Source organism: Centruroides vittatus, unplaced genomic scaffold (assembly GCF_030686945.1).
Source record: "Centruroides vittatus isolate TY-2023 unplaced genomic scaffold, ASM3068694v2 contig_934, whole genome shotgun sequence".
Classification (NCBI taxonomy): Eukaryota; Metazoa; Arthropoda; class Arachnida; order Scorpiones; family Buthidae; genus Centruroides; species Centruroides vittatus.
In genome coordinates this window covers 1-54,292 of record NW_027122619.1, presented here as the reverse complement: position 1 = coordinate 54,292, position 54,292 = coordinate 1, and the positions used below count along the sequence as shown (strand labels likewise).

General features: G+C 30.1%; 2 protein-coding genes across 2 annotated transcripts; both read right to left on the bottom strand.

The window, feature by feature from the left end:
• Positions 1 to 356: 356 nt before the first annotated feature.
• On the bottom strand, positions 357 to 35,361 carry TER94 (Transitional endoplasmic reticulum ATPase TER94). The gene is made up of 19 exons (XM_067282007.1): positions 35,226 to 35,361; positions 15,282 to 15,387; positions 12,399 to 12,571; positions 11,800 to 11,880; positions 11,537 to 11,729; positions 10,910 to 11,041; positions 10,633 to 10,735; positions 10,353 to 10,486; positions 8,495 to 8,630; positions 8,310 to 8,422; positions 7,992 to 8,156; positions 7,766 to 7,888; positions 7,483 to 7,695; positions 7,305 to 7,389; positions 5,017 to 5,110; positions 4,613 to 4,742; positions 1,001 to 1,162; positions 767 to 924; positions 357 to 693 (listed from the first exon to the last, which is right to left on the bottom strand). Exons 1-19 carry the CDS (start codon positions 35,243 to 35,245, stop codon positions 594 to 596), a joined length of 2,421 nt encoding a protein of 806 aa, XP_067138108.1. The 5' UTR covers positions 35,246 to 35,361; the 3' UTR covers positions 357 to 593.
• Positions 35,362 to 48,164: 12,803 nt separating this feature from the next.
• LOC136984870 (BRISC and BRCA1-A complex member 1-like) lies at positions 48,165 to 48,692 on the bottom strand (the record flags this gene model as incomplete). Its single annotated transcript, XM_067282008.1, has 3 exons — positions 48,165 to 48,335; positions 48,406 to 48,492; positions 48,569 to 48,692. Coding segments are annotated over 3 exons (382 nt in total), but the record flags the coding sequence as incomplete, so codon positions are not given.
• Positions 48,693 to 54,292: the final 5,600 nt, after the last annotated feature.

Sequence of the window (54,292 nt, the reverse complement as noted above, 5' to 3'; positions counted from 1 at the left end):
CAGATCTTTCAGGAGTTACCACCTTTCCTCACTGTAACTTTGCAGCTTATTGTTTCAGTTATAAAAATAAAATGAATGAATGAAACTCAAGAAACAAAAACATCCTGTATTTTGCACGTAGTTTCAAACTTTTCTTAAAAACCAACAAAGAACATTATATATATATATTATGCATGAACAGTAAGTTGTCGATAGAAGCCTTCTTGTTCCTTGTGAAGAAAATTAACATGAGAATAAACCACACTATCTATTACTATTTCCTTTGACAACAATTCCATCCTGAGTTTCCTTACATCACAGTAACATAATGCAATAAACGAATTTATATATATTTCTGCCCGAATCATGATAAACCATTTTATGAAAAATTGGAATTTTATTTTAAATCTGTGCCTGATGAAACAATTTGTTGTGTGAAAGGAAAATATGACCTCTCTCTTCTATCGTCGATAAACAGCTAATAAATCACAGTGCAACACTGTCAATATTAATGTTTCTGAAAAATTTTGTTACATTTTCGTTCCCAAACATTTGAAACTCCAGAAATTTGAACAGGCAAGTCAACAGTTCTTTTCTACACTAAATGCATTGTATTATTCGTATAAATCGTCGTCGGCATCTTGGAAATTACTTCCGTGGCTGGGCCCATTTCCGGAACTACCGCCACTTCCTGCAGGTTGACCACTTGGAAATCTACGTTAAGACAGTTTTCGGGTGAATCATTGATTACTTAATCTCTAACTGTAATCTTAATTACTATTCGTACCTGAAACTTGTACCAAACCCTCTGCTCTGCTGTAATGTCTGTGCAAACATTTCATACTTGCGAATATCGTTATCACTGACAGAACGACGTGCAAATTTCATGGCTTCTTCAAAATGATCTTTGCGAATCTCTGGAACTGGATCACTTTCTTCAACATCCTACATTAAATAATTCAAACATTTAATATTTTTTTATTGGCTTAAGATTTAAAAAATATTCTATACCAACAATCACCATTGCTAAACCATCTACTCTTTGGGCACGTTCCTTTTCCCTTCGAATTTCTGCTTCGATAGATTCTCTGATTGCTAATTTGCAAGCACGCTGACAGACTTCAGTTAAGTCAGCACCACTGAACCCTTGAGTTACCTTACTGATATATCCTAAGTCAACGGTCTGTAAGAAAAGAAATATTAATTATTCAAGTAACCAGCTCTTACTAAGAATACTTCAAACAGTAAATATATATGTTGCAGGGATATGATAAAAGTGGGATTTGGTCAAATCCCTAAGGGAAATGATCAATTCACTGAAGATGTTAAAATGACAATTCTATAGTCATATCCCTAAAAAAATAAGTGATTTGACCAAATCCCTGTACTATTTTAGTGAAAAGATAAAATAAACAAATCAGGACTTGCATAGCACTGCTTGCGCTAGTTACCCACCCCCTTGTCCCTTCAACAGGCTAGTTGCTAGCGACCTCTGGTACACGCAGTTGCACAAATCATTATGTCATGATAGTCGTGCGCATTTACATTTTATTTTCCTTGTAATTTGTACGATTATCAAAAGAATGGCTTTGAATACAGGACAAAGTCAGACTCAAATCAAATTTGTGTGTGAAGAACAGTTCAATGAAACTATCAGGACATGTTCGAGCGAGCGGTTTGATAAAGAAAAACCGTTGTAGACTTGCGAAAGAATAGAAGAAGCTATCACAGCCATTGAACAATTTAAATATAGGAATGGAAAAAAGAAAAATATTCCCAAGAATAAACACCTACTCAAAAACCTTTAAATAGTGCAGCCAAACGTTAACATTTCGAACATTTTCGGTCTTGTTCAAAGACCTTTCTCAAGAAAAGAACAATGTAAAATTAAAACGTAGTATGAATACAAACCAAACATGCTTTAGAACCCTATTGTATTCGTACTATGTTTTAATTTTACATTGTTCTTTTCTTGAGAAAGGTCTTTGAACAAGACTGAAAATGTTTGAAATGTTAAAGTTTGGCTGCACTATTTAAAGGTTTTTGAGTAGGTGTTTAGTTATATTATGCAGTCCGAGAAGAATTCCCACCCAAAAACCCTACAGTTGGCTCAATGGGTGAGGCAACAAGGCAACTGCCTAATGTGAAAGTGAGAAGGGTTAAAAAAATGTTCAAAAGAGAAATATAATATATATATATATACAAAAATAATAACCCAAATACCATAAATTTGCATTAAAATTGTTTATAAATATAATAAAACTTCTCTTAAGTCAAAGCTTCAAGGAAAGGAAATACTTAAGAGTTACAGGCAATTCAAGTTAGAGAATAATAGAGTAAAAAATGCTGATTCTGAACAGACAAGTCGAAAGGCCCGATGAGGGCATCAGGACATACTAAATTACAAATAAAAATAATAATAATAATAATGTATTATACTGTAAAAATATAAAGTAATTTATATTGTTATTTTAAATAATAACTAGGGGCACCCCTAGTGGCCGTTTTTGGCATACCATTACAGAAAGAGACTGCCCATTTTTTCAGCTTTATATAATAGATTTGTATTTTTTCCTTCTTGCATTATGTAAAGAATCTTTGATAGGTTTTATTTTTGTTTGTTTTAAACAGCTTGTGTAACATCTTTCAGCAAAATGTTCAATGTAACTAATGGAATCGAACAGTTTTGCAGGTAGAGTACATCTTGATGAGATAAATCAAGAGGTCCTCTTGCTTTGGACTGAAACATTGTCTTTAATTGGATGTCAGACAGTAGATACAATTAACTGTCTGAAAATTTCATAAAAATCCAATAATTAGGATCACTTTGAATAGAATAAATATTAAAATTCCAGTCAGGGAAGTTGAAAGTAACAAAGAGTCAGGGAATCATGAAAAACTTAAGGAAATTCAAGTTGGAGATGTTTGAGTAAGAGAAATTTTACTGTAGTTTATACAAAAGTGCCAGTTCTAAAAGTACTCTCAATTGGCAACCATTCTGAAAGTGGTTGCCAATTGGACAACGAAACTGTTTCATCTCAGGTGCAAGTTGCCATTGAACCAGCACTGATGATTAAAACTTTAGACAAAAAGTGATGAGTCATCCATATAACCATTTTATTAACTTTACACTGATGTATATATATTTTAGTTTATTTGCATTTTTTCTTGTGGCGTGATATATTTCAAGTGTGTGTGTGTGTGTGTTATTGAAAAGATTGGAAATTATCAAAAACTTTCTATAGAAAATTTTTTGATTTTTATAAAATAGGCAAAACTGAAATAACAATGTCTAAAGATCTCAATTTAGCAATTAGCAATTTTAAGTTTAAAAAAAAAAAAAAATTATATAACAATCTCATTTTTCTTGATTAATAAAATTTCCTTATTACTTCAAATAAATTAAAATTTTCAAGCAGTCATAAACCAATTTTATCATTTTTTGACAAAAATTTTTTTCTTGTATATAATTATTTTTATTTATCACTCACAAAAATAATCTCTTCAGCTCATCTGTGCTGCTAAAGAAATATACACAATATTTTTCCAGCATATGTTATTGCCAGAAATAAAACTTAGATTGTGTTAAATATTTTATCCTATCCTGTTAAAATTTCAGAGTTGATTTTTTTTGTTTTAATACAAAAAAGTTTCACAAAACAACCTTTCACTCTTTCTCTGGCAGTTTCTTAAGTCCATTAGATAGGACTTAAGAAACTGCTAGAGAAAGAGTAAAGGGTTTTTGTGAAACTTAATTAAAGAAGCTCTAGCTTCCTGTGCATGGATTTAACACAAAAAAGTTATTAAATTAAAACAGAAATTTATACTATAGCAAAATTAATTTTTAAGGAAAAAAAATATATATATATATAAATACAGAAAATTTTAATAAAGTATCAATTTAATTTGGTAAGGGGAATACAAAAACTACATTATTCTAAATCTTTTTATAAACAATTTTTTCTTGTAATGTATAAAAATTTAAAGTCACAAGTAATTATTCTTTTCAGAATTGCAATGGTACAAAATACCAACTCAAAAACCACTTAATGTAGTATATTTCTTTATTCTAATGTTTTCAATCATTTTCAATGACCATCTTCAGGAAAAAACATTCTAAAAAGAACAAACACCTAACAGTTTTTTAAAATGTATTTGAAAGCTCATATCATCAATAACTAAAAACAATTCAATAAATAAATAAATAAATAGACTAAATACACACTTAAATAAAAAAAACAGTTGAAAACATTAGAAAAAAGTTAAATGGTTTTTGAGTGGGTACAAGTATTTTAAGAAAATATTTATGAACAAAATCAGGAATTTAATTCATTAAAAATTCTGAATATTCAAATTGTGTCAACCTAAAACTACTGTAGACCAATTAATAGATAACTCATTACATACAATATATCATGAATGTAAATAATACTCCTATTCAATAAAACAAGAAATAAAAACTTAAACAATTTTAAAATTCATAAAACAGTAATACTGTACTTAAAAACCTAACATTTTGATGATGAGCTAGATTAATATTTAGTATTAGATTAATATTTAATATTAATAATTTAGTAATATGAATTTCAACAATTCATATTACTAAAAATTTACTTTAAAGCTAAGAACTCACTTTAGATACAGGTGATTTTCTGAGATTTGCTTTTAAGATGGACTGCCTTGACTTTTCATCTGGTAATGGTATGTATATTAACTGATCCAATCTGCCAGGTCTAAGAATAGCAGGATCAATAATATCTGGTCTGTAAAAATATTCACACTGTTAAATTCACCCAACAATAAAAAAAACATATATACCGTATTTTACGGACTATAAGACGCTACAGATTATAAGACGCACTTTAATTTTTAAGCATTTTTAAGCATTTTTTTTTTTTTTTTTTTTTTTTAAATACCTACAAGATGCTATGGACTATAAGACGCACCTGAATTTTGGAGGCAATTTTTCGAAGAAAAAAATGCGTCTTATAGTCCGTAAAATACGGTATATAAAATTCATAATGACTATAATAATACCTGTTAGTAGCTCCAATTATAAACACATTCTTTTTTGAACTCATACCATCCATCTCTGTTAGAATCTGATTGATAACTCTATCTGCAGCTCCACCTACACAAACAGATTCAATGGTGTGAATAGTTTAAAAAGATTTCTTTTAAAATATTGTTAAAATGGCAATCTATTAATAATAAATGACTATTTTAATTACAAGTAAATAATTCAAAGACTAGTATTAAATAATATGGTTAATATAAAAATGTTAATATTTAAATATTTTAAATAAGAAAATATCCAAATCATTTCATTAAAACAATACAAAGATCTAATTATATTATTTACTAAAGAAAAAAACATTAATTAAATCTTGAATCAGAAATTTAATTATGACTAAAACTTAGTTACAAGTATTTTTGCTAAAACTAATAACAAAAGAAAGAGAAATATCAAGTGCCAAAAGCACAGCTTAAACATTGATACTTGTGCTAAAATGAAGGTGCATCTTATATACCATAAAATATAGTAATTTTGTACTTTATTACAGATTAAATGCATTTTATCCAAGTCATAAGACGTTAAAGCTGACATTATCCAAAAATGGAAGAATGAAGTAAGAGCCAAACTTAAAATTGGAGCTTTATCTGGATAATGTGATGTATCTAATGTTGTCTGGATAATGCTGAATATGATGCTTTTTTATGAGCATGAGCATTGTTCTATGTTTATTATAAACTTCTTTTAAAAGATACTTGTAAACTTCAAGATTACATTACAACAGAGTGCAGTAGTGCTCTATAGTAAAGCTTTGCCAAGTGCTTAATGTTAAAGTGCCAACTTTGACCATTAATATATCCATGAATAATTTGGATGAAATTTAAGTGTCCATGATGAGTACTGTGAACATCTCAAATTTTGTATAAATTTGTTTAATCAGTTTGGACTTATTTTTATATATTGATCAATCAGCTATCACATGTCGTCAGATGAATATAAAATTATCACAAAAGCTATTCTATTATGAAATTATTGATGACTGCAAATACTTGAAATCACAAAAACCCGGTTCCATCAGGTTGAAAAAGCTCAGCAAAAACATTTAAATTAAGTACAGGTATTCCTCGCACAACATAACTTCTGGTTTCACTCTAATGCAGTTTTGGAGATCCTCTGTACAAAATTTCACAATTTTTAAGTGTAAACTTTGTTATTCAATATATATATATTTTTAAATTCAAGTAAAGCACCATTTCAGACTTGTCCATGAATTTTAGAATATTGAAATGTTCAAATTATTTTGTGCTTTTTTTCAGGTTTACTTTAATGAAAATTGATAGGACAAGGAAGGAAAACATTGCACTAACCTTCCTATAAACCAGGTGTCATTGTCATTGCTTTCAGACATTAGCCCTTAAGACTCACGGTTTTCTTTTTATAGATTAATCTTTGTATTTAGTAAAGTTCATTTAAACATTTTTAGGTAAGTATTATTAAAATTTTTTTAACTGTAGGTAAGCAATCATTCATAAAACGACAAACAAAATACAGCACTATCTCTGTTTTCTCACACACATTCTGAAATAAAGTCACTCAGTACTAGACTAAACAAACACGACCCTGTAGAACAAATTTTCAATTAATAACATTTTTATTTTGTCATTAATAAAAATTCATGATAAAAATAAAAGATAGAAAAATGTTGCTGATACTTCTGATCAAGATCAATGAAATAGCTAAGATGACAACAATACTTCGCAAAAAGAAAATGCCCTAGTTTAACTAAAATTAATGTTAGCATGTCATAAGTACTTTTAATTGCGATTATTAATTAATTATTGATTGGAAATAAATTACCAATTGCTTTAATAAACATATTTCTCTTAGTAACAAAAAAGCAATAGTATACTTTTGCATTTTTTTTTAATAGTTCTATATTTTATGAAGAGAAAATCATTTGTAATCAATGATTGTTACAACTAAAACTATTGAAATCAGATAAAGCTAGTATTAACTGACTAATGCTACTTTATCCAAGTTACAAGTGAATAATGATGATATCCAAAAATGGACAGATGAAGTAAGAACCATTAAGTTGGAAAATATGAATAAATGAAATAAGATTTAAATCTAGTTATATTGTACTTGAGTTTTGAAATATCTGAACTTTGTCAATAATTTTTTCACTGTATCAGTGATACTTCTAACAGCAGCTTTTAATTTTCAGCTGATGAATGACAATTTTTACTTTGAGTTAATTATCCAAAATTTGTTTTGTTAAAGTTCAATATAAATTTAAAAAGTATTGTACCTGCATCACCAACATTTCCACCTCTAGCTTTAGCAATAGAATCTAACTCATCAAAGAATAATACACAAGGAGCAGCAGCTCTTGCCTGAAAATTGAATATGCAACATATAATGGTTTACTTTTAAAAAATCATTAATGTAAAAATGTTTAAATATTTATGCAAATTCTATGTACATACCTTATCAAAAACATCCCTAACATTTGCTTCAGATTCACCAAACCACATAGTAAGTAACTCTGGTCCTTTAATAGAAATAAAATTTGCCTGACATTCATTAGCTATGGCTTTTGCCAGAAGTGTTTTACCACATCCTGGTGGACCATAAAACAATACTCCCCGAGAAGGTGTCATTCCAAATTTTAAGAATTTGTCAGGATATTCAACAGGATACTAAAATAAAATTTAAAATATATTTTAAAAACAATAACATTATATTATTATTTTTAATATATATTTTTACCTGTATCATTTCTTGTAATTCCTTCTTTACATTTTCCAATCCGCCAATATCATCCCATGTGACATTAGGCACTTCCACTACAGTTTCTCTTAAAGCACTTGGACTGCTCTTTCCAAGTGCCCACTAAAATAAATTGTGTTATTAATAAGCAATGGACAATCATTTTCATTCAATTTATAAATCAAATTAAAAGAAATCTGAAATCATTAAACTACTGAAAACTCACCCTGAAATTATCCATTGTTACAGCCAAAGAACTAAGAACTTCTGTTTCAATTTGATCATCTTCCAAATCAATCAAGTCCATTTTTTCTCTAATCTGCTGTAAAGCAGCTTCAGAACAAAGAGCAGCTAGATCAGAACCAACAAACCCATGTGTTTCAGCTGCAATCTGTAGAAATTTATATAAACCTCAATATAAAAATTAATTATAGATATGTTTAAATATTTAGATGTTTGTGAAGTTCTAATATTAGAAGTAAATACTTTAAATAATAAATTTATTATTCCTTTATGAAAAATACTAAAACTAAAAAATTTTTACTTTTTCGAGATCTACGTCAACAGCCAATTTCATATTTTTAGTGTGTATACGAAGAATTTCAAGTCTTCCTGTTACATCTGGAATACCTATGTCCACTTCACGATCAAATCTTCCTAAATATTTCATAAGATTATTTTTATTATTATAATTATATATAATTTAATCAAAGTTTAAAATTAACTAACCAAATCTTCGTAATGCTGGATCAATACTGTTTGGTCTGTTAGTTGCAGCCATTACAATGACATGGGATCTCTGCTTAAGTCCATCCATTAATGTTAATAACTGAGAAACAATACGTCGCTCAACTTCACCGTGTGTCTGCAATAATTAAAAAAGTTCACTTCTAGATATTTAACTGTACTTAATAATTAGCTGATTTAAAACAGCATTTTAATTCTAATTTTCTTTAAATAAAAACAAACAATTTTACTTAATTTTTATTCTAAAATTACTTAAATTTTTAATTATTTATAAAATGTTAAATTTTAATTATTTATAAAATGTTAAATTATAATTTCCGGTTATGTATTACGGCACCGGTTATGTACCTTTGGTATCTTTTTAATTAAATAACTGAACTGAAAATGTTAAATATACAGTAGAGAATCAATTATCCAAAACAATTCGGGACTGGAGTTGTTCGGATAACTGATTATGTACAAAAAAATATATTAACCTATCCCATGTTGAAATTCGTTCAAATCCTGGTGCATCCTGAAGTACCCTCTCATGGTCGCACCAGTGCTGCCAGCTAAACCACTCATGCCAACAAAAATAATATTGGAGTAGCCCAAGACACTAAATATTGCAGCACCACAGCACTAGTGGAAATTTAAATTTACTGACTGGAACGCTTTCGGTTAACCAATGTTTTGATAGACTGATATTCGGATAATCGATGCTCTACTGTAATACTATATATCAGAGGTGGGCAAGCAAGAGTTCAGTGGGAGCCGAAATGTAGGTTTCGCAAAATGCATAGGAGCCGCAGTTCTGTACTGTCATGGCAGATAGTATGGTAAGGCAGGGAAGGATAGGATGTCCCCCATCTGGGTTGCAAACTTGTTTTCAAAGAATAGATTTGAAATGTCGATTTAATTTATTGCATCAACTTGGAAATAAATTACTAAATATTACATATATATAATTACATATTTTCACAAAGTTGTGGAAATAAAATTGTAAAAGTAATAATAAAAAGCAGAAATTAACACTTTCAGCAAGAGCTGCATTTGCCCATGTCTGCTATATACAGTATAGAAAATATCATATCATTATATTCAAATACAAATGCATCAATAAATTTGATGTTTTTATTCATGTAAGGCAGGAATGGTATACCTTTTTTGAGTCATTATTTATTTTTAAAAATTGTGTAAGCCAAAAGCTCTACAGCTACTACTACTATTTTTAAACAAATGAAGTAAACCTACTTTAACTAAAATAAATTCAGACTAGCTGAATGAAAAAAGAAAAAAAAACCCAACCAAACTAAAAATAAAAAATGATGTTGAGATAAGTTAGTCATACAATTCAAAGCAAATCATATAATATGGGCCAGGTAAACTATCACTTTGAACATGCATGCTATAGATTTCTTATCCTTGACGTAGTGTGTAAAATATAAAAAGTCACTCTTTAGAATATCAATTCTATCTCAAAAAATAAATTTTCAATAATTTGATTGTTTACACCCAACATTTTATATAAAACTTTTATATTAAAAGTTAATAAAGTAAAATGTATTATGTTTTAAAATTAAACAAGCAATATTTTTGAAAACAGTAAAACATTTTCACACTAAATTTTATATATAAATTTGATTTTCAAAGCCTGGCAAAGTACTTTAAAAAATTGAAAATTACTTATTGCATTGTTAACATTATTTTCAAGTTAACTTGCAAAGAAACAAAATTGCATATAAATATTGTATAATATTTAACAGATATAGGATAACAAAGTTGCTGTAGACATTACATTCCTAAATCTTAGAAATCAGTATTATAAAATTTATCTACACTCTTTCATATGAATAAATACCTTTTCTCTTTTAGGGGCAATTGCATCTAATTCATCAATAAAAATTATTGAAGGTGAATTTTTTTCTGCTTCTTCAAAAGCTTTTCTTAAGTTACTTTCTGATTCTCCAGCCAATTTACTCATTATTTCAGGACCTATTAAGACAATAAATATGTACTATAAAAACAAAGTTATATAGTAGGAGTGACAATTATTCAATATGAAGCAAGGTTTTTCATAATAATTCCATAATTTATTGTAAGATTAACTTGTGATTAGGAAATTGATTAAAGAAATATACCATTTATTAAAAAGAAGAATGCTCCAGTTTCATTAGCAACAGCTCTAGCAATCAGCGTTTTTCCAGTTCCTGGAGGTCCATATAGTAATATACCACGAGGTGGCTATAAAATAATTATTTCTTAAATGTATTATAAAATATTTTCATAAATTTTTTAACAAAAAATTAAGATAAAGTAAATATATTTAGTATTATGTTAACATTATACTTATACTTAATTAAAAAAACCATGCTTTAAAAGCATATTACTTTTCTTCTCAAGATTGTATATTCTTACTTTTACTCCAATTGCTTTAAACAAACTTGGATGCCGTAAAGGAAGCTCAACCATTTCTTTTATTTGTGCTAATTGTTTCCGACAACCACCAATATCATCATAACCAACAGCATTTAATGATTCCTCTTCTTCCTACAAATGAAAATAGTTTTCATAAGTTTTAGAGAGAAAATTACAAATTTGAGAACTATTGACTTCAAATTACATTCAATTCAACATATTTATTCTTCTGTGTTAATGCTAAAAAATATGTAATGTTTCCTAAAACATATCTGAAGGATTTTGTATAACTGTAGAGAATTATTATAGGCAATACACAATTCCTTATATAAGAAATTTTCTTCTCAAATAATTCATATAAACAGTTTGAGGTGATACTAAATTGAATTAATAAGTATATTATATTAGGAATAAAAGATTTCTAAATTTTCCCAAACAGTTTTATTAGCTTTTTAAAACAAATTTTAGTTTCATTAACTTATTCATGAATGAAAGGATTTAAAAGTTTGTAAGTATATCATATTAATTCAAAGGTACTAACTAATCAGTTCGATAAAGTTTTTAGTACTATTACTAAAATTTTACAAAATTACTTAAAATAATAAGTATTTTAGTAATTTACTATACCTCTCGTTTGATAGGTTCCCCTTCACAATGAATAACAGTGTCAGGAGCAACAATGCAGTAAGGACTAGGATCTGTCTCCACAACTTTAAATTCAACTGCCCGCATTCCACCTCTAACCACAAATAAATCTCCTCTATGAATTGGACGGTAGGCTTCCAAAAAGTATGGTTTCAAAAACACATCAAATAAACTCCTAAAAAAAATATTAATATAAAATTACTGCTATTTTACTGTGGAAATTTGATAAAATTTTAAATACATACCCTGTTAAGCCTTCAACAGTATCATCTATAGGAAGCACATGAATTCTTTTTCCATATTTTACATCTGGACATGCATGAATACTAAAAGAAAAAAGAATCAATGAGCAAAAACCATAAAATTATAATTACAGTAGAGCGTCGATAAGTGGAACGTCAGTAAGTGGAACGATTTTCAGTCAGACTGTGTCGTGCTGAATCGAATGTTTTTGATACTAAATTTACTTCTAAAGTATAATTTTCATGTTTTTTATATTCTTTAATATATTTATTTTGTTTGTACAAAATGCAGAAATAATTTTTAACGATACAATAGCCTCGATGATTATTATAAAAATTTTCGTTAGGCTTAAAATCGACGAAAATACAACACGAAGCGACACGCAACGGAGAAAAATTCAACAGGAAGCGATACGCAACGGAGAAAAATTTGAATATCGGACAGGTTAATGTATTTTTTCGTACAAAGTCGGAAACTGGAACAAATCATTAACTGGAAGGACCCCAGTCCCCAATTGGTTCCACTTATCGACGCTCTACTGTAATCATAAATGAAAATTTACACATTTTAAAAATTAGTATTTTGAATAATTTTGTTTTACCTTACAATATCACCTAATCTAACCCTCAAGTTATTTCTTATACAACGATTCATGCGTATTTTTTCATTAGGGCATGTCTCATCAGACAACACAATGCAGACAGTTTCTCTTCTCTTTTTTCCTTTCAACATTACAGAGTCACCACGGAAAAGCTGAAGTTCATCCATCTTCATCTGAGTTATTAAAAATAAAATACAAAATTAAACATATAATAATAATAAAAGTTCAAACTTTAAATACACACTACACTTATAATTCAATCAGGTCTGAACTTATTTTTAAAAATTATCAAAGTTTTTTTTTAAAAAAAAATTCTGTAGAATGTGAAATATCTGATATGAAAAATTTATGAAAATATTTTTGAATTTTTGTATTGAGCTATTAGTTGCTGATTTTCTAAAACATGAAAAAAAAAAAAAAAACCACAAAACACCAATCCACAAGATCCATATTACATCAGGAGTTAAAAGGAAGTATCAATATCAATATTAAAAGTTCACTTTTGTTTTATAATTTTTAAAAATGACTATGTTGTTTAATATGTTTTAAAATAAACATGTTATTAATCAATTCATTTGTGATTTTGCATAACTAGGATAAAGGAATTGTACAAAACCAAAAATTATTTACTAGAGATAATGAAAGCTGCTCTTTTGACTGAAAACTATTCATTCAACAACTAGTATTCTAATCAGATTATTTTGAAGAATTCATTAAGTAAATTTTATATATATATATATGATTTGTACATAAATATTTTAATATTTTTATTCTATAGAAATGTCAATATATGCTAAATAATTGTAATATAAATATTAATGAAATAATAAATAAAATGATACATTATTATGAAAATATTTTTACTGTCTTCAAAATTTTGATAATTGACAAAAAGCTTCCCAAGTTTTTTTTTTTGTACAAAGCAGACTGAGTAAATATGGTTAGTAGTGCTGTTAAAGAAAAATAACAGCATACAAGGTTGAGACTAATAATATTGAAAGAGTATACAGTAATATAGCTCTGTACAGTACATCCTTGCGAGATGTCATTTGCATCCACAATGGAATTTACAAAATAATGTTGCTCATAGGTTCTGAGGCAGTTTGATAATGACAAGCTGCTTTTATTTGATTTTTGACACCTGAAGGAATTACACTTACAAGTTAGTGAGATCCATCACAATAAGAAGAATTGTACATGTTGCTACAAAAAGCTTGAGTTCAAAAGTCTACAGTTTGTGACTCATCATGTTTGCTGGCGTATTGTTCTCACCACCTCACATCATCATCACCTGAAAATATTAGAAGCAATGGAAATTTTTAGAGCGGAGTGCAAAGCCATGAGCATTAATTTTAAAGATGAAATGTCCCTATCTACAGCATAGCAATTCCTAATGGACGACATCGGTTAAATTATATTTATTTCTTGCGTTTCGAGCTTATGGTGGAATGGAGGATAACAGGTTCACAGTTAGAAGTTTTATTGAGCTTGGTGACGCATGCGCTGTGGAGTGTTACGTAATCGAACATTGTCAGATGGGGAAGTGTCAAGGTCAACAACTGATTCACTACAATGTTTATCGAATGTCCAAGGAAAAGCCCAGGAGGGGCATTGAAAGCGTTAGCAAATATCGAAAAGTATTACTCCGGTTAATAGGTTGGAGAAAATGTTGAGTACATCATCCCGGTGTATTAGAAGTGGAGAATAGTTAATGCATGACTCCATATTATGAATGCATCATGCAAGGATCTCACTAGATCTAATGGCTTTAGCTGCCAAAAATCAAAAAATTCACTGTTTAGTTTTGGTAAAGTTTGATATGGAAAATGTCATTTTATAAACCACACAGGGAATGCAAATGTCACCTGCTAGAGACAACTATTGATGTAGAGTATATTATAATATATTCTTTCAAAACTAGAAATTTCTCCGTCAAGCATAACTGAATACTTTTTATCAGAAAGTAGAAGATTAAAGAATTGAGAAGAGTGGAGATTTCAAGAAATTTAAAGAGAGTTGCTATTTCTACAAATTAAGTAGTTTATCCTCTAGCTTGACATTGTGATGCTGTTTCTGCAGCCCTTGAAAAAGCCATTCTTATTTGATGTTGCTCAAGTCAAACTTCACGGCCTTCAGGGGTCTCAGTTGTTCTTATTCATTTAGATCTAGAATTTACCAGACCAATTTTACTCATGCTTTGCCTGAGGCATTTTTTTTTTGATAAAATAGTGAGTCTTTTTAAATCCACATTGATAAAACAAAGATGAATTGTATATGTTAATTAGATGAGCAATAACACTTTCTAAATAATGGGCGTGTTAGATGAGTATTTCCAAATGAATAATAGAATGTCACATGAAAGATTTTTTTAAAAATTTGTTATAGAAGTGACACAATGCAGCTATTTTCTTTTAAAGTTTAAATTTATGAAGTAAGTTTAAAATATGCCATTTGCCAAAATATTTAAAAATGCAACTTAAGGGAAATTTTCTCATCAAGCATAAATGTCACGTGGTCACTGACATCACTGCAACATAAGTGTAATTACAAATACAGAATCTATAGAACATTTATTCTATAGCTAGTATTTCCATAAAATTAGTAGTCTATACCTTTTGTCAGAACATAAAATGAATATAACCAAAATTTCATCTGGATTGGACAAAAGTTGCAGGAGTTATAGAGAATTCATACACAGACATTGGCTTTCATATTAGTAATTATTAGCCTCAACCATGTATGCCACATGATTTTTCTTTAGTAGCACTACTAACCTTATTTATTGAATCTGCCTTGTATTTATCAAATTTTGAAAACACCAAAAGATTTGTATTTTAACCAAGACAGTATACTGTTATAACAAATTGTAACAATTCATCTTACCTGTGACAGAGCCACAACTGAATTGTCATCATTTAATGCTTCTTCTACTATTAAACGATTTGGTTTTTCTTTAGTTTTTAAGATTGCAGTAGCCAAATCTTCTGAACTGTAAAAAAAATTATGATTAAAAGATTTTAATATTAATAAATAGATAAATATGTAGTCACATAATTTAATCTAAGGAAAAGTCAACATAACATCTAATTTTATGCTAATTGAGAAAATATTAAGATTTTTACCATAAAGCAAAATTTGATATCAAAATAAAAAATTATGACTGGATGGATGTCTTATTTAGTTTACTATTTTGAACCTAGTTTCTAATTTGGATCCTCAAGAAGTTTTTCACAGATTCATCCGAACCTAACTCAGTACTATTGTTGCTATAGTCAAACTCAACCATTGAATAATCAATGAAAATTTTGTATTTCTGCCATAAAAATTATTAATAATCTGTATATTCTATATACCGTATATTTCTGCAGATAAGATAATAGTTGAATCATAAAAAAAGGCTCCCAAAATCTGGGGTCGTCTTATACGACAGATACAAAAAAAATTAGACTGAAATTTATATAAATTAAACTATTATATAAAAAAAAATGGACAAACTATAATTATTTACTAGTAGAGAGTAGGGTATGTGCACAAAATAGAATAGCCCATACTACGCTTTTGTGAATAGTCAAGGTCATTAACTGAATGCCGAATCAGTGCGAATGTTTGCAACAATCGCAAGGAAGTGCTGCCAGATGCAAGAAAATAAAATTTGTTCATTCAAAAAATTACGAATAGGACAATTCCATATATGCTATACAGTATTATTATCCAGATGATGATTGCTGATCTAAACTAAATTCATAGGCCATTGATAGTTTGGGGTTGTCTTATAGAACAGATATATGCTAAAACTATAAAACTTTGACAAAAATTTATACCATGTCTTATCTGCAGAAATATATTATTTATACTAAAAGCAAAATTTTCAGTCACCACCATATACAAATAACAAATTTAAAAACTGATTTACAATTGAAAATTTCAAAACAACTTTAAAACGGTTTTTAAAAATGTTTTCATTTTCCTTTGATTTTATTTTGGTTTTGATGTAAAGGCCTGAATTTTTATTATTATTTTTAGTTTTAATTTAGTTTTTATAATTATTTTAATAATTTTTATTTATTGACAAGACACAGTCTTGTCAATAAATAAAATCGCACTGCTGTCAACAGCTGGACACCTTAAAGCAGGGGTAACTATAACATTATTGGGGGTTGATGAAAAGACTAAAACTTACAAATTTTGAACCGAATATTGCTAATCTTGCTAAGGATCATCAAGCTTATCCGTCTCACAATCGTCAGTTACAAAAATTAACAACAACATATATACAATAAATGTAAAAAAATGTAAAATTAAAAGATATATATTAAAATAGCAAGAGCTTTTTTTCTTTGCTTGTAACACAAACTTTTTTGGTGGAGGTCAATGTGAGGTTTCGAAAGTTGTAGGGGGTCGATGATCAAAAAAGTTTGGCGATCCCTGCCTTAGAGGTATGAAGGAGTACATGTCAGGAGTTGCAATTTAGCACAGTATTTGGTGCCCAAATCATGCACATAAAAAAGAAAACAGATTTGTAGGTACTCAGTGGACCGAGAACAGAGTTAAAATAAAATACAAAATGGCAATACTCTTTCTACAAACAGGCACCAGTGCAAGATTTGCACATTTTTGAAATTAGATGGCACTAGTCATTATTTTATATTAAAACTAACTTCCCAAATATAATTTCGGACAATACAATAGCCACGATTATCTTTTTCAAAAATGGGAAATTTTTGTTAGGCATTGACAAAAATTCAACCCGGGGTGACGTGCAACGGAGAGAAATTTCGACACTGGATAGGTTAATTTCACCAAAAATGCATTGTGGACAACGCCGTGACCAAGGCCTGCAAAGTTTGAACAATCGCACTCAAAACCAGCGACATCAAAGAAGATTGGAAAAAGAACAAGACTTGCTGTGAACGTTGAAGTGATCCTGCTTAGTAGTGAGTTCCGAGACATAGTCTTGTCCCAAAAATGGCCTTGCTGTTTTACTTATTATTTAATTTTGCCTGCATTTTTGAACCCTTAATTGCAATTTTTTAAATTAACTACAACTCTCTTTTCTATTGCAACATGACTATAGAAATTGTTTTAGCACTGTTTTGCACAAAAAAAAAATTTATTTAAATTTTAAGTAAGTTAACATTAATTGAACTATTGTGCTACCTAGTTTTATCCTAAAATGTGATCCTCTATTATCAAATAGAACTAGAGATATTTAATGTGTTACTTTAAAAAAAAATCTAAAAAATTACATAAATTTGGAATTTCTGGTTACTTTAATTATATCATTAAATCATAACTCTCAATATATTAATAGTAGACTAAGAAAAAGGGAGAGAAAATGACTAATCTGAAAAGTTTATTATATTTTGAAGAAATAAATCTTAGCTCCTCCTCAGTAATAACAATTTAGCTTTACATTACTTTTCCATTTCTAATAGATTAACTATTTATATGATATATGACATTTTTAAATGTCAAATGCCAAAATTAAGAAATATCCCAAGTGACTGAAAAATACGTGAATTATCAATAATAAAAATAGATTTAAAAAGTATCCATTATATAAAATTTATAAATATGATGAAATGAGTCATTGAAATCAATATATTGTATTAATAGATTTAACTAATTATCCAAATCATTAATGAAAAAACCAATTGAATTTTTACATAGAACTCAAATATGAATTTAAACTGTTCGAATTCAGAGCAACATTCAGTCAACTTTAATTTCATTTTAGTAATGATTGCAAACTATTAAAATATAACAACTTATTAAATAAAGATAATTTCCAATAAATACACTTCAAGAACTTTAAATAAGAATAGTTTTCCCTTGAAAACTATAGACATGCATCCTAAAAATCTGCACAAGTGCATGAAACAGCATGCATTCTTTCTAGAATGTTCTTGATGCCATTTATTGAAAAAGTTAATGTAAATAATATTCCTTCTTAAAAATTGAAAGATTAAGTAAATTTAATCAAAGAAATGTAATTGGCAATTTCCTACTGAAATTGTAAAAGTGGGATATTTATACATTTAAACATTTCTCTGTAATGGGCATTCCACAACATATAGTGTATAACATCATTTCAAGAGTAGAGCAAGGAGAACCAACAGAAAGAAGAATTGAAAGTGGTTAGTAGAGGAAGAAAATGACTGAAAGGAAGAACCAATAAGAAAAAGAAGCCTTGGGAAAAGTTGGGTAAATGCTTAGAAAATTGGGTAGATTAAAATTTCACACAGACATGTTCACTGGATTTATCAAGGAACATCAAATGACTCAAGAAACAAAAGTCTGTTCTAAAATACCTGATGAAGCAACTTGTTACATGAGGGGTTTTGAAGCAGGGAAGAAACACCCCCTTCTGAGGAAGCTGTATAATAGAGTCTTGAAGATATCAACCTTGATATGGTTATGGATGACAAATCCTATTTCACTACAAGGAATAGATGCAGATCCTAAAGTCAAATTGAAATGACACTCCCAAGTTTTCACCAAAGCATCTGATTTGGCTGGCAATCGGTCTAAAGGGATGTTCACAGACTCACTGTCCCATTACAGCTCTCCATCAAAAAAGCTTATGGCAACAAATGCATTCACAGAATAGGCTAGTACTATTCATAAAGAAATACTACCCTGACCACTACCAATTATGCTCATGACATAGTTGCCAATGAAAGAAATACTTAATTTTTCATGCCAGATTCTTATTAGATAAAAGTTTAAGAGCACTGTCTATTGACATTAATGAGGTGTTAAGTAAAACACAAAATAAGTACAATATATTTCGTAAGCATGTACACAGCTTTCAACATGTATAGAATGTCTTCTTTGGGGAAATAAAAACAAATATTAGAATGTTGATATGAATTTTAACTTTAATGTTAATATGTTCTAATTAGAGTGCATGTGTTAAATTTAAATGGTGCACTATTGAACTTACACATTTAATTAACAGCAAACTATAATTGAAAATTATTGGCATCTGTGATTTAATTTTTTACATTATTAAATAGTGAAACCCATATTTTTTGGAGCTCTAGAGTGGATCTATTACATGGCTCTAATTTCTCAATTAATAAAGTTCCCCAGATAAATAAATAGTTGTTGTTCTCATATTGTATGAGGATGGAAAATTCATTTCACAGGGATGTAAAGTAATGATTGAGAACCCTCCTAAATAGTTCTGTAGATAGTTCTGTGTTCTTATTTTTACAGATGTCAACTCAATGTTCTAATATTTGTCTTTCAATTTTCTACTTGTGTCCCTGATATATATCTCTTTTTCAACATTGTTTTGGTGTTGTAAGGGAATTACATATACGCCTGATTTTTCTAATGTTAATTTGTCCCTGTCATTATATAGTTTTCTGTGTAAGGGTAGCTGTGGTTGTTTTATTGGAAGGTTAATTCCCAATTTTTGAAATCTTCTGGTAATGCGTAAGGACACAGACTCAACATACAGTATAGAAGGGCTTATATAAATACAATCCTTTTTTATTATTTCTGATTTTGATGGTGGGAAGAGGAATTTATGCACATGGATGTGAATGCACTTGAATTTAGCATAAATGTATCCTGCCCTACACATAGCCATATTAATAAATTATAACTCTTTTTGTACCAAATGCTGCAATGATAAGACTCTACAAATAAGTACAGCTATGGCATTATTTATGTAACCAGGCAGTTAGAATAAAGTGGCCAGTATAATGTGAGGACATAGATTAAACTTGTGATATACACCAAAACAAACTCCTTTGAGCATTTTTTGTATTAGGAGATCTAGGAAACTGATGCTGCTGTCTTTTTCTATAGTAAAATTGAAGTGTATATCTGGGATAATTGCAGTATAAACTGCAATAGTTTGAAACTGGTTCCATCCCATGCTAGTAATATATCATCTACATATCTACTATATAGTAGTGGATATTGGACTACTAAAGGCACAGAAAAAAAACTCTAAACTCAAGATTTTTCATGATTAATTCTGCAAGTATCACTAGTAGTGGAGAGTCCATTGCCACTTCCTGTTTTTGATGATAAATTTGGTTATTAAAACAAAAATAATTGTTTTCTGTTATTAGGAGTAGAGCCTCATGTATTTCTAAAACTTGCTGCCTAGATAAACTTTTGTTTAGTAGTAGCACATTTGCCAATATTATTGCTCAAAATATGGCACCAACAGATAAAGGGAAACACCAATCTTGAAAAAACAATATTAGTTGAAACCTCATTAATGTGGATAGACAGTGCTCTTAAACTTTTACCTCACAGTTGCCAAGTTGGACTATTACAAAATTTTATATATCACCTGTGAAACTAATCTTCCAAACATTCTGCAACTGAGACAGAAATTTTGGTACCAACTGAAGTAGAAAGTTTATGAAAATGGTTGGGAAGTTGAAAAACAGAATCAAGACCAAATTTTACCACTTCCATTAAGTTAATGAAATGGGTCAAGTCTACAGTTTGAATTTCGGCAGATCGTAATCCTGATCATCTCCTCTGAACATTAAACAACCTATCTGTACCCAAAATTCCTTATTTTAAAAATAATGAATTTTAAACAACTTTGAAATCTGTGCAATTTTTAGGATACATGCCCTTAGTTGTCTTTTACAGATTGATTATTTACAATTAACTATTATTAGTAATATTGTCTGTTGTAATTATTATTTTAAATAATTTATTTTGTGAGCAATGTTTTATCAAATCATTAGTGATTTGCTTTTTGTCTTTATATTACTATAGTTAAATCTGTATGATTTCTCTGTATGCATCAATTTTCCATATATTGAATAGAATACACTGGTACTTTCTAAGAGTCAAAAATACCTTTTACTATGATCACTTCCTCCAATGAAATCAAGATATAGTATATTTCCTGTAATAATTACCCACTGGGTAATTTCTTTTTTGGAGGGCAATTATGGAGTAAAAAAAATATTGACATTGTAAGAAAGGAAAAAGACAGAACTAATGTAAAACTAATTAAATCAAAATATTATGACATATATAGAAAACAATTTGAAAGAAGCATTTTAATTATTTTAATCAACTTCATAAATTTCAGTAATTTCTGATATCAGTAATATTGAACATCAATAACAATATTAGCCAATATCTATTTCATCAACTTTGATATTGGAAAATATATCAATAGTAAATTATTCAATAATATTGAACACCACTGGTATTTAGGTCAACCAATGCAGTTTACCATACAATATAAATTAGATAAATGATTATTACAAAAACTGAAAATGTAACTGAAAATTTATCCATTTAATACATGCCCCAACATTGATGTTTCCTCTAATAATTCTCTTTGATTCTGGAAAACATCTCTCCACATCACAATTTCCACAAGACATGGATAAACCTGGTGAAATTAGTTTATTTAACAAAATATTTCAGAAAACCCCAATCACTTTCTTCATGAAGAATGTGTCTCAAAAAAAAAAAAAAAAAAAAAAAAAAAAAAAAAAAAAAAAAAAAAAAAAAATCTGATCTGTTTTTCAGGGATAGCTTTTGTCTGTAAAAATTGCTATTCATTTCTAATATCTATATCTTTTATTCCCAAGAATAAAAATTTGCTTATTTCTACTACTGAATGTAAACTTCTGGCATGATGTATTTCTTTCATGTGTAAGCAATTTTTTGCATATTTTATTAAATGTGCAAAAAATTATACCGGAAGGAAATGTTATCCTGTCACAAGGTAATTATAAAATGCTACATAATGATTTTGAATTTTATATAAAATAGAGGTTTATCTTTTTCATTCAGTACTCTTCTCTATTTGGTTCAATACTCAGCTACATATTTGGTCATACCCCATTTCTAACAATTTTTGTTTCTGACCTTAAGTTGCTGCTTCATAAAAAGAAAAAAAAACCAATGCTTAGCAGCAGTACAGCAACCTATACCATCTGTAATTTACAGCACATTCAAACATTAACATTTTGTATAAATATATAAAGCAATAAGCATCAAAAAATAGCAAGTTCCAATTGGCTGTGTGTGACGTGTGATCTATATTCTGCAAATCACAAGCCTATTACCACTCTCAAGCAAATTAGTAATGCTCCATTACTTCTCTTGATTCAAAAATTTCAAATACTTACAGCACCTTTTGATTTAAAATACTGTTGTAATCTGCATAGAAAACTATTTAATAAATATGTAACTTTCATGTTTATAGTTATTTGAGTTAAAAACAAATTCCTATTCTGAATGATGATAATGGCATCACTTTTATAGTGCAGTTTTTTATTTTACTTTTTAAAATGAAATAATTTTTTAAATTAAAATGTTTTTACATTCTACAAATTTTTTATTCTATTTATCTATCTATCAACTAATGAGTGTGATTAATTTAAAATTCTTTGTTTTATTAATATAGGCACACACTGATTGCTAAATATCCTTACAAATATGTAACAGTAGTGAAAACAAATACAATCCATATTGTAGTGTAAAAGGATTTAATATAGACTATTATATAAATGTAGAAAATCTACTGGTGTTCTGATTAAGAACATCAAACTCAATTTTGTCTTATAACCAAATCTTTTTTAAAGAATATTAGGTGTAAAGTTAAAAATAATAGAAGAAACAAAAAACAATGTATAAAGTTTCCTTATAAAAAGCATACAGTATGACTCTACTTAATGCAGGGGATGTGTACCTAGATGACAGTGTGCTAAACAAAAGTGTTAAACAAGGTCATTTTAACAGAGTAAATAGGGATAGGGGGAACATGCAACTAAAAATAAACAAATTTTACTTTAATTTATTTTTATATTAATTTATATAATAATATATGTTAAATAACACACAAACATATGCACACAGATATAGCTCTGGTACTATTTCACTCAAAGAAACTCTTCTTCTATATTGCAGAAAATTAAATTGTAGCCTTGAATGAAAAATGCATTCAACAAGAAAGTTGAAGTCAGATGGACCTAGAGGCACAGTCTCTAACAATCAATTAAAAGCAGTCACCAATCATCATTCTGCCTCTTATTTTAATTTAGTATGATTTCATTTCATTCAGCTTAACATGATGATGTGTTTAGCAATATCCTTTTAATATTTCACTTATTGGCATACTTTTGAATGTGTCAAGTTTAGAATGTAACATGGGTAACTTTATTAATAGATTCTTTTTCCAAAGATTTTATTGAAATGAATCTGAAAATGAAATGTAAATACACTTTGAAAAAACATTTAATCACTTAATAAATTACTTCAAAATTGTTAGTATTAGTGTTTAATACATGTTGATTATCATCACATTGATATAACTGAACATGACTTAAAAACTGCAATGGAACAAGCATAATTTTATAGCCATGCTCAGGCATGTCCCAAATTAACTAAGCAATCGTTATAATACAGTTAACAATTAAAATGATTGTTAATCATCTCATGAAGTTTGAATCTGAATGAAGTTTAAAATGATTGTTAATCATCTCATCAGAGAATAAACTTGCTGTTTGAAAAATTTTTGATGTAACTGACATTAAAAAAACTATGTGCAGATTGGTGCACAAAGTATATATTGACTATACACACTCAGAACACCTTGTAAAATTGCAGCCGTATTTATTACTAGGTTCGAACGTTTTGGTCATATTTAATGACCTTTATCAAGAATAACTGAAAATCGAATTCGTAGAGAATTTGTATTAACGATGCATGCGTTTTGGAATGTTTTTTAAAAGACATTCTATGGAAGTTTTAGTGTGCCATCTCTACTAAGAGGCTATCATTATATAAACATAGAACGTTCGAAAAAATACTATAACGTTCAAGAAAGACAAAATATACAAGTAAAAAATAAAATACAAACAAAAATATAGTAACGTATAACTAAAGTGTTGAGGATATACATCAACACAAGGGTTATACCCCTAGTCCTTAGGTATACTGTCCCTTCACAGGTCTTGAAGCTTACATTACGCTTGATTGCCAAGCAGCAGATACTTTACTGGCTTCTCAAAAGTTGATTGCTTGCCCTTCTTGATTTGTTTTGCAAATGTGCCAGGCTTCTGCATACCTGAGGTGCTTTTTATCTCAAACTATTTGTATCAAGCTTGCCTTATCCCACTCAGCTTTAACCTCTTGAGGGTCTGCTAAGATGTATGTCGCAAGAGCCGTGCAAGGCTGTTCACTTCTTATGTCTCTCGTGTTCCAACAGCCTATATTCCAGTATATATTGACATTCTTCCCACTGAAAATGTAAATATTATAGTAAAGGCCTTCTTGAGTAGTTTACTTGTTCAAATTCAAGCTTAATACTTTTGAGCTCTGTCTTCATTTGTATTAAAAATAATTAACAGTTGAAATTTGCTTCCAGGAATTCCTTTTATTATCACATCAATGAAAAATTGCTATCATTCATATTTGTTCTGCACTTTTTTATATTATACATTTTGTCTTATGTTGTCTTTAAAATGTGTCAACAGATGGAAAAAGAAAAACAATCTTTCTGTTGTCTTAAAACTGAACTTACACCAGAAACATTTTTTGAAATTTCTGTGAAATCAACAGGAGAAGTCTCAAAATAATGTTCATTCTAGTCACAAGAATAAACCTCAATCCGAAAAATTGCAGATACTCTCCACTAACATGAAAGAACAAAAAGATGATTAAAGCTAAATTTGTTGTAAGATTTAATATATTGATATATACTCAAGATTATTCATTAAAGTTCACTAGTCTAACAAATTTCACTTTTTTTTTGAAATTGGATTTTTGTTGACTGTACTAAATTATATTGTATTGCTACCATTTGAAATGAGCACCTAAGTTAGCACAGATTAGTTGTGAATAATAGTGAACAAATGATGGGAACAGAGCCAGGGGATATGAATGACTTCACTTTGTTATTCACTTATGTCTTAAGTTTTACTTGTGCCAAATTTCACTTCAGAAGTTTATATAATATATAATTAAAAATTTGTTCAATTTTATTTTTAGTTATGCTTTTGCATAACAAAGCACAGATTTAAACAAAACAAATATCAAAGAAAATTTCTAAAATCATCAGAAACAACTATAGGATGCAAAGTTTCCAGTTTACATTGCAAAACTTTAATGCTATACAAATTTCTACTATTGCTGTCTTTAGCATAATTTATCTGTTTTATAATCAAGGATAAAATTTTCAGAATTTGAAACACTAATAGTGAATATTTGGAAAGTTGACAATTATTTTTATTTCCCAAAAAAATAAAATAATAAAAAATTGATAAATTACATTGTATTTTTAAAACTAAATGTTTTTCAGTTGTTTTATTAGATTGCCACAATGTTTTTTAATGATATTGTTAATCTGTTCATCTGTTATTGCTTTTGGAGCTATAGCCAATCACAGTTCAGAAAAACTTAGTAATGTAATATATTAAAACTAGCTGTTACCTGTGGCCTCACCCATGCAGATTTCACAATTTAATAGAAATAACCCTCCCAAAGTACTTCACTAAGATTCTCTCATTAGTTGTTACTAATTTGGTAAAATTACTGATTTTTGTTTCAAACTATGGACTGCTAATACACCTAAATTCAAGTTTCAAATATTATGGGATTCCAAGATACGATAAATCCGAGTTTAATTTTTTTTTCAAAACATAAATGACGTTATCTGAAAATTCCTAAAGTATAAATACTGTATTTATAGAAAAACAGAGTTTCAGTTACCCCAGTAGCTCTTTGTAAACCACGTTTGTGGTACTGCCTTTCAGGATCAAGACTTTTTAAGCCTTAATCCTCTCCTCTTCCTCTGTGGGGGAATTTCCAAAAATCCCTTCTTAGTGAGCATTCTCATTGCATACCTTAACTGTGTACCAAATTTCATCTCTCTAGGTTCAGTAGTTTGCTCTGGGCAATGATGAATCAATCAGTCAGTCAGGACATATAATTTTATATATATAGAAGATGAAACACAAATGTTTTAAATTTTTAAAAACTATTTGTTTTACACCTTTTTGTATATTTACCTAAATATTATGATTATGTATTATCATCAAATTATTTGTAATTGCATTTGTTTTTAAACCCATTATTGTCTTTATTTCATCTGTTTTAAGACTGAAAAGACTTTATTCCTATAAACTTAGTAATATAATGCAAAATATAACAATTTTGATTTATTGAGATGATATAGAATGTTTTTAATCTTAATATTGTTCATAAAAATCACAAAAGAAAGGCACTATTTTCATAAAAACAATAAAACATACCAATTTAAATACAGTAGAGCGTCAATAAGTGGAACGTTGGTAAGTGGAATGGCCGGAAAGTGGAACGATTTCAGTCGGACTGTGTCGTGCTGAATCGAATGTTTTTGATACTAAATTTACTTTTAAAGTATAATTTTCATGTTTTTTATATTCTTTAATATATTTATTTTGTTTGTACAAAATGAAGAAATAATTTTTAACAATATGATAGCCTCGATGATTATTATAAAAATTTTCGTTAGGCTTAAAACCGACGAAAATTCAACACAAAGCGACACGCAACGGAGAAAAATTCAACAGGAAGCGATACGCAACGAAGAAAAATTTGAACATCGGACAGGTTAATGTATTTTTTCGTACAAAGTCGGAAACTGGAACAAATCATTAACTGGAAGGACCCCAGTCCCTAATTGGTTCCACTTATCGACGCTCTACTGTATTAAAATTGAAAACTAAAACTACCATGAATTATGTTATGTTTAATAATTTCAGTTTCAGAATACATAATATTAAAGAGTAAAAGAAAAATTTCTTAGTGGAAAGAGGAGTTTCTGTCTTCAATGTAGAAATAATGTAGCAAGATATTGTTTTTCTACAATTCTAAAACTTTGAACAACAGTTTATATCATAGTTGGTGCCTTCCAAAAACCTTTAAGATATAACTTTAAAGTTACTTTAAATTGTCAGGCTCACATATTAAGATATGGAAGTCAAAAATATCCAGAAAATGTGCAGTTACAAAGATGAATGTAATATACTCATTTGGAAATGTGTTTTAATATAGTTTATTATATTGCCAAAAACAATAATCCTGTCACTGATGTAAAGTTTGTTTATTAAATATAAAACATTTTGTTGAATTAAAAGGTTAATATTAGTGTATTCATGTGCAATCAATGTAATTCATGTAAATACACAAGCAATCATCTAGCCCAGTTTATTATTCAACTAAATATCTAAATTAAGAGCCAAAATGTAGTCCAATAAATCTGTTAATTAGAAAATTGGTTAAATTCATATACAGGATGTCCACTTAAATATCTATCCAAGGACAAAAGAGATCATTCCAGCAATGTACAAGTTTATGCTTGTGATGCATGTTTGTTTGAACACTAAAATAACCAATATTTAAATAACTATCCAGAGGCAAAAGATTAATTCATTTAAAAAATGCCATGGAAAGTGTGCACTGTAAACAGATGACACACTGAATAGTGACCAATATCTGATTTCCTAAACTTGACAATAGATGTCTTGACAACTTGTCATTGCACAACTATTGCAGGTTTGGTATCAGCACCATGGTGTGCCAGCTTATTCCCAGATAAATGTACATCAGTGGCTTGCAGAGTGGTTTGGCAAGTACTGGACAGGACAATATGGACCTAATCCATGGCTAAACATTCCCCAGATTTGACCCCTCTGGATTTTTTTCTTGTGGGATCAAATTATTCCAAAGGAAAGTCACCAAATTTGTCATGTTAGCTCAGTCATAACTCTGTTGATTGTAACTACAAAGTTCACTATTTTACTGCAAGAAGTCTCCATCAGAAATGCAAAACATATAGGCAGAGAGCCTATGATACAGTTGCTTCAAAATTGACAATGAATCATTTGAAGATAACTTCCATAGTGGAAGGCCAGCCACATTATAAATGGTGGAACTGATGGATAACCATCCATCAGGTGTCAGATAAGCAAGCATTTCCTATAGATCTGCAGAAACCATTATCAGACATTTTGGGAATGAGACATGTCTATGTGAAGTCCATTCCATGATTGTTAATAGATGATCAAATGTCAGAATATAGGACATTCATCACTGGCAAACTGTTTCAAAGATCAATGACACAATTTCTTGAATAATGTTATTACAGGGGATGAAACTTATGTATTTACCTACAACGCTAAAACAAAATCAGTCATTGGAATGATCCACTCCAGTATCTCCAAGGTCAAAGTAATCAGCAGTCAGGAACTCAAAGCCAGTATATCTCCATGGTCATGCTCATTTCCCCAACAATTTAGCATTATCTGCCAGAAATTCATGAATGCAGTATTCTTTATTCAAATTCTCAGTGACAGTATCTGGAGAAATAGAGCAGAAAAGTGGCATAATGGATGGCTGTTCCACGACAATGCTCCAAGCCATACAGACATGACAGTAATAGTTTTTTTTTTTTTGGAAAAAGAAAAGCATTGCAGTTGTCCCTCAGCTGTCATATTTTCCAGTTGAAACCCATATTTCCCCTTATAACTTGACCGTTCCCTAAAATGAAATTGGAACTTTTAAGATCTTTGAAAAATTAAAAATTTAATGATAGGTCAATATATAACTCACTCTTGCAAGAATTTAAATCTGGAAAGGATATAGACAGGCAATACTTCAGTGCAAAAACAGTACTAAATTATAGACATATTTAAGACAAATTTCTTTTGAAATGATATCATATCTATGAAACAGAGAACATATTTAAGTATTCAGGAATTTGTTAAGTATTTTTTTATAAGGATATTGCTAAACAAACCATTATATTTTGTGTATTGCTAAATGAATTTGCTTAAATACAAATGTTAAATATTTATAGATGTATGTCATTGACAACAAGTCAGTACTTTTTAAAATCACAATGTCAAATCTCAAGCATTACAAGCATACTAATATATAAATTAGCATATTTGCTTCAGCATTGGTCACACTAGGAAAAATTAGACATTGAATTACGAAAATAAATTTATATTTACTTAAACAATGACTTGATATGATACTTTCACTAATATGCAATTAGTGAAATATCCAACATACAAATATAAATATAGGGTTTAAAAATTCTCTCTCTCAATTAATAATTATAATAAACTAAATATTCTGAAAAATAAGCTCAAAACAATATGCCAAACAAACTAATGAATTAATGGAAGGAAATCACCTACCTACAGCCAAATTGCTTCATTTCTAATCATTAAATTAGCCTGCTCAATCTAATAAATAATCTGGCAGTTCATTTTGCATTAGTAATTTAAATTGTGTTGAAATGTATTTTATATATCAAAACAATATTTCATCGAAAGAAACTGGAATGTAAAAAACTTGTTAAAACTAATATTTTTTATAAAAGTATGAAGCTCAAATTTATAGCTTAATGTTTCATGTCAACTAGAAATACGCATTGAATGATCTAAATCAAGAAAAATTTCATCAATAGGCTAATATACATCAAAATATAAAAATATGTGAAATATTAAATTCATTAACGTGTTATATTGGTATTAATGTCACAATGACAATTAGCCTATGAACTGATTGGTTGAAATGCCATCATAGTGTCTCATTTATATATTTCATCATGTACAGTCAAATACACTAAAAGAAAAAAAAATTTAATATAATTTTATTAAACAAAAGCAGCATTTTTTTAAAAATTCTTTTAATATTAAATTTACTTGATGTATACATTATATTTAAACAACATTATTTTTCATTATTTTTTTTAAATGATAGTTTCAGTTTTGTTGCAAAACTAAGTGATAAAATCATTGACTTAATTTTTGAAAAAGACTATAATAAAAGTTTCTATATCCTTCATATATTCAATTCATATATTGAATTCACTAATAGTTGCCTTCTTATATCTTACTTCAAAAAATAATAAAAATGTTAGAAACTGTAAGATTAAATAATACTGCAAAACTGGATGAGATTATATTAAAGCAGCAACTAATGCTTGTAATCCAGTTAAAATAAACTAAATTTATTATAAGAATGAACATTTTCAACTGCTTTTAACAGCCATCATCAGGTTATGGAATGTTAAATAGAATAAAATTGAAAAAACAAAATTTAAAAAGAACTCATTAAATACATGCTGGTGGTCACATGCATAAAAAAAAGTTGAATAGAAATAAAATATTTATAAAGTACATATAAAAATATAAATGTTCATAAATAGCCTTCCATGCATGCAATACTGTAGATGTCCTTAAAATTAACAGCAAAATGTAAATTTCAAGGTTTTTGAGATACTTAAGTTGTGCAGAAACAGATGTACATACTATGTAAGAGATGGTGCATTATTGAAGTCTACTCACATATTATCATAAGCAAGGGCTGCACAGGCTATTGTGCATAAACCACGAAATGATGTAGTATTCTTTTGCTGCTTTTACTGTGCAAAACTTTTAAATCTAAGTTCTTTTGTATTTTCCCCTGATAATTTCAATCACACACATCATAAACATGAAGATAATAAAACACAATATAGAGAAATGATGAGGAATAATTCTAATCATCATGAAAATCATGATCTGTACCAACTCAAAACATAAATAATTACTAGTTATCTAGTAATCTTCAGAATAAATTTTACTTTGTTATTAAATACACACAGGTTTCTACTGAAATTTTTGTTTTAAATTCCATGACTTTCCCTTACAGACACACTACAAATTCTCTGACCCTCACATCACTTACAGTATGGCACATTAACAAAATAAAACAGCATTTGACCCACTATGCACATACCTTATTGCTTCTCCAGTTTTTTAATTAGATATTTTTCCAAATTAATAATTATATATTTTTTATAATTGCCAAATTACTAAAATTAAAAATAAAATGTTTTATTAAATTAATCTAGTTTATTGTTAATAATCCATAACCATAAATCTAATGATTTTAAAAAAAGCCATTTATTTACTTAGTATTATTCAATAACAAATCCCGTATAATTAATATCCCTTTAATAAATCTCCCAAACTTTATAAAACATTAATAAACTGGAAAAAATCAGAAATTGTTTTGTTACGCAATCAAAATCATTAAAATGAAAAATGATAATTTTAATTTAAATGTTATTTATCATTTTTTTGTACTTTGTAAATTTTTGGGGAAATTGTGTGTATTCTTGAGATAAATTTTGGAACCTGAAAATATTCTGCACCCTTTTCATAACTTGTATTGCACCACATTACTTCTTACTACCTGCATACAACTATACTTAATCAAGTATATTGTCAGCAAAATCAACAAGGCAGCCCCTTGTTGATTTGTTGCATAAAGCAAATTCCGACTTTCCATTACTTTTTTCAAACACTAATGAAAAATCCCAGATTTTTCCTGACTTTCCAGGTACGTAGGAACTTCGCATACAGTGGTACCTTGTACTTTGAATGCTAAATTTGACAAAACTTCACTTTGGTGTTTGAACCATGTTTCAAGTTTGAACTGAGTACAGAATAAAAAATGCATTTGAAGCATAAATAAGCTTCTGAACAAAGAATATAATTTTAAGTTAGCAATAAAGTGTTAAAATTCACAACTTACAATTAAATCACACATCTATGTTAAGTAAGGACAACTATGCAAAAACTTTCCTTTCAACCTTATAACCTTTACCTATTAATCATGGCATCCGAGAATGTGTGAAAGCAATGAAGTGTAACTAGTATCTAGTATGAGGTAAACTTGAAAAGAACTAAGATGAAAAAAGAACTTACTGTGAAGCATGAAAGAAGCACATTTATGGAGGATCTGGTGGTCATGTTTAGGAACTGAAGTGGACAATTTGCAACCAGTAAATGCAATTTTCACATTGTTATATATTATTTACATATTTTATTTATTGTTTTAATGTGTTTTTGTGTTTTAATTTATTATTAGGCATTTAATTGTGTTATTTTTACCTTAAATTATGTATATTTGTCATTTTAAGTTCATCAAAATCGGTATTGTTTGGAGTCTGGAAATCAATTAATTTGCTTTCCATTATTTCTAATGGGGAAAAGTTCTTTGGATTTCAAATGATTCAGAGTTTAAACAGCCTCCCAGAATGAATTAAATTCAAAGTATAAGGCACTATTGTATTTCCAAACACATATGAGCATATTCTTAAGCTACATGTACAGCTTAGAAAAAATTATAGCTAGATTTCCTGTTCTCTAACAAGACTAGTCAATAACTACATGCACTGTACACTAAATTGGAATTTTCTCACTAGACTGGTGCTAGAGTAAACTATCGTTCACATGTGTGTGTGTGTGTGTGTGTGTGTATTTTTGTTCATGTATACCAGATGTAGAGAACTCTCAGTCTAAAGCAGTGATGGAAAACCCTTTTCCAAACATGGTCAAAATTGAATTTTAAATTTATCAATTCCAAAATCACAAGTCAAATATTTACTTTGAGCAATTAAAAATAAACAGTTAACATCTGATTATACAAGGTGCAGTGCCAAAATCTGGACAAAATTCAATTTCAAATTCCTGCTGTTCTATACAACCAGTAGATGTCATGTTTGGTGTTCAAATAGCTTGACCCATGTACTAAACCATTATAACCTTGAAACAGTTGCAATGTTGAAACCAGGTGTGGAGTATAACCAAAGAGCCGCGATTATCGAAAGTGTTCATGCTGGGTGCCTGGTGACAGAAATCATTCGGTTCTTTGGGTACCCGAGATCGACTGTGTATGAAGTTGTCGCAAAGTACAATGAGTTGGAGAAGTCCAACGAAGGTTTTACAACAACAGTGAGGAAAACTAACTCGAAAGAATGCATTGTCAGGATGCCTGAAATCATTCAACGGGCTCAGGAGCTGATTTTGAGGATCCAGGTCAGTCGATCACTATAGTCGACAAAGTGAGTTGAACACTATAACCTGCTTTTGTGTTCCTTAAGAAACAATGCTGCCAGACAACTCAGATTTTTTTCTGACGAGAAAATTTTTACCGTCTATGTGAAAATCAATCGAAGGAATGACTACTGGCTTGCCCACAACCCTGATGTCCCCATTATTGCAAGAACGAAATTTCCGGCAAATGTTCACGTGCTAGGTGTTGTGTCCAGTGAGGGTGATGTCATGTCATCATATTTCTTTAATAAAAGGGAAAATGTCACAAAAGAAGTTTATTTACATGTTCTGACAAATGTAGTGAAGCTGTGGATGGAAACAGTGTTGTCTGGAAAGCCACATGTTTTCTGGCAGGACGATGCACCCACCCACACAAGTCATTTGGTGCAAAACTGGTTGTCAGACAACATCAATATGTTTTGGTCGAAAGAGTTCTGGCCTCCCAACAGCCCAGATTTGAATCCTTTGAACTTCTATGTATGGAGCGTGGTTGAAAGGGTCAGGAACAAGTCCAGACATCCAAACATCGCATCATCGAGAGCCACTATTGAAGCGGCATTCGCCAATATGGACCATGACACTTTAAAGCACACCTGTGCATGCTTCAGACAAAGAATGGACGTGATCATTCAAGCAGGGGGATATATTGAGTAAATGTATTCTTTATGGCCTTACAAACAATGTGGTTAAAGAAAATTTGTAAACCTTTTCATTTTTGGAATAAAAAATATATTTGGAAAAAATGTGTAATTTGTCCGGATTTTGGCACTGCACCCTGTATTTACATTGACATAGTGTAGTGCCAGAACAAGGAACACGCTGGGTATTTATTAACCTTGCATATAAGAGCACCTGCTTATATTTGAGGTATACACTTATTCTAACATGACGACCAAAACGACCTAATGCCAAGCTCTAGTGCCAAATTGTTTTATTAATTATTTATTTATTATAGCCAACTCTAGCCCGATAATTCAGCTCTTGTGGATGTATACACTTATTCATCTGATCATAGCAGAATATGCATTTCAACTGCAAAAAACAAGCAATTTTCACATTAAGAGCATGTTCATATATGCAAGGAAATACAGTAAGCCATTTAAAAATAAGATAATGTAAATTTTGAAAATATTTATTTGCAGTTTTAAGTAAAATTTATAAAATTAATTCAACACAATTCAGCATTACCTATATTTTCACTGAAAATTTTCTTTACTAGGTCATGTTTTAATAACTAATAAAAATCTGATAATTTTCATTAACATTTCATATAATTACACAACAGTACTCAAATTTCACCAAATGAGAACAATGAAACAGACCATCGTACAGATTTTTAAAAAATATTTGGTAAAAGTTTACAGTGCATTTTTTCCTGAATACTGTCAATGTACCATAAATATTGTTAATAAGCCATTTATAATGAATCCAACAATTTTACCAGCATTTCTTTAATATAGATTTAGCATTGAAACAATAAACTTTTGGACAATTTTTTAAAATCATCCGACAAAGATCAAATAAATATGTAATATCGAATAAGAAACTCGAACTTTCCACAATAATTATTTAGTGTATTGTTTATAACTGATTCGAAATTAACATCAGTCAGAATCTCTTGCATATAGTACATTGATTTTATGACGATGTTTTGGTTGGAAAAGAATACAAACCAAAAAAAGTCGTTATAATCTAACGTTTAAAAGAATAAATACATGTGAACAAGTAAATATTAGACATTTGTAAACTTATTACATGATTTTATATCAACAAAACATTGAAAATCGATCAAAATTCATTATCGTGACTCAGGCGTTTTGATCGACTAAGCCTAAAGTTAGGCTTAATATGCCACGAATAAAAAAACAATATCAAGAATTGATTAAAAGATTAGCTTTTAATTCGTTAGTAATTGTAATTTAAGAAACAATTCTGAATATACCTTGGTTTATTTGAAGCCATTTTCGATTTATTGTCCTTTCTACGGGATCCAACCTAAACCTTCGTGAACCGTTCAGATATCGCTGAATAACTAGTTAAAGGGAACGCGAGTATGCTGTAACTGAAGATGTCGCTGCTGTCGAAATTAAATAAAACAGAAAGTAAATTAATAAATAACAATTTTAAAATATAATAATTATGAAAAATTGATTTTATTATTAAGGAAAAGTATTAAAATTTAAAAATAATACTTTCTTGATGTAATTAGTAAAATATCAATTTTTATACTTTATTGATTTTTAGAGATAATTGATCTATCATTCTCATTTCTTCCAATGATAATAGTTATGGAGCCTTTAAAGATATCTAAAAAAATATCTCTAAAGGCTCTATAGGTAAGTGAAATCCATAACTAAATATCAAAGTTAGAATTGTCATTGGTCGGTAAGATAGTTTTGACGCTCATTATTGCTGGAGTCCTGAGATATTCATGGTTCGGATTGAACTCGAACCTGGATCCAACCATTTAGCTCGCCTAATGTATTCGAAGCATAAGTTAGGAATTTGGTCTACTCGCATATTGATTAATTCATATTGATTTTCTTATCATGAAAGATGGAATAGAATATAAATGGTTCTGCATTGTGCATATTTCCTTATTTCACGGGAATTAATATATCTTGCAAGATATATTACTTATACCTAGAAAAAGTACTTTATTTTTCTTTCTCGAAAAGTTTAATTCTTTCATAAATTTTTGTATATTTGTTTCACGTACTTATTTTAAATTATGTAGATCATATATGATTGATATGCATTATATTGTACAATCAGTGTGACATAAAGTTTTGTGTATAGTAGAGCGTTGATTATTCGAAGTAATCGGAACGGACAATTTCAGATAACCAATCACACTTAAGAGTTAGTAGGAAAAGAATAAAAAAAAATAAATACCTTAAATAAAGTAAAAATATTAATTTTAATTATAATACAAAAGTTTAAAAAAAAAAGGTTAAGGAACAGGAATTTCATATGTACGAATTAATAATTGTGAGGTTGCCGAATTCGAGATTTCCAAATGTCAGGACTTATCGTATGTGGGGTGAAGAAAAGTGAGGCAAATAGCTGCAGTGACAAACAAACCCGTTTATTTACACTAAGTCTTACAATCTAGTGTGTCTTGCATGTCTTGTCTTCTGGTGGCTCTTGATGGTTCGGTTGTTGGCCCCGGGGCAGACAGTTGATGCTCGACCGTGGGAGGTTGTGACGAATGGTGAAAGCCCGAAGTTCAATCGGATGGTGTCCACTTGTAGAGGCAGGGAAAAGTCTGGACAGTTGATTATAGTTGTTAGCTGGGGAAAGTCTGAACAGTGGTTGACACGGACAGAAGCTGGGAGAAGTCTTCACAAGGGGAGGCAGAGAAAAGTCTTCACAAGGGGAGGCAGAGACAAGTCTTCACAAGGGGAGGCAGAGACAAGTCTGCTTTGCCCTTGAGATCCAGGTTTTTATAAGATCTTTCTCCCCTGGATCTCCAGCTCCTGATTGGTCGGTTTCCCGTCTCTAGGCAGACGACCGACCATTTCGAGCTATCAAAGGTTTAAATTCGACACTGTGTTTTATTCCGATCAAGGGAATTTAATCGCAACTTGAAACCTCTGCTCGTATTCAATTGTTTCGAATTCTTATAAGTCTGATACATAATATCAGCGCTGCATCTCCTTTTAAGGTTAAAAAAAGAACATTTTTCTCTCGATTAATAGCTTTAATATTTCCCGATTTAAAGTATCCTTCCAATTTCTACGAGCATCAGAATCAAAAGCTTGTTCCCCTGATTTGACATTTTTATGATATCAAAAACACATGAGCTCGAGTATCGCTCGGGCTTCACATAATAAGAAATAACGAAAAAGTTGTATAATTATTAAAAACATGCACTAAGCTTTCATTTCAATCTACAATGCACTGATGAAACAAAGTAAAAAGTATACAATATTGTAGTAAAATTAATAAAAATTATGTAGTTAAGCTATCAATTATTACTATTTGCCAATAAGCTTGTAAATTACATGACTTAATACAGTATTTTTTTCAGTGGGAATACACCGATACGGGTACCTTTAAATTTTCCATGAACAATGGAGAAAAAAAAATTTAGGACTGAAAGAAACATTGCAAAATAAATTTGTGCATTGTAGCATTGTTATGAGATCCGTTTTTTATCTTGTCTTGGAAATGCTAAGATTATTTGATGACGTCACTTCTCTCCATGTAAGACCACGTTATCAATAACAGTAAATATTAGAGTTGTAATAAAGTGAGCACTTATAAAGGCGACAACAAAAGTAAATTACTACCATTCTTCAATTTGCGTGGAAATGATATTACAGCACTATTCAGCTAGAATGAACAATGCAGACAATACTACTGTATCAGTCCTATACAGAAGTTAAAAATGTGCTTTAGAAGTAAAAATTAATATATTAATTTATCTTAAATAAATATCCTGAAATAAACTTAGTTTAATGACAGCAGATACAAATTAGATTTACTGCAATGTATGTATTTAACATAACTCACAAATGTTCAAATAAACTTTAAAATCCATAATTGGCATGGAAAAAGCCCTCTTAGAGCTTCCAGGCAAAAAGAATTTAAAAAAAAATGTCAATTATGCAATTCTCCCAATGATCCGTTTTATGATAACTATTTCTTTTTGTTTTTAGTGTTTATCAAGTAAACGGCCCTTTTCTGTAGCTATTTAGTCTACAGAACTCCTGGTTTCTGAAAAAATGATTTAAAAAATTTTATGTCAATACCACGATGCTGACTGGCATCAATGTTTTTTACATCTTTTCCTCCCTGTGGATACTACAAAGGCATTTTAAACATTTTAAATAAACTATTTAAAACGATGGAGTCAGATTAAATATCAATCTTACGTAATTGTATTGTAGACAAATACACGAAAATTCCAATTTCGTGTATTTGCCTACAAGATAATTACGTAAGATTGGCATTTTAAACATGTTTATCATGGATTCGGCCAGGACCACTATGGTGGCAGCCGAGTGGTGAGGGACCTATCTATAAAAAATTCAGGGTTTTTCGCTGCTTGGATTTGATCCTGGGTCCTCTAGAATGGTTGGTTACCGTTCCATCTGGCCTCCAAAAACATTACTGAAGGAATGGAAGATGGTAGTATAGTACTATATTGATGTATTTTGGATTCTGTTGTGAGTTATTATAATAAAGCTAATAAAGATTTTCTTTTTACTTATGTTAGTTCATAGTAGGCATATTTATGGAAAAACAGTAGCCTATATAACGATAAAATATATATTAGTATATAACCATAATAATAATGTTATATGTATAACGCTTATTTTAGTGTACTGTACTTTGTATATAAAAGATAAAATAGATTAATAATATAGATAATTTATAATTTTATTAATCAGAGAATTCAGAAAATTTATTCGAAATTTATTTATCTAAAATTCAATTTCTATTTTTAGTTATGCAACTTCCTAGATATTTATTTTATTGTACTTTATCTACAATAAAGTGCAATAACATTTTTTTATTTATACTTTATTCAAACAGCTTTTTGTCATATTCATTATGAATTCGGTCAAGTCTACAGTGGAGCAGTTAGATGGCCTAATAAGAAATGGATCGGACATATCCAAGCCAGACTACAAAATTCCCGAGATTCTGACAGTCCCAAATTCAAACCTGGGATTGTCAGAGCTTAGGAAAAATTTTTGCCAGAAGGCCTTAACCTTAACCATCGAAACAATCGCCAAATTATGGGTCTTAGAATGCATTCGAATCGATCCTCCCTGAGCCATTAACCCATCCCATTCTCAGTAATATACCAAGTTATGTTAATAACTTACGGCAGGCATATTATCTGGCTCAAATGGAAAATTATTTAACATCAAAATACAATATACTTTTATTACAGTTTTAAATTACATACTTACTGAAAATTTTATAATAAAGAAATTTGTTTTTCTACTAAAATTTTAATTATCGAATCAATTCTATTGACATTTTATAAAAAATAATAATTTTTAATTATGAATATTTTAAAACTCTTTTATTTTCTAAATTGAAATAAAAATTTGATAGGTTAAATAATGGAATGTTTCACTTTACAATAAATACTCGTATATTTAAAAATTTAAATACGAATACAGTATGTTCTATTGCTTTCATGTTAAGGAAATAAATTATAAATTTATTTCCTTAACATGAATTACATAATTATATTCCTTATAATTATATTTTTAATTTAATTAATTAATTTACATCATATATTAAAACCATGAATATTAAAACGGTTTAGAAATTTATAACTATATCACAAAACAATAATTTCATAACGGAAACCAGAGCCGAAACCATAACTGAAATTTGTTATCTAAGATATTTTTCTATTATTAAGAACTAAAGCAGTTATTTAATTTTTAAATGGGTTTGTTTTTTCGATACTTTCCAATTTCTAAATTTTTTTCTATGAAATTTGATACATCTATAGATTAAATTATACTTATTATGCCTTATTTAAAAGATTTTAAAAAATTGCATTTTGCTATATTTTATATTTCGATTTCATTAAGAGGAACTAAAGTGAAATATCTTCCTATACCTACAATGTTAAAAACTTTGTGACATAAGTTCTCGAAGCTAACATTATTTTGATAAAAAGCAGCAGATCAACAAAGTACAATTTAAACTTTTTATTCATCCCGCTCTGATAAATACAAACTGGTTCAGGTTTTTAAGTTCAATCTTTCTGTTTAGTAGTTGGTATTTATGTTCGACACTAGATCTTGATCATAAATTTTTTCAATATGTTTGCTTCTCGTCTATTTTAATAACTATAAATTTCCTAAAATATAGTGAAAATCAAGTTGGATGAGAAGTAGAGTTCTGCCAAATGAGCTAAGCTAAGGTGAGCAATAGTTAAGGATTTCGACGGTCATTTAAGCTCTCACCTGGAGTCTAGAATCGCAGCTCACAGATCACTTGTCAATGTCGATCCCATTCCAATTCCAATTATCAGAACTGTACTATACATTTAAAACACTACCCCTAAGTAATTCTCTTAATTTTAAAATTACTTAATAGTTTTTATTGAATGCTAATTGTAATAACAGATTAATGAAAACATATCCGATATATTGCAGATTCGCTATTATTACAAATACAATTTGATTTCAAAAATAGGCTTTGCTGGAACCCACTCCAGCTTCACTCTCAGTTCGGTCCAAATTCACAGTTGAGCTTACAGCTCATCTGTCAAGACTTCAGATCAGTTCGGTATCTCCAAATAGCTGAAATAAGCTGATCTTTGCCGAACTCTAATGAGAAGCAAGAATTATTATCCTCTCAGCCATTCCTCAATTCATAGAACCTGATGGATAGTATAGACTATATGACTGACGTCTTTAAAAATTCTTTCCGCCCTGTTGGCACTAAGAGGGCCTCTTTTAGCTAGCCAATTATGGGTTCACAGGTTTGGCCAAGCCCACAATGAGGTGGGCGGGTGTTGAAGGACCTGGCCCGACATATTCGGACGAACCACCAGCTGAAAAATTTCTGGGGTATTTTCGATCCCGGGTCCCCTAGAGCTGGTAGGCTGCCACCTTGATCGTTCGGCAATCCGGCCGTCTTGTGTGGTTGGCTGTGGAGAGGGTGGGAATCCTGAAATGCATCCCAACTCTATATTATACAATAAGATGTAATAAAGAGTCACGAAGTGTCTATACGTCTGGTATCTATCTAGAGGTAACCAAGTATATTTAAAATATAAAATTACAGACTGTGTTATATTTTAGTAATAATAATTGAAATTGGTTTGTTAAAGTATTAGAAGATACGATGAAAAAGTTAAGATTAAAAGAAAATTGAAAAGTTTTTATTGATTGAAAAGTTGAAACCAAATTGAAAATTGAAAAGAAAAAAAATGTCGGCTACATTTATCAATCTCTATTATCATCAATATATCGGTGATTATTTTATCTGACCACCTCAATTGATTCACTAAGTTTTGTGACGGTCGCCGAATTGGTGATATCCAAATGTCAGGACTTATCGTATGTGGGGTGAAGGAAAGTGAGGCAAATAGCTGCAGTAAAAAATAAACCCGTTTATTATACTAAATCTTACAATCTAGTGTGTCTTGTTTTCTGGAGGCGCTGGACCGTTGAGTCGTTGGCCCCGGGGCAGTAAGTCGATGCTTCGATGGTGTGGGAGGGTGGGAGGACCAGTGACGAAGGGTGATAGCCCGAAGTTCAAACAGGATGGTGTCCACACGTGGAAGCAGGGAAAAGTCTGGACAGTTGACTACAGTTGGAAGCTGAAGAAAGTCTGGACAGTGGTTGTCTCTATCAGAGGTGGGAGAAGTCTCTACAGTTTTAACAATGGCTGAAACTTAAAAAGTGATGTCTGTTAAAAATGATCCCTTTCCGAACGAAAATGTCCTATGCCAAAGAATTAATCACTCAACCTGATAACAATGAAAATTAAAGATGAACGTAATATGCATGTCCGGTGTAATGCGTAGACCTAGTACGAGACAAGTCTAAATTTGTGTAGCACTTTACACTTTTGATCCCACGCTTAGACTTGGGCTAATCAGTATCTTCATTCGTGCAAACAATTTTAGTTTGACCTCGAACAAAACCAACTTTATGCATGAACTTAAGAATAATAACTGAGTAACAGAAAAATACAGTGGAACCTGGCTTAACGAGCACCTCGCACAACGGGTATTTCGCATAACGAGCGAAGCAAATTGTAAAAATTTGCCTCGCTTAACCAGCGATATTTCGCATAACGAGTGATGAGGAGAGGGGAAGTCCCGAATTGTGCGCACGCGGCATGCTCCATCAGTCTGTGTTTAGCACTCCTTCCGCTAGCATCTTAGTGTCGCTTGTGATCACGTATTTTTCCAAACTTGTGTTCACACATATTACTTATAAACATAAACAACCATAGCCCGTTATATAATAAACACGCCAAACGATATGCCAAATTCTTGGGTCATTAAATTTAATGACCGATTCCAAATTAAATTTTAGAAATGTCTCAATTAAAAATTAACTATTTATAATTATTAAATTTAATATGAGATGGAAACATAACTGCCTACCTCTAGTCGAATTAATTAATTTCTAATATTAAATTATAGCCTTTACATAACCCAAGAATTTGGCATATCGTTTGGAGTGTTTATCAAACATATTATCTGTGATTTCTTTTTGTTTCTGCAAATCGAATTCTCATTCTAGGATGGTTCATTTCGCGCTAGAAGAAAAGATGATGATGATTCACGCTCCTTAACAGTGTATATTGTACTTTTTTTTTTTTTGAATAAACGTTATACATAAAACATTTGAGCATTTTTTCGGCGTAGAACGCATTATCGTATTTTACATTAATTTCTATGGAAAAAATTGTTTCGCTTAACGAATGTTTCGCATTACGAGTAAGACTTTGGAACGAATTATGCTCGTTAAGTAAGGTTCCACTGTACTTGTTTAAACAATTGGACCTAAATGTCTTGTTTAAAAAAATTCAAAAATATTATTTATAAACTTAATAATTTTAACAAAGAATTTGTTTCAATTAGTTTAAATTATTATTATTTGAAAACATTAATAAATGATTAATATGATTATTTAATAAGAAACACAGTACTCATGACCAAGCCGCGCCATACCAGAAAGAGCGCTGTTAATTCTTTTACGTTTAAATTTCATAATCGTGATAGTAATGTTAATTAAAATTCTATAAAGCTAAAATAACTGTTGTTTTAAAATTTTGGAAAATTATTATTAATATATATATATACTAGCAGGTAGGCCCGGCGTTGCTCGGGCAAAAGTAACGATAGCGAAGATTAAGATTATTACGTTGTAGTCAACCTTACCCGTTTTCACAGAATGCAATAATTGGGTCCCCCTGTTTCCGGACTAATTAGAGAATTTTTAGATGGGTCTAAAAATATGTTCTATTTCCCGCAAAAACGAAAAAAACTGCATCTGCATCTTGCACGTCGCTTTCTCTTAACAATTTCATTGTTACGTAACACTTCCATTGTTGATGGAAGTGTTAAGCCTTAATCCTGTCCCTCTCCCCCGTGGGGAGGTATTTCGAAAAATCCCTTCTTAGTGTGCGTTCTCGTGACGTACCCTAACTGTGTACCAAATTTCAACTTTCAACTCCTAACCGTTTGGGCTCTGCACTGATTATTATTATGTGGTTTGAAGACCACGTGTTCTATTGCCTAACCGGCTCGTAACCAAACCCTTGGGTGGTTCACGGTGTAAAGGAGGGACAGGCCCTCATAGCGTAAAAGCTTCCTGTTGTAAAAGTTAATGGGAGGAGGGGAGATATGTGGTCCAAAGATCACGTGTTCTATTGCGTGATCCTTGGGTGGGCCGCAGGGTAAAGAAAGGATGGGCCGCGTTTTCGAAAGAAAAAAAGAGAGAGAGAGGGAGATCGCGCATGCTCAACGAAAGAAGGAGGACTTTTTTCGGAAGAAAGAATGGAGAGAAGACGTGTAGACGATAGAGTCGCGAGATTGTTTTTTTTTGTGTGTGTTGTTTCTTTTGTTTTAGTGTCTGTTATAGCGAAGGGACAGAGTAGTGATTGGAAGGACTAAAATAAACTTTAAGTCCCTTGCATTGGAGTCATAGAGTTTGTGATTTATTTCTTTGAAGTTTCTTTTTGTTTTGTTCCTGCACGGGGAATACTCTAAAGATCGAGTACTTCCCCACAATTATTATCAACTCGTCCGAATTATATATATATATAGATATGTAAGACGTCATATTTATGACGCAATTGTTAATGAAACAATTGATCGACTCTGACAATCCGGAATTGATCCATTTGTTATTTTATCAGACATTTCTTGGATGAATCCACAAAGTCTGAAAAGGCTTGTATATGTTACTGAAACAAAGCCAATAGTCTTTAATCCTTTAAAATCTACAAAACAAGTAACGGAACGTTTAATTAAAAAGTAAAATCATTAAAAAGTAATTTTGAAAAATGGAATTTGGCGTTTAATTTCGAATTAATGTTAAGTTATTTAAATTTTTTATATTTTAAATAATTCGAACGTTCGGGATTTAAAAATGGTCCGGTTTAAAACCGGATTAATTATGGTTGGGATTAATTTATTGAATTATCATGGTAAAAAAATTGATCTTATTTAAATTTAGTTTTCAATAATATGTAAAAACTTATCAAATTTGATATCTGCCAATAGGTTAGTTGTGGTTGAAATTTCAGGAACGTGAGGGGCTTCCAAAAAGTTTCCACAAATTGATTATTATTCGTAAACAGAATGCTATTAATTAATTGATGTGAGCATAAACTTGTTGAGACTTATTTTATCAGGTATGCGCGTCTAGTCCCATGAGATTTTCTTTATTTCCAAATTTAAAAAAGACATTAAAGGCGTTCTATGAGGTAGTCGATAGATCAAGTGAAACGTTTTGAGTGCAGTGACTAAAATCGAAGAGCGCCGATTTCTATCGCAAAGGGTCTTTTTTTTTTATTCTTTTCTCCCTTTGGGCACAAAGAGGACCTCTTTTTACCAAGCCCGTTATGGGTTCTGCCGGGCCCACAATGGGGCAGCCGGGTGGTGAGGGACAGGCTGACATATCCGGTCGGACCACCCTGAAAAATTCCTGGGGATTTTTCGATTCATCTTGGATCCCCTAGAGCGGTAGGCTGCCATCTTAAGTGCTCGGCCATCTGGCCGTCTACCGCAAAGGCTTAGAAGAGTGGCTATACCATATGGAAAAATATTTTAATTGAAATGGAACAAATGTTGAAAAATAAAGTGCAAAATTCGATTTGCTGCTTTTTTATTTACATTTTCCTAAAACTTTTATTTAAACGCCCTAGTACTTTACACCATATACTTTTTTTTTTTTTTTTTTAACTCTTTCCGCCCTGTGGGCACTAAGAGGGCCTCTTTTAGTAGGCCCATTATGGGTTCGGCCAGGCCCACAATGGGGCGACCGGGTGGTGAGGGACGGGGCCCGACATATCCGAACGGACCACCCCCCGAAAAATTCCTGGGGATTATTCGACCCGTTCGGATTCGATCCCGGGTCCCCCAGAGCGGTAGGCTGCCACCTTTACCGCTCGGCCATCCGGCCGTCATATTAGCGAGGTTGAGGCCGAAGTTTTAAACGCCAAAACGTGTACGTCGGACGTTCAGTGCCGCTTTCCTGTAAGCCTAGAAGTTTGACAATGGCGTTTGGAATGTCGGGCATGATTCCACTGACTTTCCAAACGCCATTGTCAAACTTCTAGGCTTACAGGAAAGCGGCGCCGAACGTCCGACGTACACGTTTTCGCGTTTAAAACTTCGGCCTCAACCTCGCTAGTCATTAAAATTTCTTGTACGTAATTAATACTGTTAAATATAATGCAGAATGCCAATTATGTACTAAGGAGAAATAATAAAAATATTAAATTAAATACATTTATTATTAATTATAATATTAATTTAAGCACTATTCAACACCAATTCTTGTATGTCGTATATTACGTGAATGTAAATTAACGCGGTTTTTATTAATTAATTTAAATTCAACTGTGGCGCGGACCGAAAAACAGATGTAGTATCTTTCCCGTATGCCCATTGAAATCTAATTTAAATAGCAACATCATTGATGATTCGTGTCGTGACGTCTGATAACGCGAGACGATCTTGGCTCCTGTAGTTGATTGATCAAGCAGTCGACTTTCTTTAACATAGGAAGTATAGGGAGTTGACTATATGTCTCTCTCCAATGTGTGGGTAGACTATTCTAGGTTTGGGAACAGGAAACAAACGGACACTCAAGCTCGAAGATGAAAAGTAAACGAAAATTTACTAAGGTGGGAATTAAGTACCTTTACCCTTTTATAGATTTAAGTTAGCTTCAACTTCAAGGTAGGGGTTAGATTTCTTTACCCTTTTTGGGCTGCAATCTGAAAAAATTGTAGACCCATAAATTCATACTGTCATCCGTCTGTCTGGCTTTCCTTAATCTCAAGAACAGCATTAGATAGATGAAATCCGAGACCAAATATGGAAAGCTTAGGGGCAGGACCCGATTAACTGAATATGAGCTTCTGAAGCATACCAGAAGTCATAGTTCAAAAATTTTCCAATAAGGAGTTAGATAAATGATGGCATGACAGTTGCTAACAGAAAAAGTATTATGCACAGGGACAAGATACTACTAATTTGAGGTGGAGAGCATATATTTTAAATTAAATAAATTGTAAAAAATATGATTAATAATTGCAGCCCGACATTGTGACGAAGCCACAATAAATAACTGCTCGTCTAGACTTAAGTTAGTTTTGGCTTCAACAGTGCCCACCAGTGGTTGAGTTTATACCTTGCAAACAGGCTGGCCACGTGGCGTTTCCCGGGTTTTCTTTACCTTTGTAACACCTAAATAGGGACCAGTTTCCCATAAGACCTCCTGGGAGGCATATCCTTATCAGATCATCCAAGGGTCACATTGCCATAAATAAACAAAACCAATCAACTTCAAGGGCATGGAAGACAATGAAGGAGGGGGGTTAGGTTGCAAAATTAGGTTAGCTTTAGTTTGTTTTTGTTACATCAACACAACACTTGGGAAATCTGCCTATGGGGATGCCTTCTGGGAAGTCTTTTGAGAGTAACTGGCCCCTATTCAGGCATTACAGAAAACCTGGAAAACTCCATGGCCAGCCCGTCCTGGCAAGGCGCAAATCCACACCAAACATCCAGTGTTCAGGGAATGGAATCGCTTGGCCACTGGCAGGTCATTAGCTTTACTTCTTGGACATCTCTTACAAAGTAAGTTTCATTTCACAGCTTTGTATATCTTTTGAATTGTTAAATAATGAAAGAAAATCAAAACAGATCTTTCTTGATGTCAGGAAACTTCTTTAATGTATAATTATTTGAAAGGTATATTAGTAATATTCACCTGCAACCTGATTTGCAAACTCACTTTAGTAGTTAAAAAGAAATTGAATATTTCATCACACATGATAAAAACAGAAAAAAACTAAGGAACAAAAAAATATCCAGATAATTTTACAATGCAAAAGTTATAGCATGAGCTTAAATACCAGTGAACCAACATCGACTTTCATATGAGAATAAATCCCATTCATTCATTCATGCTGGCTAATTAATTTTAATACGAGATGGCACCTAAAACCTCTCTCTAGTGCCAAATTCATTTGTAATTTATAATTATTTATTCCAAATTATAGCCCGATGATTTACGGCAGTTGTTGGTGTATTATTGTTTGCATCGGGTTAATAGGGTTGTTTATAGGCTAGCATTATTGTGGATTAGTCCAACTATAACAGATATTTAATCTGCATATGTGCTTATTTGAGAGTCATATTTAGAATCCACTCTACTTTAGACTTATGCATAAATAATGGAAATATTACTTAAAATGCAGCAAACTATTTATCATTTTACATTGTTGTTCTAAAATTCTGTAAACAAATTTATAATTAAAAAATAAACTTTAAGTTATTATTATGAAGCTCCTTTCAAAAAGACATCTCCTTAATATAAGTCATGAATTCCAAATAATGAAAGTTTGAAATAAAATGTAAGATATTCCAACTTAACTAGCATATTATTTCAGAAAATAAATAGTGGAAAATGATTAGTGCTTTCTCTATGAAAAACTTGTTAAAATAAATTATACTTTTAAATTTTTGAATGCAATTTTAACCTTCATTATTGTATGAAAACACATTATTAAAAAAATTTCCAAGAAACATAATAAATATTATGTTATTAAATTTATTTCATGAAACTAAAGAATGCTACATATGTTAATTTATATGATAATGCAGTGTTTTATGTACAGATAAGAAATTAATATAATTTATTTATTCACCAGTTGTTTGGATTTTATAGAAAACATCTTTCTGAAATGGTCTTTGCAAAGGATGAGCAAGCAATTTTGCCATACAATTATGTAGTTTGGTAGTATTGCGAGTTACTTCAAATATATAAGAAGTATATTTCTCATCTAAGTCACACAGGAATTCATATATTTCCTATAATTACATAGATAGATATTAATATTAACACCATCATTAAAAATTAAATTTGAAGGAAATAATTTACCTGACACTTATTGTTATTGGAAGGAGGACCATGTATATACAACACATCTAAAAAGAAATATGATGATTGTTGAAGTTTTCTGAATTCCTGTAATAAATTAAATAATTAAAAATAATCATTTTTATATATTTCTCACTTATATAAAAAAGAATTTCTATAGTACCTCCTGTCCATTTAAAAATTCTGGAACAACATTTGATTGACAATAAATCAATATAGTTCGTAACACAAATGGGGGAGGAAGAATTTCAGGCAAGGAAACAGTAGGAAGGTCAACCTTTTCTGTACTAAAATATGTTTATATTAAATCAATTTCTTTGATATTCAGAAAATTCAAATTTAACAAAACAAATTAACTAATTCTATTTAACTACCATGGTTAATTTAGTTCATGTTTCAGCATACATACATTCTCTTTATAACTTAAATAAATATTTTACAGATAAAATAGTGATTTCAAACATTAAATCCGATGTATATTTCATAACAATAACTAAATGGTTATCACATGATTTAAAATTTGTTCAATAAAACTATACTTTTTCTAATTAAAAATTTATTCCTCTTTATCTACAGTCTAATACAAAAATAATCAAAATAATTTCACTCTAATAACTGGTTACAACTGATTTCAAATTTTGTTATATTTTAAAAAGGATTGACAAATGCACTTGTGAAAGGATAACTCAGTATTTTCTCTAGATTTTACCAAAGCTCTAACCTCAATCTTTAATATTAACACTCTTCTTATCTATCTTTTCATTCTTTAAGCCTCTAAAAGTATTCTTTCCAATACTGTGTCCTATTGTTACCTTTTGCAATAATATTCTGCTTTTATTACTGTGAAGTTCTCCAGGAAAGCAAACTACAATTAAATTTTTGTAAATGGAGAATACAGTGGTATCTTGTATTTTGAAAGACTAACTTTGAATGCTAAATTTGACAAAAATTTGCCTCAGTTTGAATGATGCTTCGATGTTTAAACTGCACCAGCAATAAAAAATGCAGCTTTTTGACTATAGTATGCTCTTATATCTGTATATACTTTTATCATTAATCACCAAGTATTTCATGTAGGACCTAAAACCTTATAAAGTGTCAAAATAATAATACTTGGTTGAATAATTTTGATGTTTTTAAGATATAAGGTCATATAAGATGATTATTTTGAATATGACAAAAAAAAAAAAAAAAACATTAATTAATAAGGAAATAAATGGATTTATGCATTATTATGGTTGGTCACAGGTTCATGCTTTACCAGCAGAGTTTTCCAGTTTCCTTCACATGTCTAATATCTGAATAGGGACCAGTTTTTCAAGAAAATTCTTCTAGGAGACACCACTCTTTGGTAAATTGTCTATGAGGCACCCATGTGACTTATTTTATTAGTCCATATCAGTTAATAAATTATGATTAAATAAAAAATTATCACAACTCTCAAAAAAATTTATATCAAATCGTCTTAATCTTTCAAACATAACTTGGAAAAAGCATCTAAACATTTAAAATTTTAATTAAAAGTCATAAATTATTTCTATTCTGAAAAAACATACATTAACATTTAATATGTTGTAGGCAGTGTAATTATTGGCGTAATTGTTTATCTTTTTTCTCTTATTTATTATGAATTTATATATATTGTATATTACTTTAAGGAACCTTTTATCAACTGATGAACACCACTCTAAGAGAACAAGTTGAAATCATTTTGCAAAGGTTAAGGAGTTGCCTCCTGGTCTCATGTTTTCTCCATAAAAAAGGGAAAGGGAACAAATAATACTGTTGAGAATTACACTGTCTATAACAGATGAAATTCAAGATTATTGTCCATTTTCTTTGAAAATATATTAAATTGTAAAATATATTTTATCCATATAAAAGTATATTTGTCATATTTTAAAAAAATGAAATATATTTTTATATGAAGTCAAACAATTTGCTGAATTATTAGGTTATTTTCAGTCTATGTTAATAATTAGTTACCAATTAATTTGACATGAGGTAGGTGGATATGTTGCCATTTCATATTAATTTTTAATAATAATAATTAATTATTAATTATTTAATTTCCTTCCATTATCCTGGAAGGAAAACCTGACAATTAGCAGATTGTTTGGCAATCAATCAATTAAATCAGGTTTTGAGTTGATGTTATTTTTATATTATATATATTATAAGAAACAGATGTATTTACACATTTACTTTACAATTTTACACTAAATGATCTTTAAAATACATTAAATTTTTAACTCTAATTTTACCCTATTCTGCATTTAAAAACAGATAAGAAAAACAATATTGTTGATAAATATCACATAAAAATTCAATATTTAACTTGAATAATATTTCAGAAAATTCAGAAGCTTAATAAACTTGAATAAAATTGAAAAAACTTTATCATAATAGGGTAGATGTACCAGTTTTGGCCAGTGTACCAGTTCTGGCCAGAAAACAAATTTAACTTAAAAATATAATCACCACATATTCAAATCTGTCCAATGAAACAAACTTTTATTGTTAACTGTTCACACAGTTAACAATAAAAGTTTGTTTCATTTGTGATTATATTTTTAAGTTAAATTTGTTTTCTGGCCAGAACTGGTACTACACTGGCCAAAACTGGCACTACCCTACTATATAAAAAATTGAATTTTTCAATAATTCAAAAATATAACCTATATTATACTTACATTGCTTCAAATAAAGAAGAAAAATCTGACTTTTTGGTTAAATAAAATAATAAATCCTTACATAATTTTAAAGATACAAAATTAAATTTTTCAAAGGATATCACATGTGTCACACTGTTTAGTTCCTGTCACATCTTCTAAAACGTTACAAATTTTTTTGGGATTGTTGGTAAAGTTTCGAAGCTAAAAAACAAATATAAATATAAAAATAGATAAAAACACTACAGATAAAACAAAACAACCAACAATTTTTAACAATATATATTGTTACTTCAATTGTAGCAGCACACTCTTGTATAAATCAGTGGCTCCACGGTCACTGAACATCCAAGAGGTATGCAGATAGAATATACTAATGCCGTAGTATGTAAATACACAAATCTAAATTACATAAAATACATTATTTACTTTAATAGCTAAAAGTCATTTGATTTTCTCAAATATATTGGATTTCAGCACACACGTATTCAAAAACAATTTTTAAAAATTACAAAAATATAATATATAATAATTAATGAAATATTTGCTTCACATTTGAATACTTCAATAATAAATTTTCACTGCTGATAATTCTGAACATTTAAAAACATTCAGGTTCTTTATGTAAGACTGTCTAAAAATTTATTTATTTATATCATCATCAATTAGCATATCTGAAAAATACATAGGGTAGGAATAAACACTTGTTGGACTTCAGAAAATCTTTACACATGTTTCATCACAAACCGATTTTATTGTAACAAAAAGATGTCCTAAACATTTAAGAGTGCCTCAGTTATGTACTGTATTGAAAATAGTATTCACAAAGTGTCCACCATGATTATCCAAACACTCTTCTATTCTGGTTGGAAGGGAACTCCATCATTAGGCAGAGAATGTTCTATAGAATGTCATGAATCATGCATTGAATCATCTTCCAGTCACTTAATATACAATAGTGTTTCTTGAGGGTGCGTGTTGTGTGTTAAAATGGCACTGAAATGTTCACCATGTAGCTGTTACAGAGTAGGTTTTATCAATGCTGCTACTGTAGCAACATGATCCTGTACAGATCATTGTGATCAGGAACCCAAAAACATTATTAAAAAATCCAGCAACGAGTTGCATAATTTTCCTGGTTATTATGAGATTTTATTTAGAAAATAACTTTTATATTATTAATTATAATACAAAAAATAAAATTGTGTGTGGCATCATCTGTTATGAGATTTTGTTATGAAAACTTTCTATATTTTTTATTATTATTGAATGGCAAAAAGCTTAATTTTGAGATAGTGATCAGTTTCATAAAATATTGTAAATGCTAATAACATATAACATCTTCATTAAGTCCAACCCCACTCAAGATATGATGCATGACCCCCCTCTACCTACCCACCTCTTGATCTTTCACCACCAAAATTTACTAGCATGAATGCCCCTTATACACAAGCCACCATGCCAAATTTCATTTCTTAACCTTCACTCCATCCTGAAATATTAAATGAAATAGATGCCAACATACAGACACACAATTTTTTTTGTCATTTTTCTGACTTTTTTGGGTTTAGGTGGTCTCAAAACATGGAGATTTGCAAAAAAAACTTGACTTGTAGGATCAAATTTGACACAATTCCAATACTTTCCCTTGTTATGTATACATAACAGCTGGGAAAGTAAAATGGTGGGCCATGACTTCATTTTTGAAGTCATGGACCATGAGATTATAAGTGAGCACAATAAAGCAATATCACAAATTGCACAACTTTGCTAGCACATATATTGGCTTATAGAATTGAGTTCATTCTCAACATTTGATAGGCCAATTTTGATAAAATGCTGCCATTTTCCATTAATTTCAATGAGAAATACAAAAATGTAATCATGGCCTATTTAAATGTAATAAATAGGGGTCCATGACTCCATTTTTAACATACATTGGAGTCAAAGAGTTTCCTGTAACATTTGTGTTTCCTGACACAATTGAGTACATCTAACAGAATTTAGGGGAGAAAATAAAAAACAGCATTTGCCATGTGTGTGCATAATGGAAAACAGATAAAAAAACAAACAAAACAGAAGAATGAAGCAATTGCCATTGATTGCTTTGTTTTTGGATCACCTCTCCTTGTTGGTAAGTGTAAGGATTGTATCTCTCTTGGCCAGCAGCTACGAGGGTTGCATCTCCTATGGCCAGCAGGTACAAGCAGGGCTGTGAAAAGGCAGGGACAGAGAGGACATGTGTCAAGGTGCCAAAATGAAGGGGTGCCACAATTCTAAAACTGTTACATGAGTGAACTAATAAATTCATAGAAAACACTGTCATTCACAAGTATAAAAAATTAATTAATTAAAAGTGATTTTATAATTTTTAACTTTGTAATAGACTAATAAAAGGCTTATCCAAAAGGCATCATATTTAAGTTTGCTCTGGTGCCAAATGCTCTAACCACATATATAGGTACTGTACAAGGTAGTCTCTTTTGTGGCGGCTAGTGCAAAGTTCACCTGTCTGCATCTATCAGATACAAAAATAACCTTTTCTTGGCGGCAAATGCAAAGTTTGCCTGTCTGTGACCATTGTGTAAAAGGACTGTCTCTTCTGTACCTAACAATTGCAAGGATCACTTCTTTCTTTCCCACTCTGCCTCAATTCTATCACGATATGACAAAGTTGCACAATACCCTTGTTTCAATTAAATTCAATATTTTATTATACTTCATTTGCACAATAAGCAAAAGCTCTGGATTTGAGTCCTGTTCTAGATTGATCTTTTTTTCCCAGAAGATACTGAATTAATCAATTTTACAATCATTAAATTTAATACAAGATGTCAACTTAATTGCCTAGCTTTAATGTAAATTACTTTATATATGTAATTAGCCAAATTATGGCCCAATGAATCTGGAGTTATCATTTGACAAATTGCGTTGTTATGAATTTTGGCAAAACACATTTTTATTTTGAAAACATATTAAATTTTAATCAATCAATTCAGTTCATTACCAAACCTCTAATTTTTTTTAAAAACTTTTAAATTCTGCTTTATCAGAGAATAGATTTACTAATACATATTTTTAAATTTCTCTAGTATTTTGTAGGAACTTTCATTTGCTTGTTGAACATAAGAAAATTCGAACATTAAGATTAAATAAAATTTTTAAAAGATTTTGGATTCTTTAGACAATCTTAATATAAAAATAAAAATACTACA

Excerpts from the sequence above, each read along its gene's own strand:
- TER94 (XM_067282007.1), bottom strand. The coding sequence starts at position 35,245 with ATGGCTTCAAATAAACCAAG. Across the intron at positions 11,881-12,398 it reads AGATTAGGTGATATTGTAAG|TATTCATGCATGTCCAGATG; the intron begins GTAAAACAAAAT and ends TTTTTCTTTTAG. Across the intron at positions 5,111-7,304 it reads TGGAAATGTTGGTGATGCAG|GTGGAGCTGCAGATAGAGTT; the intron begins GTACAATACTTT and ends CTGTTTGTGTAG.